Genomic DNA, 72,089 nt, shown 5'->3' on the forward strand with positions numbered 1-72,089 from the left:
CAGAAACTAGGTGCACACTTCAGTTTTAAATTGATCTAAACATTCCTCAATATATCAATACAAAATCTTGTGCAGAACTTTATAACAATTATAACAGAAAAGTAATCTGGATGGGTTAGATGATCAAAATATAAATACATTTTATTCAAATAGTACTAGCGGCCTTAGCGAGGTGCCAAAGGTGTGATCGGTAGGGGGAGACACTTTTGGAGTTTGCTTGAAACAGATTTAATACAATTAAAGCAGATTATTTAAAAATACATTTTTAAAAAGAAAAACATGCATTTTTCTATGAATATTTCACAATCGTTCTTCAGTGATATAGATATTAGATTTTGGTGGTCCGTTGTGATCATTTCGAACCTAGTCCGCACAGCTTCAAGACCGCCGTTGCAAATAATATTGGCGACTACTTTAAAGGGATAAAATTGATGTAGTTAATTTCTTTTTTATCTTGTTCCTGTTATAAAATATGTACTCCACAAGAAATGTACGGGAATCTTAACATCAGTTTGCGCAGATATATATAAAATAATATGACTTAAGATATAAAAAAAATAAAGCAAGAAACAGCTATTGGTTAGGAGAATCTTTTCACTTTTTCGGGATTCCTTGGAGAATCCTTGATCACCTACAGCCGCCACCTCGCCTCCTTGATCACCAGCGTTGAGGCCACGCTCATGAAGATATAGCTAAGCTGGGGTGGGCACGTGTCCAGGATGGAGGATCATTACCTGACAAAGATCGCACTGTATGGTGAGATGTCCACTGGCCACCGTGATAGAGGAGCATCTCGAAAGAGATATAAAGACTCCTTGATAAAGACCCTCGCCACCTGTGGCATCGATCACCGTCAATGGGCATCATAAGTTGCTGACAGTGAAAGTTGGAGCCGTACAGTTCACCCGGCCACTGCCACTTTTGAACAAAACAGACGAGCCATCTTGACAGAAAAAAGATGGCGAAGAAAAATCCAAGAACCATCAGCAGCACCCACCACAACCCAGACAATCTCCTGCAGCCACTGTGTATGGACATATCTGTCACGTATTGGGCTCGTCAGCCACCAGCACGCGTGCAATAAAACCGTGGACATCCACCTTCCTAAATCTTCGCAAGCGAAGTCAAGCCAACATTTAAGTCTTCCACGTGTAAGTGAGGAAGTTCTTCACTAACAATATTTGCAGAGTCTTCTAACTCGGACACGGACATCTTCAATAAAGGATCGGCCCGGTTGCTTATTGATTTGAGCATCCGCCTATAATGCAGGAGATCGCACGTTCGAACCCCAGTCCACTTATACCAAAGACTTATAAAAAAGGTGCTAGCAGTTCCCTCGCTTGGGGCTTTGCATTAAGTGAATAGTGTTAGGACTGGTCCTTTTGGTTTCCGGATAATGTGACTGGGTGAGACATCATTCTACATGTCTGCGGCATGATGACCCAGTGCTAGACATCACTAAAAACTGCTACACTGCAGACATTGTAGCTATACGACTGAAAAATTGTTAAATCTATTTTAAAAATTGAACACACACACACACACACATAAACACAAACACACACAGGCACACATCTTCAATAAAGATGTAATGTATTCATACCAGTTTTGTGGGAGATATATTCCACTTCATGTTGAGAACAATGCGTTTCCCGTTTCAAAATATGCCAAAATTGTCGAGGGTTTCCCCTCGCTTGAGTTAATTTATTCATCTTGGATTATCTGGTGTATCTGTCCTTGAGTTCAATTATTTATTTAAACGCTGAATTATGTTCCCCATAAAACTTAGTTTCAGTATTTAAGAACCTTAAGCGTCGTAGCCAGTAATTTTTATTATTGTTTGCCTTATCGCATTCTTTTTCTCACCATTTATTGGGAATAGGGAAATTGTCTTAAAGCCAGCCCTCTATAGAATCACCTAGTTGTCTTGTCGATATTAAATTTATTAGACATCACACTCCATACTGGCAACTGATCAACAACAACAATACTTCTTATATAATGTAAAATAATGATAGCGTCATTATTTCCAGTTAAAGTATCAACATTTGTGACAATATCACGCGACGACAAGCAAGCCTAAAACCATAAGAGTCAATCGAGGCAATAACACTCAATGTGAACCCAATTTTCGATACATCTTGTGCAATGTAGAGTTGTAGTAATGCACATTGAGATCACTGAGCGGTTTCCTTGTAGAAATCAATATTGCATCCTAACTTATGAAAATACATATGAGTCGTACAATTTGAAACCACAACGCCGGTATCTTGTCGCCATTGCTGTCAGCGTTGATGTAGTTAACACCACCATCGTCCTCGTCATCTTTGTCTTCGTCGACGTCATTATCACAGACGTCTTCTCGTCATCATTTTGCTATTGCTGCACGCATCTGTTATTGTTGGATTGGTCAATAATACTATAGCACTAATACTATTAATAGTAATATTGTTTAGTGGTAGAATATTCTTATAATTAGTATTATCACTATTGTCATCGTCGTCATTATTAGCAACTGAAGCAGCAACAGGATCAATGTAAACAAAATCAGTATTTATTTCATATTCCTGAATTTCCCCGTGTCTTTTTCTGTTCTTTTTGTTGTTGTTGGGATTGGGGTCAGAACTGTCAATTATAAAGGTATCCAGTTAGTATATATGCCCATACGATGAATGCAATTACTAAATACTTTTTAACTACACATGCGTGAGACAACTCAATTCATAGACTACATATCGTGATGCACGTGCTGTCTGTTCCATAGTGAAAGTTATAAGAGAAGGAAAGCAGCACGAGCATTGGTGTTTGGGACCCACAGTGATTTCGTGGCGCATCAATTTGTGAGTAAAAGTATTTTTTTAAACCATATACCTCCAATATATTTATTTAAATAGATAAGATGATAATCGTTATTGTTTTTAGATCTAATTTAGGGCTACTGTATTACTCCTGACGTGGCGTCGCACTGGCATTTATATACTTCATCATCTGTATATCCGCACCCTTGTGGTATATCGACATTTTTTTTCTGCCATGTCCAATGCAACATTTTGGATGGGTTTCATGGCACAACCAAGTAAAGAGGAGTCAATGGGTTAACTGAAAACAATGCAACTATTTGTAATGTGTGTGAATTTAGTTTGGAAGTATTTTATTACTCTGTACACTGTATTCGGCATTTAGTAATGAAAGTAGGTGAATGGGTATATCTCGATGTGTACTAAACCAACGCTATGGCGCCTCGCTTGGCGCTCAGCATTAAGAAGTTAATGTTAGGACTGGTCGGCCTGGTGTCAGGATAATGTGACTGTGTGGGACATCATGCTACATGTTTGCGGCATGATTCCGCAGTGATAGGCATCACTATAAACTACCACACTGCAGACATCGTAGCGATATCACTGAAGAAGTATTAAAGCTACGTTAAAAATCCAAAAAACACACACACACACACACACACACACCACAGCTATGAAAGATTTCCTTGACCCATATGTCACGCTTTACTGGCCTTCGTTACGGTGTACTATTCATTTTTTGTCATTACATCGTGTAATCTTGGCCTTGCGACTTCAAAATGAGCACATCAGAAACTATATATTGCAATTGATTGTAACTGACCTGAGTAGCTAGATTACACTATGGTAATTGCTAACACTGGACAACAAATTTTTACAAAAGTCATGTTACTGAAATAAAATTAGTCAATTTTTATCAATTTTTATGTGCTGAACACGAATATGACAGTCAAATTGCAAAATTGGCTCTAGTTTTTTTGTAATCTGCAAGAAATTAATGTTTACATAACGAAATGCATTCCAATAGTAAAAGGTCAACTGTAATAGCCTACCTATAAAAAATCAAGTCATTGACTACATCTTAGATTTCTTCGCCTGTCTCTTGTACAGCTGTTCGGGAGCATCTCTGAGGAGTGTCCAGCAGTAGTCAGCCAGCATTGTAGTGGACCATTTTCCCTGGTATCTTTGTTCCATTGTTGCGATATCTTGATGAAAACGTTCGCCGTGTTCATCACTAACAATACCACAGTTGCTAGGAAAGAAATCCAAATGGGAATGAAGGAAGTGAATCTTTAGAGACATATTGCAGCCAAGTTTCTTATACTTCATCAACATGTCTTCTACTAGTTCCTTGTAGTTTTCTGCCCTAACATTTCCGAGGAAGTTTGTAGAAACTAGGCAAAAAGCATTCCATGCTTGTTTCGCGTCACCTTCCAGCAAGTTGTTGAACCGGTCATCTTTGAAAAGCTCTCGAATATGAGGACCCACAAAAACTCCCTCTTTAATCTTTGCTTCGCTGAGTCGAGGGAATTTTTCATGCAGGTATCGGAATGCTGGCAAAGTCCGGTCAATGGCTTTCACGAAGTTCTTCATCAAACCTAGTTTGATGTGAAGGGGTGGTAGCAAGATTTTCTGAGCCTCAACCAGAGCTGGGTGTTGGATATTCTTCTCTCCAATGGCTACATTCTGCCTGTGAGTCCATTCCTTCCTCATGTAGTGCATTTCCCTTGCTCGGCTATCCCACTCGCATAAGAAACACATGTATTTTGTATATCCTTGCTGCAGTCCCATTAAAAGGGCAACTACCTTCAAATCACCACAGAGGTGCCAGCTGTACTTGTTATACTCAATGGAATTCAGTAGCTGCCTTAAGTTATCGTATGTCTCTTTCATGTGGACAGCATACGCTACTGGAATAGATGGAAGAATGTTTCCATTGTGCAAAAGCACAGCCTTGAGACTCAGTTTCGAAGAGTCCACAAATAGTCTCCATTCTTGTGGGTCATGAGTGATTTTTAAAGCATTCATGAGGCCCTCAATATCGGAACAGAATATCAGATTACTTTCCTTTCTGAAGAAAGGCTCCAATTGCTGGTGGCGCTTTCGATATGCAGTAATTGTGACATCTTCTTCTAGAAGATTCCATTGTTGGAGTCTTGATCCTAGCAATTCTGCCTTGTTCTTTGATAAGTCCAAATCACGAATCAGGTCATTTAGTTCTTCCTGTGTTATTCTGTGTGGGGTTGATGATGCACCACAGTGAAAATCTGGATCACTGCATGCTGATGGACCAGGAGAAGAACAGGTCGACTCACCTTTGTCTTCGTCAGATGAATCAAGAGAATATTCTGCTGGAGGTTCTGGAATAGGAAGTCCCTCACCATGTGGAACTGGTCTCAATGCAGACGGAATGTTTGGGTAGACTATTCTCGACTTCTTTCGCTTCGTTATTCCGCCGGAAAGAGGAGGAACCAAGCAGAAGTAACAGTCATTTAGGTGGTTGCTTGGCTCTCTCCACACCATTGGGACTGCAAACGGCATTGATGACCTTTTGCAATTCAACCACTGTGAAAGCTGTGTTGTACATGTAGCACAGCATATATGCGGAGCCCAAGGCTTGTCTTGGTCACCAACCTTGCATCCGAAGTAAAGATGATATGCCTTCTTCACTTGAGAATTTCTTCTGGTTGGCAAATGTCACTTCCCCACAAATATAGCAAAAATTGTCCGCGGTATTAACACACTTTCGAGGCATTACTGTTCTTTATTGTACGTAAATGGATAAAATAATAAGTTTTATGTAACAGTAGCTTGAACTGTCTCGCACAACGTCTAAAATATTTTAAATGCTGTACCTATCTGATTGGGCTTTATATAGTACACTGCTTACGTCAGCTTCAGCAGCCACCTGGCATTAGTATAATAGGCCTACACATGTATAGTACACTGCTGACGTCAACTTACTTCAGCAGCCGCATGGCATTAGTATTGCATTGCATCAGAAAATGATGCAATCAACTGTGGATGATGTGAGCATGATGGTATTATGCAATGTTACATCATTATTCCGGATGTTGCTGCAGTCCTACTGGAGAAATTTACACAGTGAAACATAGAAAATGAGGTATATGAATATCTTCAAAACGAGAGCCAATACAAATTTTTCACGGTTATATTCGTGTTCGGCACACCAAAATACTACAGATTAGGGCCTTTTCAAGTCAGTAATGATTTCACTGTTGACCAGTGTAATGGGTAAAAATGTGTATTAAACTGCAACTATGCCGATCAATTTATCTTTCTAACGCTCCGGTGGACTATTGGTTAGAGCGTTCGCCTCGGGTGCGGGAGGACGCGGGTTCGATCCCTGACCGAGTCGTACCAAAGACTTGTAAAAATGGTAATAGCAGGCGCCTTGCTATGCGCTAAGCATTAAGAACTTAAGTGTTAGGACTTGTCAGCCTGATTAATGTGACTGGGTGGGACATGAAGCTACATGTCTGCGGCATGACGTCCCAACATCACTATAAACTGCCACACTGCAGACATCGTAGCGATATGGCTGAAAACTTGTTAAAACTACGTTAAAAATCCAAATCGCACACACACACACAGACGCACGCACACATACACACAAGATATATGTGCTCTAATTTAGGAAAAATGGTCTTGGTCAACAAACATTCAAATTAATTACAATGTTTAACGTTGTCGACCAAAATAACCAGATTATGAACATGAATGTTGCATTATTTTCTATGCATTCCTGTCATTACTACAACAAAAGAACATTAATTATTTTACATTTTACTGCCACACAGGCAGACAGTGGTGAGACGGCAGTGATTCGTAACGGTGAGCGCTTCAGACCACTCGGCCACTCGGGGCCCCAACTTGACAAGTACAAGTACTATACCCTTGCAATCTCTGTACTCAAGTGAAGACCTGGGAAACTGTGACCAAGTTCGAATGTCAGTCTGTTTATCCGTCCGGCTGTCTGTCTGTGAATATTGGAATAAATGCCAAATAAGTTTGTACTTTGCCTGTGCCTAATCTTATTTTGTCCATAAGTGGGCTTTTGGAGAAGTTTTCTGCTCGTCACTGCTTAAACGATTTGATTTAAACTTCTTGGCTCAACATGTTTGTAAATACGCATAAGGTTTAACATTTTGCCTATAGGTCATTTTTGGGGTAATGTTGACAAATTGTAAAAAAAAGATATGGATTTAAGATGTCTCCACTCCGCGCCTCGAAAATTGGTAGTAACACTTTGTAGGATAAATAGATCATTGGTAAGTACAGTGTATGGTTTCTTAGCCTTATTTTTAGGTAATTGCTTTGAAAAATTGGGTTACTGAAGAGTTTATCAAATTTTTCTCTTCCATGTTGCTAGAATTTTTTTTGAAACGACTGTTTCATTTGAATGGGCACAACGTTAATACTTTATTTTAATCCTAATTTTGATCTATTATCTTGAATCTGTTTTGTTTTCAGTGGTGTTTTCAGTGGTGTTTTTAGAGGTGTTTTCACTGGTCTAGGTGTTGGAAGTTATTTTATGACTTCTTCTAAACTTTTGCAAAGATTTTTTCGCAACTTTTCAGCCTAACGTACTAAATTCTTGAAGATGCGCAGTAAGTTTCTTTGTTTTTGTTTTCTCTTTCTCATTTTGGGGGAATTTCCTTAAAACTTTTCGAACACTTGTGCATTTTGAGAAGTCAGTGTTTGGCGTACCACATCTCCACCATGCTCTTCAATAATTTAACTGAAACTTTGGGGTCTAAACCATGTGGTTCTTGCAAATGCGCAAACTTTTTAATCGTTTCCTCTTGTTGATCTTTGGGGCAAGTTTTGGAGAAAATTGTCAAACAATGTTTTATAAGTCAAATTCATGGCATCCTCTCTTTTATAAACATATCTAGGATTGTTCTAACTTTAATTTGAAGAAGTCGGTGGTTGTGAACTGGGCAACAGGGTTTTTGCATTTTTTTTTGTGGGTTTGTTTGTTGTTTGTTTGGATGTATATTGAACTCTTCTTAAACTTGAATTGAATTTTGCCTTTTAAAGTCACTGCTCGGGTACTTTCCGTTTTAGAGTAACGACTCTTGGCATCTGGATATGATTGTTAGTACTGCTCAACGTACAACTAATGAAATTCACTGCGACCTATATAGATTTGTGCATTCTGTACAGTGCTTCTGACCAAAGCAGTTGAAAGTAAGACTAAATACCGATACCTTTATTCAGTGGTGCTGTATATTTGTAATGACATTCTTATATTGTGATAGATTCATTTTACATTATGTGTATTGTACATGCAAATAAATGGGAGCTAAAAGCCTTCTTTATACTAGTGGAGATATTGAACATAGTGGACATATTGAACATAGTGGCTGTCACTCGAAGGATACTCGGGGTCTATTACTCCCACCAAGTAAATCTAACTGCTAAGGGTGGAAAATAAGAAGTACTAGAGCAGATTTTATGAGCTGGGATTTGACAAGAATACGACAGAAACAATATACAAACAAACTCTGGTTTGTGTCAACACATTATACGGATTTTTCTAGAATGATTGGGAATGAAACGTAAACTCATCAGTCTGGGAACAAAACTGACAGGTAAGGAAAAATAAATTCTGAAAAAATTTGAAAAATATGGAAGTTTGACGTATCTTGAAATATGTTTAATTGGAACATATGCCTTTTGTAGTCCTTAAATTAATCCTTATGTTACAGTACTTCCGCTTCTAAATTACCATAGAAAAATGCTACATATTATTGTCGTCACGTTTAAAAAAGTCCCTTGACCAAACATCTCAAATATCACCGCCACTTTCTTCTAAATTTATTTTGTGCAAGGCAGTTCCGTGCTCCTTTACGGCAAGCTAAACATATAGGTGATTACAGTCTAGTTCATTGAAAGCTTCTGGATGCATGCTGACGGTGAAACGATTTCCATGAACTATGAACTGTATATAAATAAAAACTACACATGCAATATATTTCGCATATACGTATATTAACTATAAATGAATTGCGTGGGCTGGGGCTTTATTTAAGTTTTAGAACATGAAACCGAACCCCCAAAAACTTTATTTAAAATGGCGCTGAAATGTTTAAACTACACCGGCTATTCGACCTCGCATAGACATAGAACACAATTAATTTTACTATATGTTCTCTACATTTGTTTCTCAGTACTGACCTTTCCACTGTGTGACAATCAATGCAAATCATATGTTAATCCAAAATGCCTTCAGAGATGACTTCATGGTGAAGTTCTCGTCAAAGGTTGACCTGCTCTTTTTTGAGATGCTGGACTGTCAACAGAGCAACATGTAAACAAAACGTATTTCACTTCTGGATCATCACCAAGGCCTTATTACTCACAGTGCACTGTCGCCAAAATACACACAGACAACAATACCCTGAGCTCATATTATCAAGAATAAACAATTACCTTTAAATCCCTACCAAAAATGCATAAATAAACTCTATCACCACCAAAATGAGAGAGGAAAAAATGTTATAAAAATAGACCAGAACTACATTCGTGGGTACTGAACTGGAAGTACTAAATGTGACCTGATTCCAAATAGCTGACAAGGTCATATGGATAGAATGGTACATTTAAAAATGCGCCATTAACCAAATCTATATACAGCTTTTCCTACCTGGACACATCTCACCCAAGCCCTCATGAGTTCGAGTTTGGGCTCGACCAGCGTGGGTAGGTGAGAAAGCTTATCAATATCTTCTCTTGTGTCGGTGATTCTTCCAGTGATCTTCCCGGTTTCTTCCTCCACCAAAATATACTGGCCGCCATGCTAAAAAAATAACCGTTAAACACCACAAAACCAAACCTCTAGCTTGAAGCCCAACCGATTATAAAACGAATCAATTCGTCAGAACTAGGCTAGCTTTGTGTGTGACATCGAGCATGTACGTCTTACGAATTATGTCCACAGTCGGAATTGCACCTCTACCGTTAAGTTACCTTTAAGAATTGACACTGGCATAACATTACACCTCTAAATTAGGTTTAAGATTCGATACTGGCATAAAATTACATCTCTAAGTTGCCTTTAACATTTGACACTGGCATAAAGATGTAGTCATATAGTGCCTTAATCTAGGAAAGAAACACATCGATACTATTTTTACGGTACCATAGCTTCGTTGTCAAATAAAAGTTTCTATTTAACTGTTTACAGTATAAAATGGCACCACTAACGTGGACGACAGTCATGGGGGCAGTGCTTCTGTGGTTGATGACCACGCCAATCTCTAGTAAATATGAAGCGAATGACCAACATCTTGTCGAAAAGTTGATGGAGAAGATTCACGAGCTCCACTGGAAGTTGGAATATATCAAAAAGGGTCTGACCGAAGCTAGAGAGAGTAAGCGAACTGTCTTTCCGACTGTGTATCTTCTATGTACCCATCTTACATCTTTCACAGCACTACTTCTCTAAACTACATTTGAACAACGAATTTCACTAGTCTTTGGTTAGCATTCCATATATGGCGGCGTGCATGGATTTTTTAAAATTTTTCTTTAACGTAGCTGTAACAATTTTTCAGTCATGTCGCTACGATGTCTGCAGTGTACTGTTTATAGTCATGTCTAGCACTGGAGCATCATGCCGCGGACATGTAACATGATGTCCTACACAGTTATATTATCCTGACACCAGGCCGACCAGTCCCAACACTAACTTCTTAATGCTGAACGCCAAGTAAGGTAGCTGTTAGTAACATTTTTGTTAGTCTTTGGTATGACTCGACCGGGAATCGAACCCACGACCTTCCGCATCCGAGGCGGACGCTCTAACCACCCGGCCACCGGAGCGGTCGTCGTGCATGATGAAAAGACGGGGTCCGACTTATGTGACAATGAAGGTAGGGGAGATTTTGTAAAATGTGACGTAACAAAACCATCAGCTCCATCTAACAGAGAAAATGTAAAATACGCAGAAAAAGTACGCGGTGTCTGAATAACTTGCCCAATGGTGATACATGCTGATTGGTTGATCGATTTGCTGAGAAATATTCATTGCCATTCCCACGCTCTGACAATAAATGTACAATCTTACATCCCCCACCCATGCACAGATAAAGTCCCAGTAGTCTAGACAAAACGCGTTCTTTGCACGAATTCCGAGTTTTAACAATTCAATGTGAATTGATTGTGGATGGACAAAAATGAATAAATGATATTAGTCTTCAATGCTTGCTCGAGGTCCCATTCTTGTTTATCATTAAATAGTGTAAATGTACCATGTGATTTCTAGAACGGTTCCGTTTCCCTTTCGTAACTTCTCTACATAAGTTTGTCCCTGAAATATTTCATGGAGTTGAAGCCTAAAAAGGTGGAAATCGTCAGAAAATCAGAAAATGGCGGAGAACCCAATCACAGGTTACAGTACGCGCAGCAAAATGATTATCATGTTGAGAGCGTTATGACAAGATTTTTGGAATTATTTGCACGCATTGAGTAAAAGCGTTACAGTAAGTTCATTTTTGAAAACGAAACATTGGAATGTTTGTTTCGGCCTAGTACAAAACTATCCCGCTCGATTCTCCTGTAATCAGCACTGCAATTGTGTCTGACGTCATTAGGTAAACGTGGTAAATAGATGTTGAAGGACACGTCACGAAATCAGACATATATCCAGTAATAAGCATCATCATGTATCATGCCCCTAGATTATGTAACTTGTCACTTGATCGTAACACGGAAACTGTGAAGACTTACCCCACAAGTGCATACATATTTTTAACTAACATAACGAGATGAATGTTCTTGTGGATCCATTTCTTATGTTGTGACCTTGATTAGGGAACTTGTATGGAACCTACGAAATCTCGCACCTTGTATACACTCCAACATGAAGAGACATGCCCATGCACGGTGCTGCAACATAGCTTGAATGCTCTGGGATATATGATGGCTGCCATTTCTTTAATTCTTGGCTGCATTTGTTGTTGTATCCAACTTAAATTTTAGTGTACATTGCTGTGTGCCTCACCTTTATTTTCAGGATATATATGTAAATAATACAAATCATATGGCAAATAACGGTCCTTTCAAGTGCACTGGATCCAGCAAGGGATCACGTTTGTCAGGGATTGATTAAAATAAATGTAATAAACTGACTACGAACAGTGCAAAACTTTTATAAAATATCTTTCAGCATCCGCAACAAGTCAGTCATGTAAAGTTTTACAAAGACAACGGTTTGTCTGTTTTATTTGTTTGTCTTGTCTATGTTTTGTATTTGCCTTTGAAAAAGACTGAGTCGAAAGCGCTTAGGCTAGCTAAATACTGGTTTTGCACTGTTCGTAGTCAGTTTATTATATATATATATATATATATATATATATATATATATATATATATATATATATATATATATCTATATATATATATATATATATATATATATATATATATATATATATCGTATCATTCCATGTATGAATAGACAGCTTATTGTAGCACCCCGTGTTATATATATATCGAAAAGACCAGAGATCAGGACTTAAAAATGCTTTTTATAAATAATAAAGGTGAGATAGAACATGCCTTTCAATATCGCATAGTGACTTTACGTCAGCACAGTGTCTGTCACATCAGCACAGTGTCTGTCACATCAGCACAGTGTCTGTCACATCAACACAGTGTTTGTCACAACAACAGTGTTTGTCACAACAACACAGTGTTTGTCACAACAACAGTGTTTGTCACAACAACACAGTGTTTGTCACATCAACACAGTGTTTGTCACATCAACACAGTGTTTGTCACAACAATATCAGCTTCTGATAATATAGAACAGTCTTGTGTGTCTAAATGCCAAATGCCAAAATACAGCGTTGTAATACACCATATTATGGTGAAATTAATTATATTATTAAATTCATGCGTCTATTAACAGCTAAATGTATTAGATTGACTGTAACACATTCTGACATGGTAGCGTGATCTTGGTGGAATTTTTTTTTACTACTAGTGTACTTGAGCAGTGTGGTGGGAGATAACAGCGGCTTTATAAAGAATTATATGATAATTATAAAACATTTCAATTCAATAGCAATATGTAATAAATCTATTAAAATTTCTCACAACAATTTGATTCAGTTTTATTTATTTTAAAGTGCCAAAGTTAAGATTAGTTATGTACAAATATGTAAGTGATGGTTTTAGAATACATGGCCGAAATTCTTTTCCACTTAGATGTTCATACTTTGCTGCTCTGACAGCTGTCTGCCAATTCCCTGTCTGCACTCGTATTTATATACTCTTATTCACGTCATATGACCTTAGTTAGCCAATCAATGTTTGTCCTTATCAGGGTTGACCATGGCGGTAACCAAGTCAACTCTTCAAACTGCATGGAAAAAAATCCCTCTGAACACAAAATTTAGACGCAGTTAAGTTGTCCTCTCAATGTCCGTGGTGTGCGCTTTTACTTTTAATCTTATTTATATATTCATACCTATGATTAAGTAGAAATGAACGAAACGGACAAGCGAATTAGTATGAGAATCGAGCGAGAGTTTAAAGTACTGATGATGCAATGAGTCGTAATACGGTTATAAATAGTCCCAATCAAATGCATACTATTTTGCACATTAAAGTAAAATAACAAGTTCTACACAACCAAGAACTTACAATAATGAACAGTAACATTAGTTCTAACTCATTGTTCAACAAAAGTCTGACAAGAGAAATGTGATTCTTCGGCCGGGCACATTGATTCCATCACTATCATGTATCTGCGCGGTTTCTGTAATAAACAGCCACCGGATGATTAAGTCACTAATGTATGGACTAACATCATATTTCTCAACGTTTAGCATCAAATAATCTTCACATTAAATGGACAATGTTTGTGTATGCAAAACTCGATTCACAATGCCATTAAGGTATTACAACATAGTGAACTGTCTCATGTTTTTCTGACTTTGTTTCATGTTTTTACATTATTATTATTAGTATTACTATTGGATAAAGAATGTAGTTTTTAATAGTGCCTAATAGTGTGGTTTGCTGAGTTAGGCATTACAGTATAGAAAACAATGCTATGATGTATATTATTTAAGCAGACTTCTAAGTAATGAAGCATTGCGTTGTAGTTCATTTGTCTAACCAGATTTTGCCCTTTTTTCATCTTGTCTGTCGCTTGCTTATTCTAGATACGTGTCCAAAGAACTACATTCGTTATGTTGGCAACGATGAGCGACCTTTCTGCTACAGATATGAAGCAAAGAGAAACCACTGCCTTAATTATACTGACGCACGAGAGGCGTGTCAACTCGAAGGTGGTGACCTCATCCAGTTTAGCGAAGAAAATTTTAATTTTTTCATTACCTACGGTAGAGCATTTTTAGGTAAGTAAATGCCAAGTAAATTTTCTTATTCAATGTTTGACATAAATTTTGTTTTTTAAATGGACATGTTTTGAGATTCCATTTAACACATGGCACAGAAGACTTTGCGCCGTTTTAAAATAAAGATGTAGACCTGTACACTGACATGTCTTTGATTTTATATAGGGGCATTTCGATAGGGGCATTTCGAAGGTTACCAGAACGAGAGAGAAAAAGCAGATCCCAACGCCACTGCAGCCTCAGCCGTAAGGATCTGAAACGGTCTATTTCAAGCCCCTTTTTGCGTTGTTGATTACTATTTTGAACAGTTTCCGATTGGAACTGACTTGCCAGTTAGTATAAAATACAAGATAAAATGTTTCCCTATTTGCCCTTCCCCCTTTTTTCCCGCTCAGATATCTGTAGAAACGTCAATGCCACCACAAGCTTATGTCGGCAACAATCTTACCGAAATGCCACAGCTGGTTTTAATATTTTCGGAAGATTGTGGAAAAAGTAAAAGAAACTAAGTGAATCTTAACACTTGAAAGCAGATCTAGGACTCTGATTTTTAGATTAAGAACTTTTTCCCGTGAAAACGTCGACTCAAAAGAATGTTAAGAAACAACTCATAGCAAAGCTGACTTTGGGTCAAATGGTTTGTATGGACGGTTTCACGAGAATAGAGCAGCAGGGGGGGGCGAATCGGACATTTGTCTGAATCGTCATTTGGCTTAATTGATACTTTCTGCACTCAGCGGATCCGGTGTCGTCAGCGCCTGGTAAAAAAAAAACGACGTCGTCGTCGGGGGGATCGTCCAAACGTCATTTGGTTTAATTAATACCTTCTGCGCGCCGATCCCAGCGTCGTCAGCGTCCGGTAAAAAAGCGCGACGACCGCGTCGATGTCATCGCCCATACCCCTGCTGCTATGATCTTACAAACAGAGTGATCACTAACTCCTCCTCTTGTAGATCAATTAGGTTATTTGACTGATCGGTAAGTTTAAAATTAATTCTTGTTAAAAACCGATTATGGCATCGCATATAGACCGGATTAATCGGACTCTCAACGATTAAAAATCCCGGAGGGGCTGTTGGTGAAAATGAATAAAGGATATACCCCTGTTGAACCTGATTTGATTGCTTGGTATCCACCTGGTAACTCCCTTCGATAACATCACACACTAGATTGATTGCTATCACCGATGCAATATTTACGTTGTATGGAGCAATATGCCTACCATCCTCTCCGTTATCGTGTCTGAGGATAGTTGATGGGGCGAGAAAATCATTAAGAGATTTTCTTAGTTTTGGCGCGTTGTATCCTGGAAACTTGAAATCGGGTAAATTGGCTTCTGTGATATTATACTCGGTTAGGAATTTTTGTTTATTATCATCGCTGTTAGCGGATATTGTCCCGACGATTCGTTCATTGATATATTCCATGTCTGATATAAGTTGATTTAACACCTCAACGTGTTTTCGTGCTTTTGTTTCCCGTAGTTGTTCTAGTTGTGATTGGCAAATACGATTAATCTCGGCAAACGCATCAGTGATATCATTTAAACCAACTGTGGCCAGGGCGGATAATTTAGGAGTTTCCTTATACGGAAAATGCCATTGCATGGTATTCCTGTCTTGAAATATAAACCTACTGGGTAATAACGCGCCTTTTATAATAGACCAATCAGTTCGATACCGGGGGGTAATCTCATGATACGATTGCTCATTCGTGTGCAAGTCCTCGGGGATTTCATGAGGTGGATTCTTGGGCCAACCTAGTATGGTTCTTATTGAACTGCCATAAATATCAACCATATACCCCGGTGTGCTTATTTCAATCGTCGACGATAACGTCGGTTCATGAACCGTAATAGCGATTTTTGATTCTTTTCCTGTGATTGATTTTATCCTGCGTTGAAATTCTTTATTGATTTGTTCTATTTGGTATGACCCAGTTGGTATTGTAACCTCCTTCCAGTCTGGGGTCCCATCGGGCTTATTTGTCCATGCAAAAACCAGCGAGTTATTAGGTTGTTGTCCGTTAAATGCGTCCGCTCGGATATTAGGCCAACTGTGATATATTCGCAATTTTGCCAGCGCTATTTCCTTCACTGGAACCGGTGATGGGAAGTTCACACTGAATTCGGGTTTCGTTGATGTCACTGATATCATACTTGTTTGTACCGGAGTGGTGTTCTCCGCGATCCGCTGAAGTAATTGAAACCCTTCGGGGTTCAGCGACATTATTATTATTCGTTGTTTTTAGTGTCTAATTTCAACAACCAGAGCCCATTAAAGTGGTTCCGGCTTCCAGTTGAAAATCCTCGATTTTTGACATCGCGGAGCTATACAACTGGACCATCGTGGAGAATTCAACATCGGATATGAACAAATTATCAATTGACAACGAGATCAACCCGGATAATTTCGAGTACGCGTCGGATACTATTTGATGTTTTACTGTATACTCGTTGAGTTTTTTCTGAAAACACGATGATATCTTTTTAGTGATTGCGTTGGCGACTCCAGCAATTGTTGTCATCGCGGAGATAGCGATTGGAACAGCGATCGGGGCTATCGTGGTCACCGTGGATAAAATAACACCGGTACCGGCTACTATACCCGACACCGAGTACACGACCGCGTCGATGGCGGTTATTTTTCGGCGGTATTTTTTTATTTTTGCGCGGTATTGTTCGGAAAGCGTTTTCAAATTCGCGGAGAATTCTTTTGCGGTATCGAATCGATATTGATGTGACGTCGGTGATACCTCTGATTCAATTACCCTGGTGGTCATTTTATTTTAAAAGAGCTAGTGTTTTCAATTACTCACTTAGATCCACCACGAATTCCACATACCATGTGATGTTTGCCCCGGTTAAAACTCTATCAACGGCATAAATTGTAAACGGTTCAGTTGCGTCCTTGTCTATAATTGTTGATATTGTATTGTTAAACCCGAATGAACTCGACGATGATATATTAAACTGCATCATTGAAACCAGTGTCAATCGATAAATGCCCTTAACAGTTGCGGTGATATTTACTGTATTATTCGTAGGAGTCCAGATAAATGATCCATGCCGAATCGTGTATACTGTGTTGATGGTGTTCTCATGAGGGATTTTTATTTTTTCGAGTTGCTCTACTACTCTCGGTAGTCCGTCTTTAATCGCTTTAACATCAGTTGTAACTATTCCTATTTCCCGCCAACTCGCGTCTATATTATTCTTGTTCGCTGCAACATTAGTTTTGATTGTTTCTATTTCCCGTGTATTCTCGGTCATGCTTTTTTTGTTCGCTGCAACATCAAGTTTGATTGTTCCTATTTCATATGTATGCACGTCTATACCTTTTTTGTTCGCTGCAACATCAGTTTTGATTATTCCTATTCCCCGCCAATACGCGTCTATATTTTTTTTGTTCGCTTCAATATCAGTTTTGATTGTTCCTATTTCCTGTGTATGCGCGTCTACACCCTTTTTGTTCGCTTCAATATCAGTTTTGATTGTTCCTATTTCCTGTGTATGCGAGTCTACATTATTTATGATCGTTGTAACATCAGTTTTAATTGTTTCTATTTTCCGTCCATGCGAGTCTACATTATTTATGATCGTTGCAACATTAGCGCCGATTATTTCTATTTCCCGTTCATGCACGTCTACACTCCTTTTGTTCGCTGCAACATCAGTTTTGATTGTTTTTATTTCCTGTCCATACGCAGTGATATCATTTATAGTTGTTGTAATCTCATCCAGCTTGGTATTTTTTTTACCAAAGAATTTATCAAAGTTGTCATCGATCCTGTTAACATTTTTTCGTAACGTGTAAAATTGGCCCGACAGCGTTGTAAACTCCGAAATAGTAGTTTTTATCCCCGCAAGATTCGGTTCGGTTACCGTCGGGGTCCCAAAAAAACTAGCGGTAGTGAGTTGTATATCGGTGACAGATTTTTTCACCTCGGTGACAGATTTTTTCACCTGCGCGTCGAGTTCGGTCACCGATCTATCTAACCTTGGAAAACCGTCTTGGACTAATGTTACCCTATCCGTCACCGTCGACAGATGTTCACCCGGTTTGAGTCGTCCGTCGCTGGTATACAGCGCGATAGCGTTCTCGGCGGCATCACGCTGTCGTGTTAAAACGTCATCCAGCGACACATTACTGGATTTCAATTTACCCTGGCGGTCTTGAAATACAACTATTTCACCTGGGTCAACACTTGTTAAATTCAACGTATCAGCGATTTCATCCTCAATTAGTTTTTTTATGTCATCGGTGGTGGGCGTTTCCGTGGATTTTTTCAGCGCCGAAACCGGTCGTCCCCAAATATCAATCATCGTTATTGTAAAAAAAACGGTGTTTTTAATTAACCCGCCGGGCCTCTACGACCCCACTAGTGTATTCGTTTACAACCACATGAGGTGGTTTCCGCGATGATGAAATCACCGCGAGTACGTTCAATACCTCACGGCCACATATCGGTGGGTCACTTAATCGCTGTGTTGGCAGCGTGGAATAAAAAACCGGGGCTGAACACGCCCGGATATACCGCATGAACTCTTTCGGCGGAGCTAACCCGTATGAATCAAAATAGACGATCGCACGCGGATCAATCGCGTACGCAACCCAATGAGTTCCCGCTCCGGAGGACCCATCGAGGTTAATTATGCCGGTTTCAATATTCCTTGGTGCCGCCGGTAATTGATCCCTCATAAAAACACCTCTGAAGTTTTTAATCGCTAGCGCGTTTGCGGCGTCTATTAAATCAAAATTAGACATAGGAGTCATTAAACGGTTCCCGGTAGTCTTAGACCCTTTCCCGAATACCATGAATACGGGGTTCCCGGTAGTCTTAGACCCTTTCCGGCCACGGATCGTTTTTTTTTATAGCCTTTCCCGGTTGCCTTCTTCAGTGCCATCCCCGCCGCGGTACCAACGGCCCCTAACGCCGCCGCCTTAGCCACTGCTGGTGCGGCCGCGGCAATCAACGCTGGAATCGCAGCTAACAGCGGAAATATCCCACCGGTCTTTTCCATGTTTTTAATCGCTGCGGCCGAGAAATCTATCTGAACACCCTTTTTATTCTTCATCGCATCATTGAAATGTTTTATTTGACGCGCCGTCAACGATATCTTATGATTACCACCCGCCATCTGTGACGGCTTCAGCGTTATTGCGGCCCCGCATTGTTTAGCGGACTTTGATCGTAATTTCTTGACTTGACCATCAGTCAACTCTACACTGACGACACTATACGACATTTTATTGTAAACGCGTTTGTGTTTTCAATTACATGTTTTCCACTGGTGCATCAATGATTCTCATTCGTCCACCAACACCTTCCAACAGCATTGATTTATCGCTGAGAATGACAGCAACCGCTCTATAATTAACACCACCCGGGGCTATACGAGCTCTAAAGTGTATATCAACGACGGATTGTCTCGTTAAATCAAGATGTTCCAATGAAAAATAATAAATCGGATACAGGTTTTTAAAATCAAATTGTGATATTTGCAAACCAGTGTCGACGTTTTGATCACGACCCATATATGACAGCAATCGATGGTACACACGTGCGACATGGTTGTCGCCGTAATTAAGCTGTATATCCTCGGATGGTTCCTGTTGTCCGTTTATTCTCAGCGAAACATCCCTGACTCCTAATTGATCAAATATCATATGGCTGCGTTCTTGATTACCCAATCGTTCCCTATTCTGTAACGCAACAAATATATGACGCGGGGCTGAAACACCCTGTTTTGATGCCAAGTGCCATGTAAACGTATCGGCGACGTTATCCTCTTTAGCATCAGTTGTTACCGCTAGCCAAGTCAACAACGATTTCCCCCCCTGTTCCATAAATGATAACAATCGTGCTTCCGTGGTAACTGATGGAGTCAACACCGGCATCCACAATGCTATTTTAGTTAAAACGACTTTACCGTCAGCGACACCAGCAGCACGCCATATTGCATTGTTATCATCGCCCCTTCGCGTTAGCGCGATTGTATGCTTAGCCCCATAGATAACTTTTCTGACATTTCTGCAAAACCCAAATATGTGATGGAGTGGAATCGCGCATGAAAACTGTCGGCGTGGTCTTTGCAACATTGTTACTCGTGCTGCGAATCCCATATTGTAATTATCGTTAATACTTTTCATAATATTGAACTCAGCGCCTGGTTTTGCTCTGCGATCTGGATTGGCTGCTTCAGCCTGGTCAACTGCGGTATTTTCTTTTATTAGCACGTTAACGTACTGAAGATGATCAGCGTTATTAGTGGTATCCTTTGCGAACATCATAGATGGGCCCGCCGATCTTGTATAATCGTCCGAGTATCTCGCTAACCCAATTATCGTCGTTGCAACATCAACCTCGCGTTCTATTGATTCAATTTCTCGCCCGTCAATAAGATATCTGGCGCTCTCAAATAACGCCATGATACCGTTGTTGACGAAACCAACTCGAACACGATTGTCATCTGCGTATGGCGTATTATCGGCAGCATTTGTCACGAGTTCTCCCTCAATTTCGATAAACGCTTCACACGGTAAAAAGTACTTTCTGGTATCTTGGACTTGAAGTTCAATTCGCGATCGTAGGTCGGCTTGTGGTGGTTGATAGGAATAAAATTGATAATCGCGGACAGAATCGTCCCTGCGCACTGGGGCATCCATATCAAACGCGGGATCAGCGGTTCGCGCAAACATTTTATTATTTATCATGTTGATGTTTTCAATTGCGATTTTTTCGTCGTAAATTCTTTGAATTCTGTTTAAGACCACTCCCCCGCTATTGCGTTCATGAGCGCATTGGTGGATGACTGAGCCGCCAACGACTCTAATTTTTCTTCCACGGCGTTATTTATTACTTTACTGACATTTGCAGGCATCACTGTCGTTGATGGCATCACCGGTGGTTTCTGTTTTCTTTTTCTCACCAACGACATTAGTTTGTCCTTTGCTGCAGAAAACGCCTTTCCGGCAACATCTCCAATAGCACTAATACCCCTATCACGAATAACATCAATAGCCTTCATTCCTAATTGTTTGGCTAACGGCGCTACTTTTGGAGCCATTCTTGTAAATAACCCCGCAATGGTGCTACCGAGACCATCTCCATAGTACGCGCGGTAAACAGGCAATCGCGAGTTTACCACGTAGACGAGTACTGGTTTATCGTGGTTGTAATGTATGATCATCTTTATTATAAAAACACCGGTTTTCCAATTAGTGATTGATCACCACCCCCCCCCCCTTCCCACCGCCGTGTGGAAAAACCGGAATAAATTTTGTCAAAATTTCCTTGGGTTTTTGCCCTCGATAAAAATCGGGTTTTTTTCTGGTTTTTTCTTGATTTTTAGTCATTTTTGGTCGTTTTTTGTTGCCTATAGTCGTTTTTTTTCGATTTTTCAGCAAAAACATCGATTTTCTCTAAATGATTTTCTGGGGTTTTCACCCGTAAAAACCGACCAAAAACGACAAAAAAACGACCAAAAACGACCAAAAACGACCAAAAATTAACAAAAATTAACAAAAACGACAATTTTATAATTTTTTTAATCATCCACTAACTCGTCTATGAGCGTTCGATACGCACTAATGTCCATTATACCGCCCGTAAATAACCGCTTGCAAATATCAGCGGCCTCATTGATTATTTCCGGAGAGTTATTTCCGGCTCGTTTTCCTCCGATTAGTACCTCTAGCCGTGATATATCACTGAGAACACTATTAGGACAGGTAACGCCGTAGGATTCTTTACCAACAGAGTATCCTTTTCCTTTTTTTAGTTTTACCCTTTTTTCAACTTCCTTGTGGAATGCGTCGTAATCGGGATCACCACGATGTGGTAATGCATTTTCATGTTTACTCGCTAAATACACTATTCTTGTCCAATCCTTTAACGTCTTTATATTTTTCTCGTAACCGCTATTGATATGCTCCTTATCTCGTATGCTCTTAGCAAAATTAGAGGCAGTAAAATCAACTAATTCTTCCCTGCTGCTGAAGCCTCTAATTTGATCTATTGTGCTCTTCTTGAGTACATTACGGGGTATATTCCCCCTTTCTCTTTTTCTTCCGGTATTTCTTCCGGTATTTCTTCCGGTATTTCTTCTTCTGGTTCTCTTGCGGTAGCACCTAGTTCTTCTTCGTCGGCCATTGTAACATAAGGTTCTTGTGGGTCCATTATAGCGAGTGGTGGTGGCCTCAAAGACCTCTTCGTTTGTTCGGTCTGAGCCGCTATCTTTTCAAGTACGCCAAGCAGTGACGCCTTTTTCTTTCTTTCTTCGTCGGGAATATCCCCGTATATCGCTGTTTTCACGTCTTTGGTTGCACTCGTTATCGGAGAAAAGAGTTGTTCACTTCCAACAGTAAAATCAGTTTGTAGTTGCTGCCGCGTTTGAAGTTGTTCTCGGACCCTGTCTCGTAACGGTATGAACTTTTTAAGCGCCGCTAGCCGCTCTCTGACTAGCCGAGTAGTAAGTGATTCACCTACCATTATTGCAATTGCTCCGCAATTTCTAATTTCCCGCCGAGTGCGCCATCGGGGGCTCCACGGAGTTTTCGTCTATAATCCTTCTAATGTTTTTGATCTTACTAGAAATCTCCCGGCGTCGTTCATAAACACGTCCGAGTTTTTTTCGTATTATTTCAACGGCAGTGAATAGTCCAATGAATGCATTTGCGTCATTGTGGTACAAGTTTTCATTAATCGTATGTTGTAATCGTTTTATAAAAAAGTACTCGCGGGCCAGGGTAAAACGCCCCCGTTTCGATTGTTCGTTAATAATCTCATAATCGGATAATATTTTTTCGCTGTCGAGACCATCAGATAATTCAATTCCTTGATTTTTTAATTTTGAAATCTCGGCTAATATATTATTGATGTCTTCGATATTCATTATTCTTATAAAACATCTTGTTTTTAAATATAAAAAAATGAACTCTAGGCAGTGTGTTAACATTCGATAAAACCGTAGAATAATTCGTTTTCTTTTGGAGTAGCGTTCGCACTGTCATGGCGACTTCGTCAGCGCCATGGGCGCCGGTGACCTTGTCACTCGCTGATATTTGTGTACGAAAATCGAATTCTGTGTCCGGTCCTTTTTGAGATCGCTGTTTGATATACTCGTTCTGCTACTTTTCGTATTGAGGCGATACAAATGTCAAAATATTTTCCTGCCTCATTCATCGACTGAAATATTTTTTCCTCGTGAGTTGTTGTATCAAATGACTTTACGGGTTTTGCTTTCTTTGAGTATTTACCAGTTTCGCCTTTTTTGGTATTTTGACTTTGCGAGATAGCTTGCAAGTTTATAAGAGAGTTATCAGTCTTATTATTATTAATATGATCAATCACAAGCCCATTCTCGATCAATCCGTTGAATACTTCAAATACCATCCTGTGAACATAATACTTCTTCTTTCCGGCACCAAACATCAAATACCCCTGATTATTTACGGTGCCAACCGGTTTCTTCAGTCTACAATTTCTAACAACACCGTCGCGAGATGCCTCGTAATTAACGAGCACAGGGTGAGGTCTGAACTCCTGGTCCATTTGTATAATAATACTACTTGTCTAATTCATTATTTGGTTTAATTATAAACCTTTCAACGTAGTCTTGGGGGGTTTTAATGACGAAGTCAGCGGTGGGGTCAATGACGGCGTTTTTTATTCGTTTGTCATAATAGCGTTTTAACTCTCTGTATCGCTTTCCGCCACAATTAATACACAACTGCGATTTTCCTCTTACACCAACGTGGCAAACCAAGCACGGGAGGGGGCCAAGAGAACCATTACGAACGCTTTGTAAATGATACCCGCAGAATTCACCTCTACATGATTTATTGCACGGGGTTGTCGACCCAATCATCAACCATTTGCATTTATTCATTATACTATATTCTTTCATTTAAATACTTGTTTTAATTATATGGATGAGTTCGAGAGATTAGCAGCAATTAAGCCCTGGAAAAATATTAAGTTCAATCTCGATAGAGTCCTCAAGGACGCACCAAAAGCGTTAATAAACGATAGAACCCTGATGAGTAAAATACGCGATTGTATCAATGAATTCAAGCGTGATGGCGCATCTCATAGTTGGTCAACATTTCGAATTGATGGTGTTGTTGATGCTACCATGAACGACAACCGAGCAGCAACGATAATATCACAACTTGGCTCCAGCAAGTATTTCTTTAGAGTAAAATTCATTGTCCGGGTGGAATCAGGTTATTGGATCATACGTGATAAATTTGAACCAGTTCTCAGCGACAAGAAAACAGTCATTGTTAGCCGCGACTCCAAGCCGGGGCTGTTAACCGGAATTGACAGACCGTACTATGAACGAGCGTATCCTGAAACAGCAGTTGTTTATGGAATATACCCGTTAAATAAGAAACCTGATATCGGAAAACTAGCGCCGATGAAACAGTCAACGGGGATAAATTGTGTAGCAGAACGAATAATAGAGCATTTTACAAATGCATGTCGAGGAAACAAGTTGACTGATTTACGACGTAGCAAAATCAACCGGTGGGAGGAGACAGTGCGCGAGCGAGGAGCAACCATCAGCGACATAGCGAGATTAGAAACGTCGCTGAGATTTCCAATAACCGTTACAACGATAACCGGTGAAGTATTACACGAATCGAAGTATAAATCAAAGGGAGCCCCAATTAAAATTATTGATCATAACGAACACGCGTGGACGCCCGCGATCACAGTGTTTCCACGGGATAGAACGGTAAAGTATATCCCGGGGGAATTCCTGGGAGGGGACGGTTTTCTCGCGGAGAGGAAACTATTTGATGCTATCGCTTATTTGTGTAAAAACGACCCTGTATCAGTGTGGTTACTTCGCAGCGCTGAAAACGATACGGATACCTTTGATCAGTTTGTAAGACCAAACGGTGAATTATACCGCACTGAAGCGTTTCACAACAAGATGAAAAAAACCGCCATGGAATTTGAAGAGTATGATGAACAACTGCTAACAAATTGTTTTACGATTCCATCGGTTGCGGCTCATGTTGCAGCAAAGAAAAATGCGTGGAGCCCAACGCGCAAGGAATTTCTACCGGATGTACAATCCAGTTGTTTGGAATATTATCACGGTGGACTATGGAACACTGAATACAGCCGCGACGCTATGATTTCCGTTGATATGGTTGCCTGTTATCCAGCGAGTTTTCTCGGGTATGGATCCGCCGCTGAGTATTTCAAACGATTTGGACACCCCAGACATGAAATGACTCGTGTTGCTATTAATGGACCACTGCCTGATTTTGATTTAACCGGATTCGCTCGCATAGTATCATTTGAATTCGCAGCAGGACTTCATCGCTGTTGCTATATTTGGATCGGTAGACACATGGCTGAAAAAAAGTGGTTGCCAATAGCGCTGCTACGGTATATGATTGATTGTAGCATGCTAATTTCGTTGATTGTCAGTGACGCGATTATATCATACCGGGCGCAGACTGAAGTCTGGTTACCAGAACCGGAGCGTCTAGATAGCATAATTGACGAATCCAGAAAACACATTGATGCCGACGAGGAATATATCGTCGAATGGTCCAGGAGGATATTCAACCAACGAAACCGCGAGGCAAAAGATCTCGGTAGAAGAATAATTGGTAAGTTCACACAAGGTGGAAAAAACTGCGACTATAAACGATATTGCTCACGGCTGATTATAGATGACGCAGAATATGATTTCGTAATCAAGGACGCAGTGGCGAAAAATAGATACGTGAACTGCGAAACAGCTTTCTTGTCCAATGGAACAAGGTTGGGTACAGTTGTTACCTACAGCGATGGAGACAGCCCGGCATACCCGCATTTGAGGGCGTCTATGCTGGGTTATGCTTGCATAAATTTATTCTCGATGATAAATAAATTTCCCGACACCGCGGTTAGAGTAGCCGTTGATTCGTTTTATGTTGACGTAAAGTACAAGGAAAACGTAGCCGGGTTTACTAGTCCGGACGAGAGTTGGGGTACATGGAGAATTAAAAATGAAATACGACGCGATTATTCCCCGTCAGCAGATGTCACCGTTGAAAACAATTACCTACGCGGTGATAAATTGTCAGAATGGTCTAATGCACCACCGTGTTCTGATCCAATTTGTAGACACAAAACGGTTTATTTAAGCGGCTGTGGCGGGTCAGGAAAGACGACTCGGGCAATTGAATTATTTCGAACGCGGGCAAGTATAATCGTGCTTACACCGACCCATAGACTAGCGCGAGAGATAAAACAACGAAATGTTGACGCCGTTACTTATCACAGCTTTTTTCGATACAGCGGTGGTGAGTGGACTCCTGATCGAATGGGTGAAAAATTTATTCCTGAGGTTATCATCTGGGATGAGATATATACTGTTTCGTTAGACGTTTTACAAATGTTTCTTGATTGGTTGTTGCTCGCGAATACAGCGGTGATCATGTGTGGCGACCATGGTCAACCACCACCATTTGTCGGCGAGGGTCCGCATGATTGGTTGAGCGGGTTTGTGGACTATTATGAAGAAACCGATACTGATTACCGAGCACTTGATGAACAACTGCGCGAGGTTAAAAAATTAATCAGATTACAGCCGGATAGAATTCAGTGTGAAATAATCCGCGAGGTGATTCCGGAAACGCCGTTAAATGAATTCTGGGAAACATCGAGACCAAACGATTTGATTGTAGCGAGTAGAAAGATAGTCAGAGACACACTTCAGCGGAAGTTGTTTACGTTGCATAAGGAAAAGTTTCCAACGCGCCCAGTGCCGTTATGTTATAGACCCGCGGATACACGGCGGCAGAACATTGAAGTTGAAATCCCGGCCCCGACAGCGTCAGGGACAAAAAAACAAATTCTCGTGCTGAATGACATCGTGCTCGTTGATATCAGCGTCGTCGAGGACGCGCTACGCGCTGACAAATCCCCGTGGACGCTAGGATACGCAACAACAATACATTCCTCGCAGGGACTGACTATCACGGATACAATTGTTTGGATGGTTGATAATCGCATCGAATGGTCAAATCTAGTCTATCTTGCAGTGTCCCGAGTACGGAGGATAAATCAGCTTCGAAGAATTGTTATTGACGAAGCCACCGACGAAGCCGGCGACAAAGTCACCGACAAAGTCACCAACGACATCATCGATGCAAGCGTCATCGATAGAAAACTCTCGGGTTACCGCCAACAGGATAAAAAAAACAGCGGCGTTTTGATATTGATGCCGAATTAATAATTGCGTTACGACAACAACAGAATAATCACTGCGCGAGTTGTAATTGCGTAACGCGTTGGCGTTATTCGGATAAAGACACTCGCCAATTTACCGTGGACAGGATCGATAACAGTCTCGGTCATGTCAAAAACAATGTGAGGTTGACATGTCTTGAGTGTAATAGACGCAACGGCGCTAGCTAAGACCACGCGGGGGTAATTGAGTATCGTCAGGTATCACCTGTAGTTGCTCGCGTGTAAACCCCCGCTGTGGGGCAGTTGAATCCAGTCTATAGATCGGTGGTCTACCAGTTGATCGTGTTATCGTTGATATGTTATGTGTGGTAACACTCCAAATAGGATCAGTAGCTCTTTTTTTACCGCCTTCAAGCTCTCCTGGTTCATACAGATATCTCACGGTGACATCGCCAAGAATCGGCTTGGAAACGCTATCTATTTTTGATCTTCCGGGTATATATTTTTTTTTAATCGCGTCGCTGGGCTTCATGTTGATTGCTCGGGTAATCTCGTTATTTAACGCTGCAATTACGCCTGGCAACCTTTTGACCCATTCACGAGATCGTTTTTCTTGGATGAATTCCTTCGCGTATTGATATCCAAATAACCGTTCAGCAAGAGTCCGATTGAATCGTTCAACAATTGCCTGATCACTATGTAGCGCAGTATGACCTCGTCGTACCGCGACGCTATGATGTTTCAGCGTTGATAAAACTGCGCCGCGAAATTCACTACCAGGATCAACTTGTAATAGATTTGGCCAGCGCAGAGGACCTCTTCGATAAATCCGCTCAAACGCATCAGCCACTTCAGTTGCTGACTTTGTTTTTAACGGCTCCGCTTGTTTGTATCGACTCGCAACATCAACTACGGTTAGTGTGTATTTGTAACCGTTGTCATGCGGCAGAAATAGTATATCAGCCTGATGAACTTCATTAGGTACGCTGACATCAAAGCGCGAGAAGTTGATTTGTTTAGGCGGTGGTAGATAGATTTGCCATATAGCCTGTTTGGATAACCAATTAGCCGCAGTGGCCTTTTTCACTTTTGCAGCGCTTGCAAGCTTACCAATTGCGGCCTTCCCCTTCCAGTATCCTCTCGGAGAATAATAGATGGATTCCATGTTGTTATTATAAACGCTAGCGTTTTCAATTACCAGCGCGAGAAGCTCCGCTTCCAATCATTAATTTACCTTTCATAGCCGATTTTACCAACCATGAAGCCAATTTTTCTTTGAAGGATTTATCAGGAATAGCATTTAACGCGTGAATTAATTTTACGTCCGCGATATGACGCTGTTGCAGATCGCTACTTTTGTAGTAAGCAACATCATGAGCATGACACGCCTTATCGATAGCGTTTATTGGATACTCACCGGGTTTGGGCTGATTTTGATCATCGAGTCTGATATCTAATCGTGTTCCGGGGCCACAGTAGTTATATCCTGGGAGGTGTTTTTCTCCTGGATACTTTGCCCACGGGGTTCCGGGGAGTTTTGATAACTTGGCTGCAATATCACCTCCTCGCTTTTTTTTAAAACATCTCCGGGTCTAATAGAAATAAATCTAAATTTCTTTATACCGCATTGTACACACTTGCCAGTAAGCGCCGATCTGTTATTTCTTGTTGTAACGGTTGTCATATCATTTGTGCCAGTACGCACTCTACACTTTACACAATATAGATCCATAATTTATGTATAGAGATATGAATATAATTGACTTTTCAGCGACTAAAACAAGAGAACCAGTTAAGCATGTTGCAGCGTTACCAAACTCGATCCGGATGATTATCATCGGACCATCTGGATCCGGCAAGACGCAATTGTTACTTAATTTAATAATGAGATGGATGAAGTGGGATAAGTTGTATTTAATCGCCCCTAGCGTAGATGATCAACGATGCTACGAGGTGTTGAAAGATTTCAACGAGAATGCATCAGCGATCGCTAAAAAAAATGTTATTGAGTTTATTACAGATATCAATGATGCACCAGGTATCGATGATATTGATGGCGACGTTAACAATCTAGTCGTGTACGATGATGTTATGTTAGACAATCAAAAAAACCCAGCTAGGATATTTTCCAGAGGCAGGCATAAAAACACTGACGTGATATATGTCACTCAACGATACACTCAGATTCCAAAAGTAATCAGAGATAACTGTAATATTCTTGCTGTATTCAACGGCGTTGATACACACACGCTACGAAATATTTGGCAGACATGGTGCGGCGGTGACATGGACTTTAATGTTTTTCGAAACTTTTTTAGTCATGCTCAGTCGACCCCACATGGATTTGTAACGATAAATTTACATGACCCTCGGACACGATATCGTATCGGACTCGACCAAATATTCGGTTAAATTGTAAATAGCCACTTAGCAGCGGGGGGGGGGGGGCGATGACATCGACGCGGTCGTCGCGCTTTTTTACCGGACGCTGACGACGCTGGGATCGGCACGCAGAAGGTATTAATTAAACCAAATGACGTTTGGACGATCCCCCCGACGACGACGTCGTTTTTTTTTTTACCAGGCGCTGACGACACCGGATCCGCTGAGTGCAGAAAGTATCAATTAAGCCAAATGACGATTCAGACAAATGTCCGATTCGCCCCCCCTGCTAATAGTTTGGCATATGTCACGGAGTTAATTCTATCTCGTTCAACCAGACTCTCGCGTGAGTCCATTAGCAAGGCAATGTGATCTGATAAAAAATGTAAACAGCTGACGATCGGAATACTTTCAGCACTTTCCTTTAATTCAAGAAAGAAACCTTGATGTAATTCGCCGCCATTGAGCACATTATTTTGAATAACTTTTATCCACATGGCACAGCCTGGCGACGAAAGAGTCATAAACTGAACATAGTCGTCATTCCTATCGAGGCGGCATCATATGTGGTACAGTCCACCCGAGGCGAATCACCAAATCTATCTAATTTATGTGTATTCATACAAGTACTTCCGAGGTTCTTTGTTGATTTGACGAAAATAGCCCAGCGATGTTCCGATTATACACTGAGTGAAAACTTCAAAACAAGGCTTACCAACAAGATGAAAAACTCGTCGCTTGGTTTGCAGGCTAATAATTTTTTAAATTGTTAATCCCAATGTTCACTTTTCGTGGTGTCCACTTTACTGAAAATGGCGGAATAACAATCAGTTTCAAATAATTCGTCAATAGTTTGTTAAAGTTTTGATTTAAGGTTTTCATTTGTATATCATTCCTAAACCATCTGATAGATGATTGTCACACATAGTAAAAATCGTTGTACATCTTAGACAACTCACTCCACGATATACCCACACGTCCCTTTAACATTTTGGGTCAAAGTTCTATTTACAAGAACTTTGCGTGGAGTTTTAAAGCTCGTTCCATTTGCTAATGTTGCCTGAACACCTTGTTAGTGTTTCACCATACTTGGCAGTAGTCGTTAAGAAGATAAGGCAATGCATTATACACACGCTCAAGGGTCAAGGTCAAAGCCTCATATTTTGTTGATTCTTCAGATGAATATCCACGCAACTAAGACATTCGGTTAGTGACGTCTTCCACTTAGTGCATGTCTTTCACTCTGATTTCGAGGTCAGTGTCAGAATCAAATAGTAGAGTTTCCGATTTTTTAAAAATCTTTTTCATTTGTTTATATTTTATAAACCTCATAGTGGATTTTCATTCTTGGAACGAATCCTTTTGCAGTAGATTTAATTAATTCCGCAAAACCCGATGTTGTCCCTTTAATACTGGGGTCAAGAAGACGTAAATTGTGCGTTAAATTTTAGCTTTTTAAAAATTTCCTTTATTTTATAAACCCCTTAATGGATTTTGTGCATACATCAGTTAAATAATTATAACGAGACGATTCATTATGCGTCACTCATCGCTGTCCCCTGTTGATGGTGTGGTTAGGATCTCAATTTTCTTTTTACCGATGCTTTGAAAGTGGGCTTGACATGCAGGCCATGATCGTCTTGGTGATTTTTTTTTTTATTCTTTTTTTTTTGTTGCTTTTTTGTTTTGGTGGGATATTTTGTTTATATATTTTGTTAAATTTATCACACACTGTATTTATATGTAGTTTGTACAGGTTTTCTCTTAAGCATGTTGTATTTAATCAGAATGTTTAAATATATATTCTTACGAAATTATTGAATTTCATATTACAGTGACAACCCTAAACGTACATTACATACACATTTCGACACAAAAGTTAATGGTACAAAAGAGACCCACACATACAAATGACACAGAAAACTGGATTTGTGACTATGAGGTACTGGGTAATATGTAACTATGAGGTACTGGGTAATATGTAACTATGAGGTACTGGGTAATATGCCATGTAATTTTAAGTCATGTTTAGAAAATCGTAATATGAAGTACAGAAATCCTAGGAGGGAGTGCAACCGAATATATTGTGACGATACATCTATGCAGAACAACTTCTGGTCGCGCTGGTGATTTTTTGAGACACTGCTTGCTGCAGGTATACATTTTTAACAGTTTGTACAATCGGAACAACCCTATACATTTTCTATCTCACGCAAGACAAAGATCCGCGAGTATCAGACTGCACTCCATATATGGTAAACAAGGCTACCTGATGCACAGATCCTTTGGCCCCTGGGTTAGCTTTGTTTAACTTGTCGCTGAAAAAATAATGCCCTAAATTTTGAACCAAAATTTAATAAGTTAAAAATGAGCGCTACATCTACCGATGCAACCTTTGAAATTTGTTAATTTGGTATGTTTTGCGAATTCTTAGGAAAATGCGATAGAAGGCTGTTTAAGGAAAAGTCATATATCAACTTGTGACATCAGTAGGTTGTCGAGGGAAAGCTACAATGAAAGCAGGGGTATATTGTGCCATTTTTAACTGCCCATGTACCCAAAGTGATTACTTCTTAAAGGCGTTATTGACTCCACAAGGACTCGATTATGTATCATTACTTGTAGCAAAGTAGGGAAAAGTTGGACTCAATAAAAATTCGACGATTTTTTAAAATTCATATAATTCCAAAATTGGAAGAATTTCATGTCAAATTAAATTAAAAGTGTATGTATTTTATTCGAATGCAGTTTTCAATATTTCAGTATGAGGTTATATTATTCGCGTAACTTCTCAAGTTCATTTTTGCCAAATGTCCTACCTCCAAAAGAATAACTGCGATTATACCAACTTGTCTCGTTCTGCGAATCGAGTATTTTTGATTGAAACAAGAAACATATATTGCCTGGAGATTATCGGTCATTAAACTTGAGATTGCGTTTTTACTATCAACCAATAAGACGTGAGCTTTCAAAAGTAACTGTTTGCGATTTCACAAAACAAAATCTCATGCTCAGTCACGGAATCCTATGTTTCATGGTGTTCTCTTGACCCCATAATCATCAAACCGTCTGAGCACATATAATGAACTCCAAACCCCATTACTAAAAATCGTTAATAAAAAATAGCACCATCCTTTAAGTGAGGTATGCATGTGCACGTTATGATGATTCCGAAATTTACATGAGTGTAACCGCACTCCAAATAAAGCTTTAAATCTAGATTCGTACAGTTCAGAGCAAGCGTTCTATTTTTTGTTCAGACTGTCTTGTGACAACAGGGTCAGACCTGGAAAACCACTGATAAACAATGAGGGCTTGTCATTTTGATTCTGATATCGCGTGAATTTATGGCGATGTCTTCCACTCCGTCACTTTGCTCTTTCTATCCTGTGCCACGAACATTTTTTATTTTACGATGCATATCTTTGGTAAAAAGGCCTCATTATAGATCGTGGAAATAAGTACAATAATAGTTTGTTAAAAAATTGAAACATTTGAAATACGATTTTGTCAGCTACCACATTTGCAAAAGGTAAAGAACAGCAGAAGCAAGCAAAACTTTATTTCCGAAATTCACCGCAAAAGCTGCCCACCGGTGACGTACTAAATGTCATCACTAACTGCACAATCCGTTTCATTCCTGGGTAAATATCTCTTCGAGTTGTCGTTTGTGTCATTTTTGCATTGAATTTGGCGACAGAAAGATAAAAAGTTGACAATAACAATAATAAAGTGACTGGCAAAAGCCTTAAAATTTCTGTATTTCTGATGCTTTTTGTGACTCCGTTGAAGAATGAGAACAAAAGAACTAGCGTTTCTGCATGAAATTTGCTGATTTGAATTTGTGATTGCAGTAGCGTTTCAAGGGAAGCGAGAGCGCTATCTTGAAAGCAGTTTCTGTTAAATACGCTCGTAACGCGGAGAGACTATCGACTTCTGCTTACGGAAGTGGAGGCTTTTCGTGCCAGCAATCGCTATAAAATGCAATTCAGGATCTGCAGTTTAAAGTCTTAAAACTATTTTTTTCTGGTACATGTTGCTAATTACTTGAAAAATGAAGTAAACTCCAGAACAGGCGTTTCAAATGGAAGGAGAGTACCAAATGGAAAGCATTACTCCACCTGACCTCCATGTCCCAGACTAGGAAGTTGGACTCCATCTCAGGGATAATATTTTAATGACCCTTGACAGCTCTACGTTCTACAGATATACCTAAATGGCGCATGTACTAGATTCCTATTGCGCATGTACTACTCTCTGAGTGTCCGTCCATTTATGCTAGTTCCTGCAAAGGAACTAACTTCTAGACTACGGACCTTGATCATTTATGTTCTGTCAGCCCGTCTGTTTTGGTTCCTGCAAAAGAACTCAATTCTAGATAACTGACCTTGAGCAAATGTTCTGTCCGTCTGTCTGTGTTGGTTCCTGCAAAAGGCCTTATTTATAGATCATGGACCTGGAGCAAATCTAACGTTTTCTCCGTCCATCTGTTTGGGTTCCAGCAAAAAGACTAAGTTCTAAGTCACGGACCTTGAGGAAATATAATGTTTGTCCATCCATTTATTTTGGTTCATACAAAAGAACCACTTTCTAGATAATGGAGCAAATGTTCTATCCATCCGTCTGTGTTGGATCCTGCAAAATAACTAAATTCTTGATCACAGACCATAAATAAACTTTGTGACTGGCTAGCATTTGAAGCAAGGAAAAAGCCTAGAGATTCTTTAGATTAAATGACAAGGTGACTGACTGAAGGAAGGAAACAGCCTAGAGATTCTTAGGTTAAATGACAAGGCGACTGACTGAAGGAAGGAAACAGCCTAGAGATTCTTAGGTTAAATGACAAGGTGACTAACTGAAGGAAGGAAACAGCCTAGAGATTCTTAGGTTAAATGACAAGGTGACTGACCGAAGGAATGAAACAGCCTAGAGATTCTTAGGTTAAATGACAAGGTGACTGACTGAAGGAAGGAAAATGGTTTGCGCAGAAAAAACACGAGTTAGACTGGTAAAAACTTGTGTCCTTGATAAAATGAATTTCCGTTGACAGTGCACTATCATTTCTTTTGTCAATCTGAGAACGCCGTGAGCTTTCAAGGTGATCATTTTTTACGTTGCTGTTAGTTTTGTTTGCTTGGTTTGAGTAGGTGTTTTCGCGGATGTGCATTTTCCTCGGAATTTAGCTTCGAAATGGAAACATTTCTGAAATAGTACACGTGGCTGTTATCACGTCTGAATATGATACTGTGATCCACGTGTTTTGAGTGGTTAGAAGGAAAATGCTTCATGAGTGAAGTTGAAATCTTCGTGACTCGTGACAATACATTGTTTCCACTTTACTCGTGCAATGGTTCCTTTTATCTTTTTATTATATATATAGGCAGAATCCTCGAGTTGCATGGCCTTGTTTCTCCATTTTGTGTCAGTGCGATTATGGGCTCCATTACTATATGGGTAAAATGATGTTGCAATAATTTTAGGACAGCAAATTTTCGCAAATTACTTTCAGTACCTAATGCTTCAAACTGTGTATGTGTCACATTAATGAATGTTTTCATGCTAAAATAAAGAGACTTTAATTTTCGTTAGCACCATTTCTGCGGGATTGACGCAGTGAACAATGCTGGAATGAAAGTACTATATCAACATGGCAGTACTCCAACAGACTTCAGGTCGTAACATCATTAAACAACAGAGTTAATAGCAGTACTCCAACAGACTTCAGGTCGTAACATCATTAAACAACAGAGTTAATGATTATGAGATTTTTTCAGCTATTTTTATTGTTTGCATTCAGACTTAAATTTTGTGTTGGCAGGCTTGCAGTCCGTTTCGGTAATTTAGATTTGCAATGGACATCATCTAATGTTTGATTTCTCCATTGTTTCCAGACATGACTGTGATTGTAGTTAAAATCGCTAGGTAAAGTTTTATTACTCTATGTATTGTTTACCGTTTATTTTGTCGTAGAGTTATAACATATTTATCTGTGTCATAGAATAGTTAGCAACAGGTCATGCGCAAGTCCAGTCACTGACAATTTTTTGCAAGATTCATGTGGAAAGCAAATTCTAAAAAGGTCAATACTTAAGACATGTTTTTGTTCTGTGGGGTTCATTTGTATGCATTCTTGACGGCACCTTTTCGTTGATTACTTAAATGTATACGTGTGGGTAAAGGGTCTTCGAGCATTTTAAGATTTATTCACCTGATGTAGAGACGTTGGGGAAGAGAGAGAGAGAACAATTAGGCCTAAATATGCATGAACAAGTCGTGAAAACATGCATAAGAGCCGATATACTATCTAAATAGAACGAGAAAGCCTTTCAAAACGGTGATAACTCTGGCGATAACAACACTGTGGCGATAAAAGTTGTCGCCAGTTTACAGTATCATTTTTCTCCCATTGATATATTTCTTCATTTCATTATGAAATATATAATAAACATGTCTTAGCAGTTGACGCGAAGTTTAAAGCATTTCATTCTTACAACGTCTGCTAACGCGTCTAGAATGTTAGAAGTAATCCAAGATTTGTCGTCATATTTGAAGAACAGATTTGCTTGTAAAAAGGGTTTTAATGACACAGAAACAAAAATTGATTGTAAAAGAAGTATGTAATATATAAGCGAATTATGTAAGATTTTTTTCCCCCAAATCAATAACCCTTATAAATTTCCAATGGAACGATTTCATCTATATTCGACAAAATAATTTAAAACTCGTAAGAATGGGCAGCGTCCAGGGTGGCAGAAGGAGAGGTAGACACAGAAAAAAGTGGACTGACAACATCACAGAATGGACCAGGAAAAGTTTTGCGGAGTTGGCATTGGCACATGATCGAGACAAGTGGAGGGAACTGGTCAGATGTTCAGCAGCACAGTGCCTCAACGACCACACTAGGTCATGAGACTGATGATGATGATGATGATGATGATCTAAATTAACGGTCGAACTTTTTTTAAATTGTTGAGCCGAAATAAGGGAGATAACTTGAATTCTTCTTCCTGTTCTACGCCGGCCAGCTTTGAAACAACGTTTCTTTTTTTCGCTTCTGTTTATATTTAGGTAATGATGAATGGAGTCCCAGTTCGTTTAGTCTAGAGCACAATGTAGTGTGGAGAGCCAAGGAGTGATCATTTAAAGCAATTAATCAGGGTCCATCGTAGCATAAACGGGTTGACTGGCGAGTATCACGTGATGGCGGTTTGTTCAAAAACAGTGGAGCAAGATAGCTGAGAAAAAGTCTAATTGTTCTCATTTCCAAAACAAGGAGATGAAGAAACACATACGAATTTAACAACCAATACATAATGAACACAATAACGTAGATGAAAATAGGCAACAAGCTCTAATATCATGAAAACGGCACTAAAAAACGGAACAGCTGCTTCAAGCTGGTTAAGCGATAGCGGCCATCTTGTCTTATAACACAATCCACAATAACCCAGGTAAGCGTACTAAAATAATCTGAATTTTCTGTGCGAACCAGAGACAATTTTGTCTTATTTCTGTTTTTAAAATATGTGCCGTATTTTTCATTGTCAGGCATAATCGTCATATGCTTACCTCGGAAAAGAATTGTTTCATCTTTAACGTGGCATCTTCCACCTCCGTTTTCTGGTTTAGTATAAAATTATAAAATTCTTTTGCGACTCTGATCGATGGAGGATCAATATACATTATATATTATGATCAAATTAAATTCGCGGCTTGCTAGCACGCCAGAATTATACTAGGTTATCGAGTGCATATATTTTTGTGATTTCTACAGGATCAGTTGTAAATTGACGAGAAGCACAACATAAAATATCGATGTTATATACAGCGTATTCCATCTTAAATTATCATTCAATCCTTCTAAATCAAATGCAAATATTTGTCCGAAATAATAATTTATTGTACCTCGTAGCTGAAATTTCAATATTGCTACAGACTATGGACACCGTATTTTGATTCAAAATCTAGATTGTTTTCTCTTGCTTCTCTTTCTCCAACTGTAAATGCATTTGCTCTTTCTGTAACTATCTTTGTTCTTTTTCTAACTGCATTTGTCTTTCTATCTCTTGTTCATTCCTATCTAACTGCATTTGCATCTGTTTTTCTTTCTCTCTCTCTCTCTCCTGTCTCTCTTTCTCAAACTGTAACTTTTTTTATTCCTTTTGAAATAACATTTGTTCTTTTTCTTTCCTCAATTTCATTTGTTCTTTTTCCTTCTCCAATTGCAACTGCATTTGCTTTTGTATTCTTTTTATCTTTCTGAAGTTCCTGCTTCCTCAACTCCAATTCCATCCTGGACTTTAATTCTAATTCGTTTACTTTTATGTCAGAGTCTGATACTGACTTACTGATCGAAACCAAAGCACTTTTATCCAAAACATTCTTTTTTACCAAATACTGAACCAAAATAATTCTTATTACTTGTTTCATTAAGGAAGCCTTTACCTCCGAAAGATCGTATTTTCTGGCAAGATTAATCAATTCATCTTTCCTGAAAAGATCTCGTTGTTCCTGGGTAGGATTTGAAAGAAAGATTTCCAGTTTTGATGACATTTTAGAAAAAGCTTGTCGAATCCACTAAAGATTTAAAAAACATGGGGATTTCAAATTTCAAAAAAACAAAGTTTTCTGAAATATTCTAGCCAAAATTCAAAATTTTCCCTGAGTTTCCCCCAATTTGTATGGTATGTGTTTAGGCTCGAAAAAACAGTAACACAAGAAAGAGTAAAAACAACAAGCTTTAACAAAAATTGCGGTTTCAAGAATCAAATCCAAGAATAATCCAAGTAAAATCCACGAATAAAATTTTGAAAGTCCTAATAATGAAATATTTGTGTGAATTCAAGTTCAAATCCCGACGAAGACTCCAGGACGGAAGGCGGTGACGTATGCTGTATCCTGTACTATACTGTTATCTACAGTTCCTTGCATAAAGACAAGAAATAACACTCCGGTGTTGGAAATCGAAATAAAATTTTAAGAAGTGTCTTTGTTCAAAAATTCTGTATGAGCAATCAAAATATTTCCAGATTTCCAGAAAAACGAATTAATTTTTAGAATCCAAATAATTCGAATAAACATTAAAATAACTTAAGACTGACACAAAAAAGAACACCTTGACACGAAGTGCTTTGAGCCCAGACTGAGATTATTTCTCTAAAACAATGGTTACACAGAAATTTTCAGGCGCAGAATGGGTGCCCGTAGGACGTTCACATGATCATGTTTACATCACGTACTCTCAGCATGGCCCTGACGAAAACCAATCATTTTACTCAAAGAATAAAATAAAAGAAATTGTTTACTTCACATTAACTATTAACAAGCCTAGGGTCACGTATTCAATACAGCCTCGATATCACCCTTATTATTCCCACAATAAAAATAAATTAAATTGTTCACGTGACTTTTACTAGTTTTGAATTAAGGTCGGGAACCAGGTCAATATTAGGTGTTTAAAATTAGAGTTAGGTCAGACAGATTTTCAGAAAATATTTCTAAATCACGTAAACAAGATTATATTATAAAAGCAAGTACAATATAAATAAATTTTTAAAGCTGACAAACAATAATATTAAAATAAATATTAATTAAATCAGATATATGTAAAAATAGAAATAAACAATTTTCTTGCAAATGGATATTCTATACGGTATTTGATAACACTGGTAAAAAGCGTGCTAAACGTCTTCCAGAAGAAAAACCTGAAGTAGAAGGTAGTGAAATTAAAATCTTTAGCTGGACCGCTGAAAAAGGTTGCTGTTTGATGGTATTAATAGCATCAAGGAAGCAAGAAATACGAGCACAGAAATCGACAACGAAATTGTTGAAATTTTAAATACTCTCAGATCAAACGGTTATCTAACATCGGACGAATATTATATTTTATACAACGATCTGATTCGCTAACAGCAAAGCACAAACTGCTTGCAATTCAGCCGTATTTATCAGAGCAAATAGGAATATTATCAACTATATTGCTGCTTGAGTCATCACAGACTTTGGCGGACAGTGGAAACGTTTCTGTTATTTATAATCCACTAATCGAGCTCGACGCAGGAACGCAAACGTCTCCGACGCAATATGAAATAGACCTAGTACCAGCTACTGCTTGGCACGCTATGGCAAATACCAGAACTAATTTGAATGATTTTACATTTCAATCAATCCAGCCAGTTGGCCGGGCTTGGATTCTAAGATACCACAAGGCACTTATACCGTTACAGATCTAAATAAAGCAATAAAGTTATTAGATACTTTTAAGCTCATTCCCAACTATAACACACTGCGTGCCACAATTACTTTGAAAAACAAATTTTTTTGTTGATTTCAGTACCATAAATAGTTTCGGGCCTTTATTAAGTTTTCCTCGAAACAATACCGTTCTGAATCGCAAAGAGCTTCGAATTTATACGATGGCAAGTCACCCTTTGATATAACAGAAGTAAATTCTAGCCTAATAATCTGCTATACTGCCACCTCGTCGTATACAGCACATAGTCGTAAAGGTCAATTTATTGAAAGTTTTCTCCTGACGTACCACCTGGTTCATTAATGCAAGTAAATCCAACACAGATAATCTACTATCCCGTTAATGTTGAAAATCAAATACCTTTTATCATGATGCAATGACTGAGCTATCCGGCCGGCAGCTAAATCTCAATGACGAAATTGTAACATTTCATCTGCACCAGAGGTCGGTGAGCTCTGCTCACTACAGTTAAGTAACTAAAGTGAGCTCAACAAAGTCATTTTTATCAGATAGTTTTGTGTAAATAGAAATATGTTCTCTACAATAATTGGAACTGTACCTGGAATCACAAAAAATAGCGCCTATCGCGTTAGACGTATCAAAAGCTTTCCCACCTCAGCCTAAAACTAGACCTCATAGTTCTAGCACTCGACTATATATTGCGGCGTTCTAAGTTTTGTCTAACAATAACAGATAAAGAACATCTGTTAAAAATTACCTTGATCTGACCGAGGAAATACCAACAAATGACTCGACAACAGAATTTAAATATGTTGAATATCTCGACAAAACTCAAACGAACGTGTCACAAGTGACATTCAAACTTTTAATACAAGAGACGAGGACGTGTTTTTGCTACAACACAAAGCCGTACGTAAAGTACGTGGAAGTGTAAAAACAGCAGCTGGTGCAGTAATACCAGCTGGTACACAAGTTATATTTGTTAATAACGGTTGGAGTTTGTTTAGAAGTGCCAGAAATAAACTAGCTAATCCAACCGTGGAAGATATTTATATGCACCTACCAATTGCAAGTACTATTCTTAACATAGTTTCGTTCAGCGACCATTACTCGAGATCTATTGCAATGAATATCATGTGGATAAAAGATACTGGAGTTGAGATGTTATTTCAAAAGAAATTAATTATCTTAAAGAAAAAGGATCTGTCGTTGATGCTGATGCTGATCTAGCTTTACTCGAACCTTCTCATCACAAATGTTTTATCTCTTGAAATTACTGCACCAGCTGCAGACGCAGATGCAGATTCAACAAGGACTTCTCTGACAGCAGATTGTAATTTTCTTACAATGACTGCACCAGTTGGTGCAGCTGATGGAACTGCAATGTTAGCATAGTAAACATGATAATATAATAAATATTAGAAATGGAGAGTATAACGAAGTTTATGTAAAACGACGAGCTTTCACAGATAATTTACACCAGATCACCATGATCTTCCGCTTGGCACAATACTTGGATTTTACAGTTACTAAAAAAATGGTATTTTGTGGTATAAAACATACAGTTATACTTGACCGAGCTGATCAAAGCGATTGTCTTCTGATCAATGCTATTGGTGTTAGTGGTCCCAGCTAATCTTGTTGATGCCACGTGTAGTTCTTTCGATAGATAAATCAATAGAACATGGGTGCACAATTTTTTCGGCAAAGGGCCAGATTGCATTTTCTAAGACAACTAGAGGGCCGCAAACACTAATTTCGTTAATATAATTACTATACACGGGCCAGATTTATGTGTTGCTTAAAATTGCCCTGAGGTCTGACAGACCACGTTCGCGGTCGGATCCAGACCGCAGGCCGAGGGAATGTGCAAACCTGCAATATAATCTGAAACTATGCTAACCACATTCATCATAAAAAAATACATCTTTATACAGAACAAAGTTTATCAAACCGCAATCCCGAATTCGATCAATAACACATGACGGATAACAACATCACCAAGTGAGCAGTTACTAAGGCATATATTTTGCTGTGTTCCAACAACAGAATAGACGTGGAAGCCAGCTTCAAAACAATTCTGTATTTGATATTCCTGATGTTAGGCAAATATTTGTTAGAATTAATTCTAAGCGGTATCCAGAAAGAGTGATCGAATGTAACTTTACAGCTCATGCTGCAACATTAGCTGACAAACATATCTCGTGCGTATATGTACCTTCTGGAAGCTATGCAAAAATATCAAGATGTTGATAGCGGATCTCAAATTTCATAAGTGAACGAGTTATCGGGTCGAATTCTGACACTGAAGTCACATAGACACTTTGACAGGCTCCAGTTGCTCCAGAAAATGTGTATTATGCACACGCCTTAATTGTATCTGACAGATACTTAACGATAGATTCTACCAAGTGCAGAAGACCTTCCAAGTTTGAATGTGGGTGGTAAAACTTTATCGGACAAGTCGTGGAATGTATTGATTTTCTGGTTAGACTGACTACCAGGTGCTTTGCACTTTACAATTTTATCAGAGAAGCAGGCGGAATGTATTGATCCCCTAACAAGCAGCGGAATGACTGCAGTACAATATTTTTTATATAAAAAGACAAGTAAAATAAACACAAAAATGAAATACATTGTACATGAAGTGAATTTATCGCCGGAGAAAAGTACAAAACTAACACAAGCTTTTATTAAACGACAGTCTGTTTCGCTGAAGATAGATTTCAGAATAAAATCCCAAAGCGATTCACTTCCTACAAAACTAATGCTGACAAAACGGCAACTCAATAATATACGACTGAAAAAAAACTTTTATTGTAAGTGTATCAACAGCCGAAGTTACTGCAAAGTCCAAATCGCAAGGGATCCATGCTGGTTGACTGGGACCTGCACTGGCAACTACTGCACAAACTGTACTCCATAAATTACTGGCAGTATTAGGCACACTAGGGATAGCTGCTGACTCGGGGCCATGTCCGGAGAAACGAAATAAGCTGTTTTCGGTGACGGTCTCAAACAGTTAGTGTAAAATACTAAGCATTTCACTTTTGTGGAACAGTTATAAATAACTAATGCCTAAAACACGAAGTGTTCAGAAAAGTAAAACAGCAAAGAAACGTAAAACAACTATAAAAAGACGAACTGGAAAGCAGTCCAAGGTGGATTCATAGGTCAGTTGCTAGCAGGAATAGCGGGAAGTCTACTTCTCGGTCTGCTGGGAATAGGACGTGGGGGACTAATGCTACCCGGTACAAGGAGGTAGATCGTCTGAGATCAATCCACTAAACAACTTTGAGATTGTAGATAAACTGAAAGATATCAACGGATGTCAAGGAGTATTTTCTAAAGATAAGTTATCACTTCAACATGGAGGGAGAAGATGTGTTTTAAATATCCAAAAATTCAACGATGGATCTGTCACTCATTGGGTAGCGCTGTAAAAAAACAACTATTTTGATTCGTTTAGGCTACCACCGGGTGATATTATCAAACAGTACGTGCTATCATCCCAAAAGTATAAACAAAATCAAGTATTCGACTAATCAACTACAACCAGTTAGAACTGCAGCTTGTGGATATTACCGTGTTATGTTTACCAAAAAAATGTCCGGAATGCAAGCATAGAGTGCAAAGCGGTGGTTTTCTCAAATTTATATTACAATTTACACCTAAACCAAGCTCGGAAAACGAAAAATTGCAATTTTATGTAACAAGCAAATATAAAAAATACCACTTATTGCTTGAAGTGCAGAAATAAAACAGAAAATACAAACGTGGGCTCCGAGAGCCCCACCACAGAAACTACTAAAAATAACCAACCAATGCTGAAAAGTGTTTTTTGCTACTTGGGGTAGTAAAAAGAATATGTTTCTCAAACGTGACTCACTAGTACCTGGAGATCAGGAAATGCCAAGAATTTCTATTTTGGTCGACGATTAAATTATGACCAAAATGCTAGGTAAAGCCTGTACATGTAAACCTGACCATGATCTGTGGATAGAGAAGGATAAAATTGTAACTTATTGCCATTGTTGTAATCAACGAGCTGTAATCGGATCCGGCTTAGATATTCACAAGTTAATTGGTAAATTACAGAAACCCAAAGGTGGGTGGACCCTGCCATTTCACAGGTACATTAGACCTTGGAATTCGCTCGATAAGCAGCTTGATGGAAATGACAAACATATCCCGGAGGAGGAGCCGTACAATCAGGTCGATGAAATTGCAATGCGCCATGACAAATGTCACTGTGACAACAAAAACGATAAATCTGGTTACGACCGTATTATGCTTCATGAGCTAAGCGATATGATACCGAAGGGAATAAAAGAGCGAATTGATAATATGCTAGTACAAGGTATAATTGGAGCAAAATATAAACTCGGACTCAGTAAAAATGTACTTTATGACGATGGATTGCAGATTGCTCTTGCATATGACCTAAAAATATTTCCTCGACGAAAAGTTGTCGCAAACTCAGTTCATAATATATGTGCAGTATATTTAGCCGATATGTCACAATTGCTATGTACAATGACAATAAAAGGAACCTGATGAATGTAGTTGCTATGTATAGTAAATACGCGTTTAGTGTACCTGTTACAGATAAAATAGGGAAAACCATAATTGATGCGATGCGAAGTATTATTGTCAGCATAGAAAGAAAACTGAATAAGGTATGGACAAATGACGGAGCCAAAATTTTTAATAAACAATTCGAGCAGTTTATGGAATAAAATGCCATCACCAAATACATCACCGGAAATGAAGGAAAAAAGTGTCCTCGTCGAAAGATTGAATCGCACACTAAGAAAAAGATTTACAAGCAACTTAAAGACAACATCACTAACAGGTATATTGATGATCTGCCAAAGATTGTGTCGGATTAAAAAAACACTAAACATACAACACTTGGAATGTCACCAAATGAAGCTTTCGACGATTCAGTGTTAGCAAATGAGAATATGTAGCGAAGAAATAAGTTTAGCATGAGTGATAGAGTTAAAATTTCACTAGTGAAGAAAACTTTTGAGAAAAGGTTCACTCCTAACTGTTCCGAGACATTATTCGTTCTGGATAAAAGTTTAACAACAATACCTGTGACGTATATGCTGAACGATTGATTAGGAGAAGAAATTATTGGAAGTTTCTATGAACAGGAGCTACAGCGGACAGAACAGGATACAATCATTATCAAGTGAGTGATAACAAGAAAAGGTAAAACAAAGCTGGTTAATGGAGAGGTTCCGGTGATAGTTTTAGTAGTTGGATACCAACTAGTGAAATCAAATATCTTTTATGACATCACTAGCGATCCAACGATTCAATCCAGTCGTTGTAAATATTTTCGTATTTCAAATGGACAGACTTAGATTTCACTGGCCTGCACAACAATATCAAATAGTGTCTTAGTGCTGTTGTTAGTGCACGCTCTCCCGTCAAGTTAAAAATCTTAACAAACAGAATATCAAATTTTATATTTTTCCGACAGCTATAAGCTTCTAACTGTCCACGATTCATAAACAGCTTTGCCAACTCCCAAATATCTGACGCTCAGAGACAGTAAAATTAAACTTTTTAATCTTGTTAGACAGGTGATGTTTACATTACACAATAATTTTGATGCTAAATAAACTTGTTCACCTTCTTATACTATACCCGACTCATCAGCCAATTTATCATCAACGACAGGGAATACAAATGTTTCTAAATCAAATTTGAGATGTTTTACATGAATATTATTGGAATTCGAAGAATTCTGATGCACTGTATCGCGATCAACATCACAAAAAATCTGAGTCTTTTCGCAAACAAGAAATTTGTTTGAGACATATTATACACAAGATTTTTATCTAAATTACTGTAATAAAATGCCGGAGGAAATAAGAAGACTCGTCCGAGCTAAAATATTATTTGACGCTGTCAAGCTGTTTATGAGTGATCAAAAAACAGAAAAAAGTATTTAAATTTTCTCGTTGAATACGATCCTTGCTCGGCGTTTGATGTGCTACTGACAGATTCTGATGTACCAGAACTTGAGAAATATAAAACAATATTTGTTCGATATGATAGGGACACTATTATGAAATGGGCTCACTGTTGTTTGACAAGGGAGAATCAAAGAAATATTCAGAAATTTAATATGTGAATAAACTGCAATGTTATTTTAATTATCAAATAATTGACAGATTTGTTATTCGAGCCAATATTTCAATTCCCTTTCAGCTGGAAGAGGCTGTAAAAATATTTTTCATGGTTATGTTAACGTGGTAAAGCGCTTTGAAGCAGAACGAGGTAAAAATAATTTGATTTTGTTAAGCAGCATATAACTTGATCACATGCTGGAATACGAAAAGATCCTAGTCAAATACGAAAAAAAACAACAATTTAAATATCTCAATTTCTGTTTGACAAATAGCGAGGTAGCAAATATTTTAAATAGCAGGTGATTTGTATCGAAAGATAATTTTATATCATGTCGTTTCGACGTGGTAGATTTATAGACTCCATCAGCAACAAATTTTTCTAACCTTGAGTACATGTAATAGAAGGAAAGGACATTTCTTCGTTAGTTTCAGAGTTAGTTGATACTACCGGTCTTAGATTTTTAAAACTGTTAGGATTTCCAGCATTACCTCGTGTATTTTCTTTCTGTTTTACAAGGCCTAAATTCTCAATTCGGTTATATGTTCTGATGTTTTTAAGGTGGTCAATAACTAGGCATTGAACCGTTTAAAACTTCAATTACTAACATGTGAAACCAATAATTAATCCGATTAGTATTAGTTCTACCAATCATCACAGTAAGATAACAAAACTTATCGATATTTCCAACAACTTTTTAAAACAAATGTCTGATAACAATTCTGTCGCTGGCTCCGTATAAATTTTAACTAGGATGTGGCTGAAACTATTTTCGCAAAGACAAGTTGGCGATGTTATTGTCAGTAATACTCTTATTCACCTGATAGACTCGCATTCTGTCTTGAATCTCCTCACAAAACAGCGAATAATTAAGGTCCTTGATTAACATTTCAGTATATTCGGTACCATCAGCACCTTTCGCTTTTATCCGATAACCAGCCGGAGTTCGAATCCCAAACAAAGCCTTATTTTTAAAATAAATCACCACTCCTATCATATTTCCTGCATAACAGTTGTACTCCTCGTAAACGCAGAATATCCCCTGTTCGTTTAAATGTTGGTAAGAGTCCAATAAGCATAATTCTGCTCACTATATAGCAGCAATTTCGTTTCGTTAATTGACAAATTTAACAGCACACTCAATTAAAGAAATATAAAACAGTACATATAGAATTTTGAAACTTGCCGACATTGAGCAGCAGGGAAGTTTAACAGACCATCGTGAACAGACAAAATAAAGCTTCCTACGCGAACTTTCTCCGTAGAAGCCTCAGATTTCACTTTTACGGCCTTCTACGGAAGCTAATTTTCGTGCATTTCAGACCGGATGCATCGGTTGGTCGCGCCGGTGTGTTAGTAAATATAGCGTCCAGGACAGGAAAAATAAAATTTAGGGAGATTTTTTTGTGTTAATTTTTTTGTTGTCTCCGGGGCTGCTTTTTCATGAATAAATTTGATCAAGACCAATTCGATACCGACTGCGTGGATCATGAAGATTGATCGTAATAAACCCGTGCGGCGTTGCCTGAGCGCGGCTGAAGAAATTTTTAAATTTATTTATGTCCATGTCGCCGTTGCACCAGGTCTGATGAATATTTCTCAACGTGTGCGTGTCTACGCCGTTGAACACCGACAAAATATTGCAATTGTCCCTAATCACCTTGGGAATCTGCGTATATCTCTGCGTCACGTAAATAACATCGGTATTCTTGTGTCTGCCACGCGAGAATATCCTAGCCGGGTTAGTTTGTTTATCTAGCATAACATCATCGAAAACAACAAGATTATTAACATCACCGTCCAAATTTTCCACGGATGGAGCTTCATTGATATCTGTGATGAATTCGATTGTGCCTTCGTCGGTATTGTCGCTAAATTCTTTTAGCACTTGATAACATCGTTGATCGTCAACGGACGGTGCAACCAAATACAATTTGTCCCATTTTAGCCATCGCATTATCAAATTCAATAACAATTGTGTCTTACCAGATCCGGATGGGCCAATTATTATCATTCTAATCGAATTTGGTAATACCGCGTTGTGTTTTATTTGCTCGCGTCGCTTCGTGGCTGAAAAATCAATTACATTCATGTTACTAGAATACATGGATTTATATTGTGTTAAGTGTCGCACTCACACAGCTACGTTAAATCCAACCGAAATCGTTACACGCAATAACAGAAACGCAATTGCAGGAGAATGCGAAGTTTGCAAGACACGCAAGTTCAGATTTGTAAAAAAAAAAACTAGAAGAACCGGAGGAGACATTGCCGCCTCCTTGTCAAATTTACCTGGGACCCCCTGGGCAAAATATCCCGGAGAAAAGCATCTACCAGGATATAATTATTGTGGACCCGGAACAAGGCTCGATATCAGACTCGACGATAATAACCAACCAAGGCAAGGCGAAAATCCGGTAAACGCCATCGATAGCGCTTGTTACTATCACGATCTTGCGTATCGCAGCGGGGATTTACAACAAAGGCATCTCGCTGATATCAGGCTAATTCACGCACTAGACGCGATTCCTAATAAAAATTTCAAAGAGAAATTGGCAACTTGGCTGGTAAAAGGCGCGATGAAAGGTAAATTAGTATTCGGTGCTGGTAAATAATATGGAACAAATATATTATTCTCCGCGAGGATTTTGGCGAGGAAAATCAGCAATTGCCAAACTCGCTAAAGCCGCTAAAGTAAAACAATCCGTCGCTGAATCGTGGTTACCAAAACAGGCAATTTGACAAATATATCTTCCTCCGCCTAAAAAAATACCATACGCGAGTTTCACTGTCAGTGTCCCTAATGAGGTCCATCAAGCGGATCTTATGTTTCTTCCTTACGATACCGTTGACGGAGTCACATACAAATACGTTTTGACAGTCGTTGATATCGCCAGCAGGTATAAAGAAGCCGAGCCGTTATCGAATAAAACAGCAACAGAAATTGCCAAGGCATTTAGCGAAATTTATTCTCGATCTCCGTTGACATGGCCGAATCTTCTCCAGGTTGATCCAGGTCGAGAATTCCTCGGCGCGGTTACTTCATTGATGAAAAAGAACAACGTGAAAATTCGTCGCGGTATAGTAGGTGTTCATCGTAATCAAGCTATCGTTGAAAGATTCAACAAAACGCTCGCAGAAAGATTATTCGGATACCAGTACGCACGCGAGTTTATTCAAGATAATCAATCTCACGATTGGGTATCAAGATTGCCTCATGTGATTAACGCGCTAAATAACGAAGTAACTCGAACAATAGCAATGAAACCCGCAATTGCAATTACAAAATCGAATATACCCCTAAAGCGAGATTCCACAATTCAGCCTGTACTAGGTAGCGTCACAGTCAGATATTTATATAAAGAAGGCGAGGCCGAAGGAGGCAGAAAAAGAGCAACCGACCCAACCTGGAGCGTTACAACACACAAAATATCCGCCGTAACAAGATCGTCACGAAGACCAGCTATTTATATTCTGGATTCGTTAGCGCCTCAACGCGGATTTACCAAGGAAGAATTACAAATAATCCCCGAAGATACTCAACTACCGCCAGCGTCACTAATGTGATTTACTCGAATTCGTCCTAGCTGGGATAATTTTCTTACTCTCGACACGGCTAAATACACTAAATTTGACCAGGAAATTCTATCATCGACGATCCAAACTTGACCATCGACGGTCAATCCCTGCGACGAGTGTATCGTTGTTGCGTATCCTAGTTTCCATGGCGATTTTTCTGCGTTTATCGCGTCATTAACGAGATTAATATCAACAAAGATAATATCGTTCAAGACCAAAATCTTTTCCTTTCCGCATGGTAAAATAATATTAATATTTTGTTTCCTGGTATTGGCGGGCCTATAGCATAACGGTACCTGTAACGTTGGAAATTTCTCACAATGCAGCTTGAATAACATTTCCTGAATAATATCACGAATAATTTTCCTACTAGCAACGATCAAATGATCGGGACGCCACAAATTTAGAAAATCGCTCATCGGAGTCTCGTCGATTATTCTCCTCATGACGTCACACTGAATCTTATTCGGTTGTAGTCGAATTAATTTTTTGAATTCGGTCAGTAAAATATCTGTCGATCTATAATCGGCGTCGATTTCCTCATAATAGTCAACGAAGTTTCTGAGCCATTCGTGAGGAGATTCGCCATCAATCGGATCAGGTTGACCGTGATCTCCGCACATTATCACAGCGGTATTTTTCCCTTCCAGCCAAGTCAAGATCGATTTTAATATATCTAAATTCACCGTGCAAATCTCATCAAATATTATAATCTTGTTGATATATTTATTTCCCATACGAGCCGAATCCCATGATCCACCGCTGTACTTGAAATAACTGTGATACGTGCACGAATTAACTCCGCGCTGCTTTATTTCTCGCGCTAATCTGTGAGTCGGAGTCAACACAATCATATCGGAGTTTGCAAATAAGTTTATTGCTCGCGTTGTTTTACCGCTACCACCAGGCCCATTTAGGTAAACGAATTTGCCGCGTGAAATTGGGTCAAATGCAGATGCGGCCACAGAAGATTCTTCAAATTTATCTCGATGAAATTTATCGCAATCTTCGACATCGGCGTCTTCGCAATAATCTAGGATATCTTCATTTTTTATCCTCCAAGTTCCCCATGAACTACCGTCGGTAATTAAATTTTCCAGCCTACACTGGTATTTTTTATCGATATAAAATGAATCCGTTGCGACTCTTACCGCGATATCAGAAAATTTATTTATCATCGACAGCAAAATTTATACTAACATAAGCGAGCATCGACGACCGCAAATGCGTATATTGCGCCGATTCTCCGTCAAGGTAGCTAATTACGGTACCTAACTTCGCTCCATCAATGATAATATTCTCTCTGTTGCAGAATATTCCTCGCGATACCGTATCGGCGATCATAAAATCCATCTCCGCATCGTTGATAAACAACCTAGCGTGTCGGTGTTTATGATCAACGGATCCACCTTGAGTAAATTTACCAATTATTTTTCTTCCAATATCTTTCGCGTTGTCACAATCCGTCGGCAACCACACATTAGTTTGTTTCCTATACGATATAATCGCCTCGCTCACTGTCAACGACACTAACATCGACGAATCCAGCATATATCTTAACAACACCGTAGGAACCCAACGGCGCTGGGAGAAATGCCTTCCGAACCAAATATAACAAATTTTATGCAAATTTTCAGCAAACTCGAACGAAGTAACACAAGCGAATCCGGTCATGGCAAAATCAGGCAATGGTCCGTTAATCGCTACTCTTGTCATCTCGCTGGTAGGATGGCCGAATTTAGCAAAATAATCTGCACAATCGCCATATCCAAGAAAACTTCCAGGATAACACGCGCTCATGTCAACGGAGATCATATCTTCGAAATTGTACTTGGTATTCCACAATCCGCCATGGCCGTATTCGATACAACTAAATTGAATATCAGCGAGAAATTCGTTCCTTGTGGGTTTCCACGAGTTTTTCTCTCTAGCGGCATGAGCGGCCACAGACGGAATTGTAAAGCAATTCGTTAGTAACTGATCGGGATTCGACGAATATTTCACCGCGAGATTTTTCATCGACTCGTGTAATATTTCCCCCCGGTAAATATCACCGCATGGCAAAATAAATTGATCGTATCTTTCATCGCTCGAGAATAACCATGTCGATATTGGATCAGATGCGCTTAATTTTTTGATAAATCTGAACATAGCATCGGAATTATTATTCTCAACATCCGCCGTGGAAAATTCCACGGGATAAAATTTAACAATACGATCCCGTGGAAATATCATTACCGATTGCGACCACGCGTGGGAATTGTGATCGACAATCTCGATTGGCGCTCCTCGAGATCTATACGGCGACGAGTATAATATTTCTCCCGATAACGTTTTCACGGTAATAGGAAATTTAAGTTTTTTGCTCAACGCAGCTACATCGTCCACCGATGCACCATCAGCGACGGTCTTCGCCCACGCGTTAATTTTATTCAGCCTCAACTGGGTCAAACCAGATCCACGTCGAGCGTTTTTCATGTGTTCGATTACGCGCTCGGCCACGCAGTTTATCATCGGTGATTCTTTCATCGCAGGTAGATTTTTCACGTCCGGATTGTTATTTAGCCGATAAATTCCATAAACAACTGCACTAGATGGATATGCCCTGGCGTAATAAGGGCCATCGATTCCCAATAACAATCCAGGCTTAGAGTTATTATCGAGAATAACGTTTTTCTTACCGCCGCGCACTGGATCTCGTTTATCGCGAATAATCCAGGTATCATCGGGCATTTGTGCGATAAATTTTATTCCAAAGATAAATCGCTCTTCTTTATGCTCGGTTTTTATGTGCTCGATTATTTTCTTAGCTCGCTCCAGATTCATCGTAGCATCGACAGAGTTCGTTTTCCAGGTTGACCAAGTGTGAACAGCTCCATCGTCGAAAAATTCTCTCTTCGCTCGGTCAACTTCAGGTATAATATATTCTGCCTCATCAAGATCAAATGCATCCATTATTATATTTTAGACAAATGTTTAAATTATAATGAATCAATGCAAATGGATATTGATCGGCTCAACAAAATTCTGTGACAAATCCTGTAGAGGCGATTATTGCGGCGCTCACATACACGCGATTCGGCGTGGTAGCAAAGGACCGCAGCGGTGTTTAGTTTGTCAAGTTGGCACTCGAGGAAAGACTCGATTGTGTTTGGCTTGTGGAGGAAAAAATTATCGAGAGTTGCGACGATATTACGAAAAAAGATCCTCGTCGGTGATAACCTGCGAAGAAGATTATATTAATTGATTTCAAGCCAATAACGATTTAGACAAATAGATTATCATATATGAATCCAAAATCAACGATTACATGCGAGTTCAAATCTCATCCAACCATCGATGGATATGAGGCGTCGTCCGATGGTGTCGTTAGGCATATCAAAACGAAGAATAATGTCGGTAATGTTAATAAATTTGGCTATCTCAGATTTACCGTCAACAAAAATAATAAAAGAAGATCCGCAAAATATTTCAATCACAAGTTTGTATTCGAATGTTACAACGGACCTACCAAGGACGGCCTTGTCATCGACCATATCGATGGAAATAAAATTAACAACAAACTATTCAATCTTCGCGCGGTATCTCAGAGTGAAAATTGCATATCCGGCAATACCGGTGGTGTACGATCAGCTAAGGGGGTTAAATCGATAAATAAAAAAACAAACGATGAACTTATATTTACGTCGATGAATGCCGCCGCAAGGTATTTCGGTATTAATTCTCCCTCGGTACGATATGCGGCAGAAAAAATAATCAACGCGACGTTTTTCTATGAATTTAACGCGTGGATCGAGTTTTACTATATTCCGATAATTTCAGACTCAGAAAGTAAAGTCGAAGATTTTTGAAAATTAATTGAATATTACAAATTTGTATAATGAACGAGGAAAACGTAAATAACATCATCGAAGCCATCGAAGATTTAAAAAATAAAAATGTAAACTTATCTTCGGATTTGGACACAGGTAAAATCCGGTCCGAATTTGAGACGATTGTTCAGGGAAAACTCGAATACAGATACACACTGCCATCTGAATACAAGTTTATAAAGAAAATCCAGATTGCCATGTACCAATCGCTTGCGACTGTCAGCGATGATCAAATCGAGAATTTTGTTAAATTATCGACGCTGGTAGAAAAAGTTAGGTCGAGTTTGTCCGACGAGTATGAGTCGAGAAAAATTACAAGCTCACGCGTCAGGCAGTTGAAAAAGCTTGTCGATGAAAGCAGAATTAAGGAATCTTCCGATTCTTGAAGATTCTGAAGATTTTATCACAAAAAAAAAACAAATTTTTTTTTTTTTTTAATATTTTACTGAAATTGTACAATTTTCTTAATTTTGACGGGTATTTACCCCATCAAAAACATAAAATTATATAAATTGCTCAATTTGATGGGTATTTACCCCATCAAAAACATAAAATTATATAAATTGCTCAATTTGACGGGTATTTACCCCATCAAAATTAAAAAAATCTATTAATTTTGAAAAATCTACTGGTTTTTATTTATTTTTTGGCCCGTTTTTTTCTGGCGGACAGATTAAAAAATCTTCGATTTTCACGATCTCACTAACAAATTAATACTTAGTGTTTCTCCGCGTATATCAAGCAAATGTCCATTTTGATCCGTTAGTTTGAAATTTATCCTCGATAATAATCGATCGTGACATCGCAGATAAAACGGATTCACTGGTTCTTTTATTATCAAAAAACCCGGAGAGGCGCTAGGTGAAAACGAATATAAGATAAATCCCTGCTGTGCCTACTCTGACACAGACGAATCCACGTTGTAGCTACCTTCAACGACGTCCGCGTGAAGATAAATCGCGATAAGCTCCGTTATGTTAACGATACCTGGCGAGATATGCCGCCCTTGCCCGGCAGGATCATTATTGTGTTTGAGAATCGATTCTGATTGTATTTTTTTTAGTCCACGCGGCATGTAATTTCGGAAATAAATCATCGATGGTATCAACGACGGATTTTCTCATTTTATCAACATCATAATCGGGAAATTTGAAATTTGGTAGCGTTTCCTCCGTTAATCCAAATACTCTCATGAATTTTTGTTTTTCTCCTGAATTTTTGATCAACTCGAATTTGCTAATAGGAAGAACATAATCGGCAATTGATATATCGTCGATTATCGCCCGAATGAACATACCATGATAATATTCAACATCATTCGCGAGTTGATTTAAAATCTTCACGCGTCCGATAATTTCGCTACATGAACCTGATTTATTTAAGATGCATTCATGAAAGGATTCCCGCAATAAATTTAATTGTAATTTATGTTCTTGAATAAATTCGTCGAGGGTTTTTCTTACCAAGATACCGTCTATGGGAAATATTGTCCTGTTAATATTGGTAGCGTCGAAGATTTTCACGCCGGGGGGAATTTTAGGAAGAGGCAACCACGAGAGAATTCTTTCGTCCCTAAAAGTAAAAGCGAACATTACCAGGTTAAATTTGTGGTTATTCATGAGGTTGATGGCGCTGTGGATCAGAGGCTTGTGTTTGATATCTCCGTACCATCCTTCGTCGGTGGTAAAATCTGATTTTTTTGGCTCCGGTAGCTCTGGAGGAGCTTCTTCGTGCCAACCTGGAATAATAAAATCAGATTTTTCTGGTTTTGCCAGAGCCAACCTAGAACTGTCCTAATCGATGACTGGTAAATATCAACGATATATGGCGATTTTACCTCGATTATCGACGACAACGTTGGATCGTGCGAGGATATTTTTATTCCTGGATTAGCATCGCCAGTTATATTCGATATTCTACTGGTAAGTTCCTTATCTAGTTGCTCAATTTCGTAACTGCCTGTTGGTATGCCAACGACGATCCAATCGGGAGTTTTATCGGGGCGGTTTTTATTGGCAAAAACAAGCGAATTATTCGATGATAATCTACCAAATGATTTCGATCTAACATTGGGCCAGCTATTATAGACGCGTAACTGTGACAGCGCAATTTCCTTGACGCTAATTGGTATTGGAAAATCGATACTAAATTCCGGCCTGGTTGAGCTTGCCGATATCAGCGTCGTTATCGGTGGTGTCGTGTTTGTCACGATTTGAGTTAGTTCGGACATTATTGATATTCATTTGTTCAATCTCGGAGTAGATATTTACCATCACAGAAAATTCTAGATCGGATATAACGCCGTCGTTGAGACTCTCAGAAAGCAACGACGATAATTTCGAATACGCTTCGTTGACCTGGGATAGTTTACTCGTGTATAGAGACAATTTTTCATTCGTGCACGAGGATATTTTTTTCGCGATGATATTGAGAACACCGGCGATTGTCGTTGTCGACGAGATTATTATCGTTGCTGCGATCGGCGCGATTGTTGTCACCGCGGATAAGATTATACCTGCACCAGCAATTATTGCACTTACCGCGTACACGGCGACATCGATGGCAATTAATCTGCGTTGATATTTTTTTATTTTTACCTGATACTCGTCGAGGAGCTTTTTTAGCGAATCCTGCCATAAACGCGCCTGATTGTATCGGTAGTCCGATGCTGTCATTTATTAGTTAGTTATCTCAACAATTATCCAGTCGGTTTGACATTACCTATCTCAACAATTGTAGTTGGTACGGATTTATCATTTGCAAATGGTTTGGGTTGACCAACTGTGGTCCATACCGATAAATATTCGAAAATTACAAAATAGGGGATTGGTCCTGTGGTGGTTCTATCTGGTGGTTCTAGTTCGACTAATGTATCGCTATCTTCACTTAGTGAAATAATAAAAAATCCAGGATAAAATTCATGGATTTTACGATTCTGTCTTGGTTGTGCCTTAAATTTTATCTCCGAGATAATATATACTCGATATACGCCAGTAATTGACGCGATGAAAAGAAATCCATTACTCAAGGGTGTCCAAGTAAAATTATATGTCCTTAACACAAATGGCACATGGCAAGGAATATTTTCTGTTTCTACTTCCGCTGGTATCGAAATACGCGCTAATCTTCCAAGATTCATTGATGATATTTTTGTGTTAATATCGCTAATTTTTGTAGTTGCGTCAAGAAGTTTCGCTCTTAAATCTCTAATTTCTCCGTCGTACACCGATGTATCGACTTTTTGAAGCGCCAATCCATGCACTATGTTAAGATCCCTGTCAATGTTGTCAATATTCTCGTTAATTCTTTTTATTTCCTTGTTGATATCATCGTGCGATGTTTTATCGCTTTTCTGACTCATTACGATATTTATTTCGGTAATATCGGCGAGAATATTAGTAATATCCTCGTTGATTTTTCTTACTCTCTCGTTGAGATCATCGTGCGATGCTTGATCGGCTTTTTTCTTTGCTAGTTCGTTTGCGGCGGAGGAAGTATCGCTGGATGTTTTTATATCTTCCTCGATTTTTTTACTAAATTTAGCTAAATTATCGTCGAGTTTTTTAAGATCGTTATTTAGCCTGCTAAGTCTCTTTGTCAATCTGTCCTGAAGTTCGTCGTGTGATGCTTTATCAGCCTCCAGAAGCAACATTGCTGATAGCTCGTTGTCTTTTTTTCCCACATCAGCGATATTGGCCTTCAAGGGTAACTTCGCTATAATATCGGCGATATCAGCGATGGATTTTGATACCGAATCTGACAGGCTAGTAAATTGATTAATGCGATCGTTATATTCGTCTCGCTTGATTATATCAGTTATTTTGACGTTGCTTGTTTGTAATCTCCCTTCGCGGCTCTGAAAAATAGCAACTTCGCCAGGATCCACTTCTGACAGCGATAGAAGATTGTTAATATTATCCCTTGTGGCGAACTTTGATAGATCGACGTCAGTCACTTCTGCTTCCTTCTTCCTGTAGATAAATCTACCGTAAATATCAACCATGATATTTATCTACGGCGTATTTAAATACGATCTTGTGATACGGATCGGATGATTTTGAAATTGCATCGAGGACGTTAATTGATTCAGGACCGCATATCGGTGGATCCATTAACGTCTGCGTCGGAAGTGTCGAATACCAAATTGGAATATTTAACTTTGACACGTAATTGATAAATTCCTTTGAAGGTGCTAGTCCGTATGAGTCAAAGTAAACAACTTCGCGAGGATTAATCGCGTAGGCGACCCAATGTGTGCCAGGGCCGGTATTTGAATCGAGATTTATTATTCCTGTCTCGGTAGGGTTTGGTTTTTCTGGTAGTTGATCCCGCATAAATACGCCTCTGAAAAATTTTATTTTTTTATTCTTTGCTTCGTTGAATAAATCTAAATTTGAGGCTGGTAGGCTAATTTCAGACCGGATCCGTACGGGGGTCGTCTTAGATAAAGGCCGGATCCGTACATGGGAGGTCGTCTTAGATAGAGGCCGCTTCCCTTTTTTTTACCGTATCGCCCTCCCATTACTTTATGCGCTAATTTAGCACCTGCGGCTCCAACCGCACCTAACCCTAACGCTTTTGCACCTGCTATTAACGCGGGAATAGCGGCTAGCAGAGGGAAAATTCCGCCCGTTTTGACCATGTCTCTGATGGCACCTATACTAAGATTCACATGAACGCCGGAATTCGCTGATTTTGCTTTGGTGAATCGTTCACGCTGATTTTTAGTTAGCGACAGTTTGTTAGGTCCGCCCTGAATTTGATCATTTTTCAGGGTTAATTTCGTACCGCATCGCTTTGCTGTTGCTGTTTGGAGTTTTTTCATCTGACCCGGGGTCAGAGTTACGCTGACGTGTTCGTATGGCATATTAATAATCGTTTAATCTAAATTTAGAAATCTTCGATTTTGTCACATTTTCTCAACAGGAGCATCGATGATTCTCATTCTACCGCTGATGCCTTCCAAGATCATTGTTCTATCGCTGAGAATCACCGCGAATGCCCTTGCTGGTCCACCTGTGTTAATTCTGGCCTTGAAATGGATATCGACAACGGATTGTTTTACCAAATCGAGATGTTCCAGGAAAAAGTAGTAGATAGGATAGCGAGTATTAAAATCTAGCTGTGATATTTGCAATCCGGTATCGATATTTTGATCGCGACCCATAAAACTTAGCAAGCGATGATATGCGCGTGCCGTCGAGTAATTTTCAAAATCAATCGATATTTCCTCTGATGGTTCTTGTTGGCCGTTTATTCTCAGTGATACGTTTGTTGCTGCGAAATTATCGAATATCATGTGACTGAGAGTTTGTTCGTATCTATCTGCAGATTGAAGAGCAACAAAGATATGTCTAGGTGCCGAGACGCCTTGCTGTGACGCAATTCGCCAGGTAAATATTCCGTTAATATTAACGTCGAAGGAGTCGGTCATGGTTGTCAGCCAGGACATAACGGACTTTCCGCCTTGATTCATGAATGACAATAATTTTTCCTCCTCAAGTATCGATGGGACTATCGCTGGCATCCACAAGGTAAATTTGTCAAGGACCACCTTACCGATATTAACATCATCCGCGATTACGTCTCGCCAGATGGCTCTGGTATTACCTTCGGTGTCTCGAATAAAAACGACCGTGTGTTTTGCTCCGTATATAACTTTCCTGAAATGCCTGCAAAATCCAAAAATGTGAGATAGCGGAATTGCACAGGAGAATTTTCGTTCATTTCCTTTTAACATAGCTTTCCGCGTGGCAAATCCAAGGTTGTAATCGATATTGGGGCCAACTACCAAGTTTTCGATGGCGGCAGCAACGGGAGGAACAGCGCGATTGTTAGGTTGTCTGATTTCATACGGGGAAGGATCAGCGAAATTGGAGTTATCTTTGGCAAACATCATACTAGGACCGGCTGACCTGGTAAAATCATCCGAGTATCTAGCTAGGCCTATAATCGTCGTTGCTATATCAACGTTGTTCGTGATCGATTCGATTTCTCTTCCGTCGATCATGTAAGTGGCGCTCTTGAATAACGCCATGATACCGTTGTTGACGAACCCAACATTAAAATTTGCATCATAGTTGGTATCATTTGTCCTCACAATTTTACCAACAACTTCGATATACGCCTCAGATGGAAGAAAATATCTCGTTGTATCGTGAACTTGAATTTCAATACGACCAATCGCATTTGGTATCACTGCGTCGTACGAAAAATACTGGAAATCACGCACGGATGTGTCTCTACCTACAGGCTCGTCCATGTCGAACACTTCGTTTGACACTTGTGCGAACATTTATTAATAAGAATTTCATCTAAAACGAAGACCGCTACCTGAAATAAAACTTGTATTCGCGACTTCCTGTGCTAGATTTGTGTTAGCAACTTCCTGTGCTAGATCATTTATTTTTTTATTTGCTGCGTCGTTTATAGCTTTACTGATTTCGGGGGGGCATTTCACTGGTGCTAGGTAATTTGACGGGTTGTTTTTTACGCGTTAAATTTGATATTCTACCTCTGACAAAATCGAATCCTTTAGTTGCCAGATTACCAATACCAGAGATGACAGTCTCGCCAATCTTTCCTATTGCCTTTGATGCGATTTGCTTAGCTGCGGGTCCTATTTTAGGGACTATCCGCGTAACGAAACTTTTGACGATGTCGCCAAGTCCATTGCCGTGAATATATTTGTATACAGGCAATCGAGAGTTAACTATGCGGACCTGTCTAGGTCTGCGCTGATGTTTGTGAACAATCATGTTATTTCAATTATGTTGTTTTAATCGATGAGTTCATCAATGAGCTCCTTGTAAATGTAGGAGTCGATGACGCCACCGCGGAATAATCGTTGACAAATATCTGAGGCTTCGTTGATTATTTCATGAGAATTATTTCCGGCTCGTTTTCCTCCGATTAATATTTCGAGGCGAGACACATCGTTAACGACGCTGTCAGGGCAAACGGTATATCCTCTTCCTGTCTTTGGTTCTGATGGTGTTGATGGCTCACTAAACCACTCCGACAATACATCTTCCTCCTCTTCTTCTTTTTGTTTTATTCTTTCTTCTTCTATTTCTTTCTCTCTTCGTTTTACTTTTTCTAAATATTCTATATATTTAGAATCTGATTCGTGAGGGTAGGGTTTTGTTGCAAAATACACCCAATCGATCCATTTTAATTTGTCGATATTTTTTTTTTGTGAAGTTCTTTTATTAAATATTCGTTCTTTTTATCATAATTTGCGGCAATATCGACTAATTTATCCTCGTCTTTGAGTTTTTCAAGAGCATCTTCGGTAAAATAACTACTAATATGAAATTCAGGTTTTTCAACTTTGGATGTTGTTTCCGGTAATTTTTCTTTTACTTTAGGAGAAAATCCTGAAGATGTATCTATCTTTATTTTTTTCATCCTAGGATCCTTTCTGTTACGCGCAGATATCCGAAATTTAATATACCTCGCCTCATTGGTGTTTATCCTGGATATTCCAAATTTAGCCCGATATATCGTTTTATACCATTTATCTCGCCCACTAATTTTTTTTAGTCCCTCCTTCGTTAAATATTTTATTCCTCTATCGGTGAAAGAATCTTCCGCAAATTCACCAATTTCATTGATATCATCCTTTTTATCAAGTTCAATTTCTAACGCGGCCCAGCCTCCAGGGGTAAAATATTCCATTAATTTACCGATAGGATCTTTCTCCTCCTCTTCTTCCTCCTCTTTTTCCAATAATTCTTCTTCTTTTTGTAATAATTGTTCTTGCAACTCTCGTTCTTGTGCTTGTGCTTGCTGCAATTGTTCTTGCCGCGCTTGTGCTTGTACTTGTGCTTGGTGAATTTGATCCAGTCTATCTGGCACCACTCGAGTATGTGTCTCAATATCTCTCGTCATGGGAACAATTCCGAGTTTCCTGAGTTCCTTTTTTGTCACCATATGCGACTCTCTCGACTGTTTCGGTGACTGGCTTTAGCCATTTCGACGATATCTCGGTAATTCCATATTGCGTATCTTCGTGCTCACGAACTTTTTTCTTATATAATTCTTTTGCCGGGATAAGTTTCTTTAGTGACGCTAATTGCTCTCGCGCTAATCTAGCAGAATGAGGCTCTCCAACTGTGCTAGTTTTCCGACTCATATTATTTTCAAGTATATTATTTTAATGCGACGTAAAAGCAGCCCCCAAAGACAACAAAAAAATTAACACAAAAATACTATCCCGGTAATTTATTTTTCCTGTCCTGGACGCTATATTTACTAACACACCGGCGCGACCAACCGATGCATCCGGTCTGAAATGCACGAAAATTAGCTTCCGTAGAAGGCCGTAAAAGTGAAATCTGAGGCTTCTACGGAGAAAGTTCGCGTAGGAAGCTTTATTTTGTCTGTTCACGATGGTCTGTTAAACTTCCCTGCTGCTACATTGCAAAGAAAAGTCTATTCTCAACAGAAAGATATCAGCCCATAAAAATCGCAACCGCATTTGCTGATTTTGATAACACTTCAGGTTACTTAATGATAAACGTTTTCTAGTAAATTTCTCTGCCACACTTATATCATCTGCTTCAGCCAACAATTAAATCCCAGCTTGCCACGCATGAGGGCTTGACAATAATAGTGTAGTTCTACGTTAAGCTTGCTAAGCTATGTACATCTTTTGAAATCCCAACAGAAAGCCAAGGATAGGTATGTCAATCAGACTCCTACGTCAGATCACCCTGCTGCTAAGCAACACAAGAAATTTGACAATCCTTATATTACATCAAAATCTAGCCGAATTCTAATAAAGACAGGTTTGATATCGCTGTCAGATAATATATTTCAGGTGATATCGAAGAAAATAGATGAGTACACTACATCTGGTTCTGGCTGTAAATTTGATAAAATAACAGAGCTACTGTTCCACACTATAAAATATATTTCATTGCGGATTGTCTTCCCTGTTTCTGAATATCTGATTCAAAAAGTAAAATAAGCAGCTTTTAACAGGCGGTATTAATGTATTTAGTATCGATGATAAACAAAATATATATCCCAGATACATCAGCGATCTTGCATCACAACAAACAGTAAATTTACTATTTTATAAAGATCATTATGCGTGGATAAAATATTTAACGGGCTAGTCAGAGGTCAGTATAACAAGCATAAGAAAAGAAATATTTCTGTGTCAGGTGTTTGCACGGATGTAAATCTTAACATGTACTTGATAAACATCTCCAATACTGCTCCAATGTACGGAAAATATCTATGCCTGGCAAAGATGAAAAATATTACAATTTACAAGTTACAGTCAAAATATGCAAGTGCCTTTAATAGTACACGCAGATTTCGAATATAATGTATTTCCAGTGCAAGGAACAGAAAAAAAAATCCTGATAAATCTTCGACAAGAAAAATAAAAGAGCATATTCCTTGCGGAGCAGCGTATGAGGTCGTTTGTGCTGTTGATAAATCTTTATCAAAACCAGTAAAGATTTATCGTTGAGCGAATTCTTTTGTCTGGTTGCTAAGGAACCTTATCGACGAGACAAATGCTATTACGATGTTACTCGCTAGGACATAAAAAATGAAACCACTAACAGTAAAACAAGAAGCTGATTTAATATAACATAAATATGCTATATTTGCGAGGGGGTGCTTTTGCCTCAAGATAGATTAAAAGATCACTGCCATATTACTCGAAAGTATCGTGGTCCATCACATGATAAATGGAATTTAAAATATACCGCACTGAACTTCGTTCCTGTTGTCTTTCACATTTTCAGAGGATATGATTCTCATCTCATAGTTCAAGTATTCAATAATAAAGATACAATAAACCGCCTAAGAATTAATAACAACAATAAATTAAAGTACATCCCAAATAACATTGAAAAGTACAAGTCACTCATACTAGGCAAGTTAAGATTTATTGATAGTCTGTAGTTTATGGCAGCATCGCTAGACGAGCTAGAAAAAGGCTGCAGTAAACTTAATAATTTGATTGAACATTTCGGTGATAGATCAAGCCTGCTGACACGAAAAGGTATCTTTTCCTACAGGTATCTTGATAATTAGGATTAATTTAATGTAATGTGTCTACCTGACAATGATTAGTTTTATTCTAGGTTCAATCTTGAAAGTGTTAGTGATGATAATTACGCTTATGTTCGATCGATTTGGGTGTAAAAACTTAGGAGATCATCATGATTTATATCTTATCACATACGTTCTGTTGCTCGCAGATATATTTGAAAATGTCAGAGTTGTCAGCGCTGATAACTACGGACTCAACCGAGCTTGATACTATTCGGCATCCGGACTAAGCTGGTATCCATTACTCAAGCACAGTAAAATAAAACTAGAACTGTTAACAGACCCAGATATGTTCAACTCTATAGAACATGGAATCCAAGGCGGAATAAGCGTCATAACAAAAAATATACCCAAGCTAATAATAAATATCTACCCGACTATGATAGTACAGTTCCATCAAGTTGTATAGCGTATCTAGATGACAATAATTTATATGACTCTGGAATGTCCGACTCTATGCCATATGGTCCGTTTAGTTGGATCAGCAAAGAACAGTTTCTTAAAGAAACTGATAAAATCGTAACACACGACGATGTTAGTTATCTCACAGAAGTTTACATTTGCCATCCTTTTGAGTGTCATAATAAGCATAATGATTACCCATTTTGTTCAGATATAATGCTGATCGATTACAGTTTATTATCTGATGAACAGCGAAATTTTTCAAGTGAGTCATGAGATTAACTTTCTACCTCTTGTGAGGGTGGCCTTGGTTTCGGTTGTCCTGGGCTAGCTCGCCAAAGAACAGCTGCTTTGGGGTTTTGTTTTGATCCATGCAGATGGCATGGCCAGTCCAATGAATCTGGGCCTGGATTAGTTTGGCTTTGATGCTTGTTGTGTTGGCTCTACCAAGGACTTCCTGGTTGGTGATTCAGTCCTGCCACTTGATCTGCATGATGGATCTCAGGGAGCACTGGTGGAATTGTTCCAGCTGACTGATATGCATTCGGTAGACAGTCCAAGTCTCACAGCCATACAAGAGAGATGTGAGGACAACTGTATTGTACACTTTCATCTTTGTTGACAGGCATATGTCCTTGTACTACAAGATCTTGGTCAGGAGTCGTCCGAGTGCTTGGTTGGCTTTTTGGATCCTCGCAGTGATCATTGTCCAGGAACCATCACTGGATATTGTGCTGCCAAGGTATTTGAAACAATCCACATTCTTCAGCTGCGTGTCACCTGATGCAGGGTTGTGATGGGACAGTGTTTGGGGCGGGCTGGAAAAGGACTTCTGTCTTTCCCAAGCTAACTGTGAGTCCAAACAGACTGGAGGCTTTCGAGAACCTGTCCACGATTGTCTGTAGGCAAGTCTCTTCATGGGCCATGAGGGCACAGTCATCTGGTGTACGACTACTAGAGACTTTAAACGCAAAAAGGTGTACGAATGAGAGCTTTCATCATATTTAAAAGTGGCAGCTTAAGCTTAAAGCACTTTAAAGATGAAGCGGTCATATCATGATGTCACCCAAATGTCACCCAAAACTTGTCACAGGTGTATGGCATTGTCCAATAAAATCTGATTGTTCCACTGTAAGATGTTTCTAATATATTACAAGAAGTTTCCAAGTGTGATATTTGATAAAAGAGCAACAGATATGTTATATTTATTGTTTGTTTGTTCATATATGACTATATATAAATTATAATGTATGATCCTGATATAAGCTAGTAATTACTTCATTTATTGACTTTAATTCACATATGAATAAGCTCACTCAGACATCACCTACTAAGACAGAATCACATGACCTGAATGCAGACATATGATTTACAGTTTCGATCTTGTCTGTCTGCCACTGGTGGAAATTAGCAGTTATAAATATTGGAAGCAGGTAATAATAATTAGGTATACAAAAAGAGGAGACAAAATACAACGATAACTTTAGTCTTTCTGTTCTCTTACATTTTCTGACTCTCGTGTTAAATATTTGGATAGTGGTTTTAGATGTCCCGCTCAAAGAGTAACAATCCAAACTTCTACCTTAGGATGAGAAAGCTTAGATGAATATATAATAAATCATTCTTGACTTTTTCTCTCAAGTTTATTCGCCCTCAAAACCATGTCAGCCTCAAAAATAAGCTTCTCAAACATTTAATGCACATGATTTGCTCTATGCTTTGTTTTCCTGGACACAAATCCGTCTGTACAATAGGTATTGCAAGGTACAAGTTACTACATCTGATAATATGCATCTTTTGGGAAAATAACATACATAGTTTTCAAGGAGAAACAAAATATATCATCGATAAAGCATACCCACTGGTATGGTGTAACTTCAACTGATGCTAAAATTTAACCCTCCAGTTTTCCCATAAATATATTAGCATACAAAGAGGCCATTTTTGTACCCACTGCATGCAGTTCCATTGATTTGGAGTTAGTTTTCTTCATTAAATTTAAAGTTATTTAGTTTTAGGACAAGCTCCAGGAATTGGACTAAGATGATTTCATATCAAAGGCAAACAACTTCTATCCTTCAATAAAATTCATGGCAGAAGTCTCTATCTCAAGGCTGATTTCATATCAAAGGCAAACAACACTGCATTAGGAACACCCCATATAGCCAGGCACTGAAGATACACAGAATTTGCTCCGACAATGATACATTCCTAAAAAGGTCTGAAGAGCTATCTAAACATTTAATTTACTGAGGCTATGAACAAAACCTGATTACAGAAGCAACCCAATGGGCTAAATAAACAAACATCGATGACCTACTAAAATATGGAAAGAAGGAAAAGGCTGATAGGATACCATTTATCCTGACCTACCATCCAGACAACCCCAAAGTAGGTAAAATCATCAGGAAACACTGGCCCATCGTGGAATCGTCGGATGTACTAAAGTTAATCCTCCCAAACAAACCTGTAGTAGCCTACTAAAGCTAACGCCAATCACTAATCAAGACCATCCTAGTCAATCTGGCCCCTGTGGTGATAAAAGGTGCAAAAACCTGTCAACATATGATAGAGACTAGGACATTTTCTAGCACAGTGACTAAAGAAAAACTAAACATCCATGTTCCAAACAAAACATACAAAACAGAGAATGTAATTTATCTCATCACATGTAAGATCTGTAGCCTTCAGTATGTCAGAGAAACTCAAAAGCTGTACAAAAGGATCAACCTTGAAGTTCAATGATCTGATCGGATGACAAAGAAGCTGTACAGAATACAGAACAGCTCTCCTCCCCTGGCCACACTTTCAGTGATATAACACTTATTGAAATTGCTCACAACCCGAATTGGAATTCTGAAATCAGGAAAGAAAAGGAATCTTACTGGACACGCCACCTTAGAACATTGAAGCTAATTGGTTTAAACCAAGAAGACTAGAGAAAAAAAACAGCCATGCACAAATAAAATTATCTTTGCAGCCGACACATTTTCTTTTAAATAATTTTCTAAATTTACTTAATAACCTATAATTGCTATTATAACCATGAAATATCCAGGATATAATTTGCACTTACATAAATTTACAAAAAACAACAGATGTCATTATGGCTGACATCAATTTCTAGGTCAAAAAATATTTTCTGGCATATGCAGCAAGTTGAAATAAACTAGCTGAAACATGATCAACTAAATGGACAGCCCCTTACACAGCTCACAAAGCTTACATATTGCCTTTCTGGCATTATTTGCTTTGAGATTTGGCAACTGACAGTTTATACCATGATAAACTCAGTAAAAACAACATTAAACTCTTTCATATTTTCATGTCAGAACTTGCCAACTTGTTGCCTAGGATTGGAATGGAAAGAATAAATAGTATTTTTACCTTAGGGAAATGGGAAATGCTTTCCATGAATCTCTGATTCTTTTTCCACTCTTGCTGCCACTTTTTATGGTTGTACACTGGCTTACAATCAATAACTCTATACAACATGGCTAGATTCTCTTCTGTTACCCTACTTAAATAACGTTGTCGTTTCTCTCTATTTAAACTGCAAAGAGAACATTTTATTTTATTTGGTTATTTTCAAATTTTAATAAACTATAAATATATAAGTAGGTAATATCATGGAACAACCCAAACCAAGTTACCAATGAAAATTATATTGCTCTTTAACTTGGACAATATTTTTAAAATAAAGGAATAAATGTTTTATATTATGGATTAAACTTTGATTACCATTATTCAGCTGGACATTACATTTTCTATAAACAAATATGAAGACGTATTTATATAAGTTGCACTTTTATATCTACATGTATGTACAAGAAAAAGAAGAAGCAGAAACCCACGTCAGTAAGGGACAATTGACTGGTTTACAATGGCCTTAAATGGTTTATAGTGGTATGATCCCTGTTAAGACTTCATGAAAATTGACCCAACAGCAATTGGGGAACAGTTGTTTTAAATGTGTTTTAATTCTTCCTTAATTTCAATGGGACCATTTTTAAAATGGCAGATTAGCATCACTGATACAAATCTGAATGGCCTTCATTTTTATCAGGATGTCTATAACAGTGAATATTTGATGGCAGACATGTATGAACTGTATGAATATAGAAGGCTTTAAATGTCAGACTGGTAATAAACTGTATGGATAAAGAAGGCTTGAAATCTCAGAGTGGTATCAACTGTATGGATATAGAAGGCTTTAAATGTCAGACTGGTAATAAACTGTATGGATAAAGAAGGCTTGAAATCTCAGAGTGGTATCAACTGTATGGATATAGAAGGCTTTAATTCTCCAATTGGTATCAAATGTATGGATATGGAAAGCTAGCAATCTTAGATTGGTATCAACTGTATGGATATCAAAGACTTGAAGTCTCAGACTGGTATAAACTGTGTTGATATGGAAGGCTTTAAATCTCAGATTGGTATAAACTGTATAGATATGGAAGGCTTTAAATCTCAGATTGGTATAAACTGTATTGATATTGAAGGCTTGCAATCTCAGATTGGTATCAACTGTATGGATATGGAAGGCTTTAAATCTCACATTGGTATAAACTGTATTGATATGGAAGGCTTGCAATCTCAGATTGGTATCAACTGTATGGATATGGAAGGCTTTAAATCTCAGATTGGTATAAACTGTATAGATATGAAAGGCTTTAAATCTCAGATTAGTATAAACTGTATTGATATGGAAGGTTTTAAATCTCAGATTGGTATCAACTGTATTGATATGGAAGGCTTGCAATCTCAGATTGGTATTAACTGTATGGATATGGAAGGCTTTAAATCTCACATTGGTATAAACTGTATTGATATGGAAGGCTTGCAATCTCAGACTGGTATCAACTGTATTGATATGGAAGGCTTGCAATCTCAGATTGGTATCAACTGTATGGATATGGAAGGCTTGCAATCTTAGATTGGTATCAACTCTATTTATATGGAAGGCTTTAAATCTCACATTGGTATAAACTGTATTGATATGGAAGGCTTGCAATCTCAGATTGGTATAAACTGTATTGATATGGAAGGATTTAAATCTCAGATTGGTATCAATTGTATGGATATGGAAGGCTTTAAATCTCTAACTGGTTTTAACTGTATGGATATGGAAAGCTGGCAATCTTAGATTGGTATCAACTTTATGGATATCGAAGACTTGAAGTTTCAAATTGGTAATAAACTGTATGGATATGGTAGGCTTTAAATCTCCAATTGGTATCAGCTGTATGGATATGGAAAGCTTTTCTCGTTAGTTTCTCACTATAATGATGTGGGAAATATACTGCATAAGTGAGATCCATTTTATTTGAAGGATGGTGCTGTTCTGGTGCATTTTATAGTGTGGATCATTATATGTAGTAGAAAATGATTTGATTTGATTTTAACCTCACTTTGTAAATCTGTAAATCTGTCAGCTACATACTATTACATCATCATTTTATACCAATTTACATCAGTTTCAACCAGACAAACATATACACACAAAAGATGATGCAAAAAAACATCGTTTCAGACAATTAAAAATCATTATAAAAATAAATTGTTGTCTCATGTAGGAATTTCTAAGGTCAAAATGCTGTTGCTTTTTGTACATTTAATTATTGTATTTTTGATAACATTTTTGATAATCCCTTGAAAAAAACTGCATTCTATTTGACGGGAAAATTCTTTTTTTCAAATGACAAACATATGTATATGTAAATTTTATACCTGAAGGAGTGTGTGTGTGTGGTTAGGATTTTAACATAGCTTTAACAATTTTTCAGTCATATTGCTACAATGTCTGCAGTGTGGCAGTTTATAGCGATGTCTAGCACTGGAGCATCATGCTGCAGACATGTAGTGTGATGTCCCCCACCCAGTCACATTATCCTGACACCTAGGCTGACCAGTCCTAACACTAACCTCTTAATGCTGAGCACCAAGCGAGGCAGCTGTTAGTACCATTTTTGTAAGTCTTTGTATACCTGAAAGAATGTGTTGTTATGCATCATGGCTGACACAAATGCACACAATTCCATACACATTATATATATATATATATATATATATATATATATATATATATATATATATATATATATATATATATATATTATATGCTCATTTTTTTTTCTCCGTTAACTTTACATTGTCAGAATCGTTCGGTATTTTACAATATTGCACACCTTCATTTTCCATTCACATGCATAAAGGAACTACTTTCTATTGTAAACAAACAATGGACGCAGATGCCAGCACTTTTGATTTGTAAACAAATCATGTACACTCGCATAGTAGGAGTTTTATGCTGTGGTTGTTTAAATTTGTTTCTGAATGAAGTAAAGCATTGTTTTGTAGATTGCCACATACCAGTTGCTTTGGCACATTCAGATGCAAGAAAGGGTCCTTACAAATAACATACAAGTGTCAAGACATAAACTGTCTTCTTTAGCTGGTGATAAGAATGGCAAAAAATACACTTACAGTTTTACATCCTGAATTTCCTCAAAATGTGCTTTCTTAGTTCTGCAAATCCGAAATACATTAGCCATGTCATAGGTTCTCAATCTTGATTACACATTTCGAAATTGTACTGTAATTTTGATGATAAGTGCAATTACATCCTCCTTACTGCACTCAAAATGAAATAAGCATTAAATTCCATAGCGTCTTTTTGATGCTTGCAATTGAAAGACTTCTTCTTTTTCCCACATTATGATTTCAAACATTCAATGACAGAAACTGAAACACATTTGCAGATGTCGACATGCTTCTCCCTCGCTTCTTCAATCCAATGTATTTCATGTGGAACTGTCACATATAAATCCAGTCCATAATCACAGAATTTCAAAGAATTAAAACAAAATATCAAACTCTATTCATTCTAGGTCAAACGGAAAAGTTGTTGCAATGTGCATTCATTCACAATATTACTCCAAATTTCAATTTTAACTAGATGTGCCATTTTCTTTTGAAAGTTATGTTGAGTGCACGACTAAGTTCAAATTTATCTGGGTGGAATTATGTGCGCAGTAATAATGTTGTTATTGTGTAATGATGAATCTGCGCTTGTGTATTTAGTTTGGAGTATGGCATACATTCAGTTATTTTGTTTCTTGTTGTGTATTTTGTTAATATAATTAAGCATTAGGTAGAATTTTAAAAAATTAGCATATAATAAAATGGTTACTGCATTTGTATAGGGAAAATATGAACTCGTTATGTCGGATGAATATACTGCACTCCCAAGGTCATGCAGTATTTACATCCGAAAAAACTCATTCATATTTTCCCATACAAATGCATATATATATATATATATATATATATATATATATATATATATATATATATAGGTATTATGGGATTCTGGGGAACTTAAATACTGAAATCTGATCCATAACATAGATCCTACTAAATAGAATATCTTTGATGAACACTTGCAGTTTACCATGGTAAATGAGTAGCTGAAATTTTTTACAGATGACTGATTTACTGTATATTATAAAATAAAAACAGATAAATGACAGACCTTTTAAATTCTGTATTTTTATTGCTATTGTTCTCTCCACTTCTTGTTCTCTTAACATATGATATTTTCTCCAGTAGAATTCTGTTGTGTCTTTCTAATGTTGCCAGTCTCTCTTCTTCCAGCTAAAATGACAAAGAAATATGTTTTAATTAAATATCTTGTATCCATTTAACTAATACTTATATTATCTGACTTACTGGGTCTATAAATGTATACAATATAATTGGTTTTCACTTGTTTTTTTATTTTATTTTTGGCATAGCCCTGGAAAGACCAATGAGGGGTTGCAATTTTGTTTCTTTCTTCCTTTGTTTCCTTGTGTAATTTTGTGTTTTATTGCAATACTGGCTTATATCATCAAGATCTTGGATGGATTCAGTAATGACCAAGATCCATGCATATCAATGATGTAATCTTACATAGGATTGACTGAGCTTGTTACCATTCTGGAGGGAATATTTCTCCTCTGACTTTGATCAAACT

General features: G+C 38.4%; 1 protein-coding gene and 1 long non-coding RNA gene across 2 annotated transcripts in view; one reads left to right on the forward strand and one right to left on the reverse strand.

Moving 5' to 3' along the window:
- The first annotated feature begins 2,709 nt into the window (after positions 1-2,709).
- LOC149798961 (uncharacterized) lies at positions 2,710-14,188 on the forward strand. Its single transcript, XR_016420853.1, has 3 exons — positions 2,710-2,840; positions 10,012-10,198; positions 14,000-14,188. It is a non-coding gene; the product is annotated as an uncharacterized LOC149798961 (long non-coding RNA).
- A 49,294-nt stretch (positions 14,189-63,482) lies between these two features.
- Positions 63,483-72,089, reverse strand: part of LOC149798962 (uncharacterized protein CFAP97D2-like) — a 22,979-nt gene continuing 14,372 nt past the window's right edge. Inside the window, exons 3-5 of the mRNA XM_089957878.1 lie at positions 71,607-71,728; positions 67,457-67,622; positions 63,483-66,925 (exon numbers count right to left, since the gene is read on the reverse strand). Coding sequence (XP_089814004.1) covers positions 66,893-66,925; positions 67,457-67,622; positions 71,607-71,728 — 321 coding nt within the window. The 3' untranslated portion in view covers positions 63,483-66,892. The remainder of the gene's footprint in view (positions 66,926-67,456; positions 67,623-71,606; positions 71,729-72,089) is intronic.

The sequence above is a fragment of the Sinohyriopsis cumingii genome, chromosome 5 (assembly GCF_028554795.1).
Source record: "Sinohyriopsis cumingii isolate HCF-2022 chromosome 5, ASM2855479v2, whole genome shotgun sequence".
Taxonomy (NCBI): domain Eukaryota; kingdom Metazoa; phylum Mollusca; class Bivalvia; order Unionida; family Unionidae; genus Sinohyriopsis; species Sinohyriopsis cumingii.